The 72,089-nt window shown below is 41.6% G+C and overlaps 1 protein-coding gene and 1 pseudogene across 1 annotated transcript; one reads left to right on the top strand and one right to left on the bottom strand.

Annotated features, from left to right (window-relative positions):
• Window positions 1-13,753: 13,753 nt before the first annotated feature.
• On the bottom strand, window positions 13,754-52,091 carry LOC133384349 (uncharacterized). The gene is made up of 9 exons (XM_061626256.1): window positions 51,840-52,091; window positions 50,100-50,392; window positions 48,104-48,159; window positions 44,042-44,180; window positions 38,311-38,438; window positions 32,907-33,042; window positions 31,195-31,372; window positions 16,892-17,111; window positions 13,754-14,520 (listed from the first exon to the last, which is right to left on the bottom strand). The coding sequence occupies exons 1-9, from the start codon at window positions 52,089-52,091 to the stop codon at window positions 13,754-13,756; spliced, it is 2,169 nt and encodes a 722-aa protein (XP_061482240.1).
• LOC133384348 (small ribosomal subunit protein uS14-like) lies at window positions 43,547-43,718 on the top strand (annotated as a pseudogene).
• Window positions 52,092-72,089: the final 19,998 nt, after the last annotated feature.

The raw sequence follows: 72,089 nt of genomic DNA, 5'->3' as shown, positions 1-72,089 counted from the left end.
AGGATGTAGTTGCCTTAGAATATAAATACTGATAATCAAGATCCCTTATTCTCTGGCTGATGATATAATTGGCCTTTTCAGAGTCCCAGGATGATAAGAGTTCTGTGGACAGGCCTAAACATTTTAGCTTATTATTGTAGGTTTTGATCCACGAGCTTCTAAAAGGGTCTCTCCATATTAAGTGGAGGTACCCTAAAGAAGGACCGGAATAAGCTACCTTGATCCAAAATCTAAAGACATGTAGCCAGGCTATGTGTTCTATCGAGTTTATTCCAGCCTCAAGTCTGAGACCAGCTGGGGAAACACAGTTTGGCATACCGAAAATGGCCCATAAAAAGCTCGAAAGAACCCTTTCTACTTTTTTATTGAATTCTGTAACCCAAATTGGTACTCCATAGAGAAGATGTGAAAGTATTTTAATTTTAAAGATTTTCATGGCAGCAGGGATGTAACAGCCTCCTTTAGTATAATAAAATCTAATAGAAGCTCTGGAGACGTTTTGTGCTGATTGAATTGCAGTCTGTATATGAAGGGACCATGAAAGTGAGGAACAGAATAAAATACCTAGGTATTTAAAAAATTTTACTTGCTCAAAAGTTTTATCTTTTACTTTCCAATGGTATGTCAGTTTTCTTTTGGTGAAAACCATTATTTTAGACTTTTGGAAATTAATAGCAAGAATTTTTTTTTCACAATAGCACATAAAGGCCCTGAGAAGGCATTTAAGGCCAATCTCCGAAAAAGACATCAGAACCGTATCATCAGCATATAATAGAAGGGGACAATTTAATCCTGCTAATTTTGGGGAATGAAAATTTTCATTGCAGCAAATTGTGCTTAAATCATTTTAAAAAAGATTAAATAAGGAGGGGGCCAAAACACAACCTTGCCGCACTCCTACTTGTGCTGGTATAGGTCTGGTCAATTCACCATTTATCCCATATCTCACCCTCAGAGAAGTACTATGGTATAACTGGCTGATTAGAAATAGAAGACGCTTATCTATAGAGGTCGCATTTAGTTTGGCCCATAGAAGATTCCTTGGGACTGAATCGAATGCAGTCTTGAGGTCCATAAAAGCGAAAAAAAGTCCCCTATTTTTGTTGCTCATATATTTTTCTGCCAAGAGTCGTAATATTAAACAGTCTTCAATAGTGGATCTATTTGGTCGAAAACCTGCTTGCTCGGGACCCAGAATATTTTTTTCTTCTATCCAGGATTGTAGTTTGACATTTAAGAAAGATGCATACACTTTGCCCACTGCAGATAGAAGACTGATGGGCCTATAGTTTCCAGGATCTTCCTTATCTCCTTTTTTAAATAAGGGGATGGTGACCGCTTCAAGCCAGGATGAGGGTATCTTCCCAGTCGAATTTATCTGGGTAAAAAGGGATGAGAGCAGTGGAGCCCACCATTGGATGTTAGTTTTGAGCATTTCTGGTAAGATTGTATCTATTCCAGGGGCTTTTCCGCTTTTTAGATTTTTAATTAAACATATTACTTCATCTTGGGCAACCGGCGGCCAATCAGGACAAGAATCTGAGCTGACCTGAGGCAATAGTCCATAGGAATTTTCACTATATTTATCAAACTGCTGGGAAAAATGATGTACCCAGGTATCAGCTGGAATATTACATTGCTGAAAGTTTGTAGAACCTAAAGCATTAGTAACAATTGCCCAAAAAAGTTTGGAATCGTTGTTTAGGGAAGCATTTATTAGAGTCTTCCAACTTTCTTGTTGTACCTGGTATTTTTTTTGGTAAATTAGCTTTTTATAAGTTCTTTTAGCTGAGTAATATTCAGGAGGGAGAATTTTTGCGTTTGTTGCTCTATAGGTATTATAAATTTCTCTTAGTACATATTTAGCGGCCTTACATTCATTATCATACCAGCTGGGTTTCCTTTGGTTTATTGGACTGCGAGGGCGACTAGCTTTTTTTTAAAGCTTTTCCAAAGCAAAGGATAGCTTAGAATATTTTAACAAGATCTCTGCACTAGAGTTCAAATTTATTATTTGATCTCTAGAGTTTAGGGCCGTTGGAGAAAATAAAAATTTCTCAAACTTGGAGCTGGTCCTATCGGACCACTGCACTCTCTTATAATAAACGTTTCCTGGTGTTAAATTTTCATATAAAAATTTCGTGAAAGAATTACGGGCCCCCATAACAGAGATATTTAGTATTAAGGGGAGATGGTCACTTTCTAACCTATCACCAACTGAAAAGGTGGTGATATTTGAGATTAGAGAAGGAGATAGCAGCACGTAGTCCACCATGCTGCTGCCCCGCCCAGAAATATACGTGAACTCTGCAGAAGAATCAACCTCTTTATGCCCGTTGATAATTACTAAGTTTAATCAAGCCACTAATTGGACCATACAGATCCCGGCAAGGTTAATTTTATGGTCTTTAGAGCTTCTATAATAATGCGGAATTAAAAATTCCGTGTTAATTTCACCCCAAAGGGGGGAAGCCTTTGGAGTATCATTATTTGGACCGATTCTAGCATTTAGATCTCCTAGAAGTATGAGTTGGGCCTTTGGATGTTTATGTTCAAGGTGGATTATATAGTTTTCCAACTGTTGCCAAACTAAGATCAACCTGCCCTTTGGAAGAGATGAAGGTATGTAAACATTTATTATAAGAATGGATGACATATTTAATTCTATTAGAGCTGCAATTGCTATTTGTTCACAAGGGGCAGTTTTCTTAATCTTTGCAACAATTCTAGAAGAAATTAGTATTGCTAGACCAGCCTTTGGTCTTCCTCTGTTTTTTTCCTGAGTAGCTTTTAATTCTAGAGTTTAAAAACCGTGCAAAGCAATATTTTTGATGGACCAGGTTTCTTGCAAGCAAATTACATCATAGGTACTTAAAAATTCTAGACATCCAGGGCTATTTAATTTTGAAGCCCAGCCAGCAACATTCCAAGAAACAATTTTTATCAAATTCAAATTTAGATCCCTTTTTATTATTTTTTCCCTTTGTGGAAGACAGGATAGTTCAGTGTGGGCATTTGTTATAGACTTAAAATGACAGTTTGGTTCCTTTGTAGAGATTAATGGTGAAGGAGAAGTTTGTCAGGTTGATGCGTGAGTCTCATGAATTATTGCCTCGCACATCATACTGGGTATACATACATTTGAACAGCGTTGTGGCAGAATTGTTTGAGAAGCCTTTGGGGGGGATAATTGCTTGTTTGTGGGAGAACCCAATTCAAAATCCTCCAAAGCTCTGGACCCTGTTCTTTTGGCTCTAAGGTTATTGAGAAGGTTTTGCAATTTATAACCACGGTTTGTTCGCAGTCAGTAAATGAGTGGAAACTATTTACTAATTCTGTTTCCCCTTCACACATAAAACCAAACGGAATTTCTTGGGTTGTCTTAATATTTGCTGGATTAGTAAACTGAGATTTCTGGGCAGTTATTGGTGTTGATAAAGAATAAGAGCTTGCCATGTCTATAGTGATATAATCAGAGATAGTGGAATTGGATGCTTCCAAACCTAATTTTGTCTGCGATAAAGAGTGCAGGAAAGCCTCATTTTCTGTGGGCGTAAGAGGTCTGTTTCTCCCAACTACTCTTATCCCTCCTTAGACCACAGTTTTTCCTGCACCGACCTTCACTGTTTCTCCTACCCCCAGTACCTCTCCAGCCACCAGCTGCTCCTCATAATCTGGTTTTGTCTCCTGATTTTTGTCTCCCCTCTCAGTCCTCCCTTGTAACTTCTCTGTGTCAGACACTCCATTCCTCTTCTCACTTTCCTTTCAGGGGTTGCCAGGTCTCTGAGTTTCAGCGTTTTAGCCTTTGAGGTGTCCAGGAAAAGGATTACAATCTCTGAGCCAGAATCAAGTGGGCCAACTATTTTTTGTCTGGTTTGACAGTTTTTCTGTTTGCTTCTCCCACAGCTCATCAGGCTTCACACTGAAGTACCAGGCATAGCCAGACCTTCCGCCTTACCACCAAGTTCAATCCTCTGCCCACAAACTACTAGGTTCTACTTCTGTCTTACCAGGCTCCACCCCTGTTTTGGCAGGCACCACCCCTTAGCTATCAGGCTCCATTCCTTTTTTAAATCCAACGCTTCAGAACTTTTTTATTATTTTTTTTAAAAGTCTTTTAATTGAAACATATACATAAATGCATGAACCAAATATCCATCGTTTGATTTCTATTAGACATAGATTTTCAACAGATTGTGTGTGAGAAGTGAACAAGTGGTCAGCTGGTTCTCTCTCCGCTGAATATGAGTAGCCGTGTTCTTTTTCATTGGCTTCTGATTTGGAGAGTGCATTCATAAGCCGTAATGTGAGAGTCTTCAGGGGACAGTTCATTCATTTCAATCTCTCTTCACCATTTTACACAAGGTAGATGTCACTGCACTGAAAAAGCTATCTGGTGTCAGAACGCCTTCTTAATTATTCAGAGGCTATTTAGAGGCTAAACAAAATTTCCTTCACTGCTAAATTATTAACTATAATGTATTTTTATTGCTAAAAGGATAGTGTGGTTAGGGATACATTATAAAAAGCAATAGATCATCCTGAGCAAGTGTCTCCTAATCAAATCTTTCTGTCTTAAGGCTGCAATCCTATACACACTTACATGGAAGTGGGGATGGATGAATCTGTCAATTTTAGTTTCTCTCGATTTCTCCAGTCTGGGGTCCAGGGCTTTCCATTTCCACATCAGTTGGTTAATCTATTGTAGAAATGTCTGCATAAAATACTGTATTGGTTTTTATGTGCATTTCATGTAATATACACATTTTTGTGTGCAATTTGCCTATTGCATACATTTTTGCATGCATTTCCCCCAAATATAATTAATTTTGTGTATTATTTTCACTAATATAAGCATTTTCGTCTGCCCTTTTCCCTAATATATGTTTTTAAAAATAATATATGTTTTTAGGGAGCAGGTTGGAGAACTGCATAGCAAAATTCAGAGAAGTGCAAATTTGGAAGGATAGTTGTGTTTTGGCTTGCATATTGGTTCAGGAAGTGCAAATTAGGTAGATTCACATATAAATGTGGACCAAACAAGTTCCTCCTACATCCCTACCTGGAAATGGACATGTACAGGATTGCATTGTTAGTTTTACAATTTCAAAGAAAATGTGTCTCTGCTTGGAATCTTAATGGTCAGCATCAGTGGTCTGACTGATGAGTTGGGATCCACAAGACCACCCCACTTCATTCTGAGGTGGTCACAACAGTAAACATATCATTCTTATTTTATTTCTCTTCTCCATGTTCACAGAGTACTTGTAATCCTATTACTGACCTTGCCCCATACTCTGACCTTCATCTTCTGCAGTTTAAAAGTTAAAAAATGCCTAGCTGATTTTTAATTAATTTAATAAATTTAGCACTGAAGTCAATGATAAGCCTGGGCATGCTCAGTAAGAACCAACTGTCAGTGTTCTAAAAGCCAGACTCACAGCTGCTGGGCTTGCCTAATCATGGGGCCACACCCACACCAGATCTTTATTTCACTTTAGACAGTCATGGCTTCTCCCAAAGAATCCTGGGAAGTGTAGTTTGTGAAGGGTGCTGAGAGGAGACTCCTATTCCCCTGACAGAGCTCCAGTGGCCAGAGTGGTTTAACAGTCAGCCACTCTGATTGAAGCTCTGTGAGGGGAACAGGGCATTTCCTAGCAACTCTCAGCACCCTTCAGTAACTACACTTCCCAGGATTCTTTGGGGGAAGTCATGACTGTCAAAAGTGGAATAAAGGTTTGGTGTGAATGTGGCCAGGGACAGCTTTGCTTTAAATTTGGGTGGGAGACTACATGTGGCTGCTGTAGAATAAAAAGGTGGGGGAAACCCTGAAAAAGAATGATACTATTTATACTGTTTTCCTTTTGGAAAGGGGCTTCCCCTCGGCCCAGTGCCCACCCACCCAATCTCCCCTCCCTTACCTCTTCCTCCCTCCCCTTCCTGCCTTCCTCCTGCCCTCCCTGTCCCTCCCCCAGGTCAGTTTCACTTATCCTAACCATGATTGCACAGGAGTAAATCCCACTGAACTAAAAAAGTATGCAAATGATCAAACCTGCCCTCCCCTCCTCCCCCTCCTATCCCCTTCCTCTTGCCCCTTCTCCCCCCTTTGCCCTTCCTCCCCCTCCCCTTCCAATCCCCCTCTCCCCTCCTCCTCCTTCTCCCTCTCCCCTCCCCGTCCTTCTCCCCCATGGTCAGTTTTGCCTATTTTAAGCATGAATGCATGGGAGTAAATCCCATTGAACTCAATAAGCATGCAAATGACCAGATCTGCCTTTTCCTTCCTTCCCCTAACCTCTCTCTTCCTCCTCCCTTCTTCCTCCCCTCCCCTTTCTTCTTCCTCCTTCCCTGCCCACTCCAGCCCTCCCTCCCTCCCTCCCATGATCAGTTTTACCTATCCTAAATATGATTGCACAGGAGTAAATCCCACTGAACTCAATAAGAATGCAAGTGATCAAACCTGCCCTACTCCTGCCCTCCCACTCCTGCCTACTCCCTTCTCCCTCCTCCACTTTGATCTTCCTCTTCCTCCCCTCCCCATCCAGTGGTCAATTTCACCTATCCTGAGCATGATTGCAGGGGAGAAAATCCCACTGAACTCAAAAAGCATTCAAATGATCAAACCTGCCCTCCTCCTCCCTTTCCACTCCTGCCTACTCCCATCTCCCTCTTCCACTCGGCTCTTCCTCCTCCTCCCCTCCACCCTATCCCCTGTGGTCAGTTTCACCTATCCTAAGCACGATTGCAGGGGAGTAAATCCCACTGAACTCAGTAAGCATTCAAATGATCAACCCATTCTCAGCAAACTTTCACAGGATCCCATTTCTTACCTCCCAGATGAAAAATCAGAAAAAATTCGCTAACAGGCAAAAGAAAATAATGTGGCTTAAGGACGTACTTACAGCCAACAGATATTTCTATCAAACTTTAAAAAGCAGAGAAATTGAGCCGCTATAATGAATGTACCAGGGGAGCAGGAGACCTGACCTCCTCTCTGAGATATTGACCAGGGCTTCAGCTGTATCGCCAGCCATGCTGGAAACATCTCCCAGAGCATTCAGGAAACCATCCGGATCCATGAGTCTCTGTGGGCGGACTATCTTAATTGGCCCTTCACCCCTGTGAAGGTTACCGGGGTCACAAAGTCTAAAGCTTATCAGGTGGTGATCTGTCCATGACAGCAGAGTCCAGATGATATTAGTTGTTGGTCCAGATGATATTAGAGACAGCCCCGTGGTTGTCATGGCAGCCATGAAGTCCTGTGAGTCTAACCTCAGCATATATGTCAAAGTCATCCAGGACAATCAGCCTGGGAAACCTCAACACCAATGCCGAGACCAGCTCCACCAGCTCAGAGAAGGAGACTGTTGGGCAGCGGGGTGGACGGTACACCAACAGAATCCACACTCTGTCTCCCTGACCCATACACACTCAAAGCTGGAGGTGTTCGGAACAGGGTACCTGACAGTGGAGATGGATTCCCTGCAGACACTTGTGACCCTACCTCCCTGTCCCCTGGATCTAGGCTGCTGGAGTGCCACAAAACCTGGTGGGCAGATCTGGGAAAGTCCCACTCTACTCTGGTCATTTAGCCAGGTTTTGGTAATACAAGCAATGACAGTGCATTCATCCAGGATTAAATCCTGAATTAAAGTGGTTTTATTAGTTACTGACCTTGCATTTATCAGCAGGACAGTAAGATCCAAGGAGTTCCCAGCATATCTACCAGTGTCCCAGGGCTTGGGAGGGGGACCAGAAGGGAAGCAAGCACAAAGATGTCTTGTATCACTTCCCCTGTAACGGCCAGTCTGCCTTCCACCGCTGTTACGTCCCCTGCCCAGTATTACCTCAGTGCCAGGCCCCCGACTACTCCTACCCCAACACATATTAAAAGGAGCCTATTAGTGATTTATATATTCAGATTTGACAGAGATTGTTACATATATTGTGCTTATAAAGCTTTTTTTCTTTTTCCCAACGATGTGCTATAGTTTGCCATTTGTGAAGGGAGCTGTTACAATTTCATTTGGTCTCTTCACTCATTAAATAAACCCATACCATACAAAACCATCTTCATAGTCCATCTGAGTACTCAAACTTATTTGGTCAGTTCTCACCTAGTGCATTATTCCATGCCATAGTCAAACCATTCTTGTATCATCCATCCATCCACATCCTTCCAATGCTTTGCTATTACCTGTCTTGCAGCTACCAATAAAGAGGTTAACAACTCTTTAAATTGTATTGGTTTGTTTGTCAAAAAACAGTCAATAATGAATGAGTGGGCTTCTAAGAATAGGGTGCTTGATCTATTTGCTACATCCCACCAACACCTTATCCCATTATTTTGAATCTTTGGGCAACCCCACCACATATGGTAGTACATTCCCAAAGCAGTACAGTCCTTTCTCCAGCACTTCAGTTCAACAGTCACAGATACAACCTTTGGAGTATAAGGTGCCAGTTGTATATCTTCCTGAATCTTTGCCAGTACTGATTTAGATAGCCACATTAGGCAATAGCTTCTGAAGAGAATATATATGGACACTGCCTGGAGTCTCTACCTATGCTAGAAGGAGCTGAGTGAGGCCCCCTCATTGATCTGTCTGAGGGAATGGAAGGAGTACATCTGCAGGATCTCAGCCAGAATGAAGGATGGGGTCACATGGAGGTTATATAGTGCATCAGAGAGGGGAAAAGAGCAGAGCTTGGATGATAAAAAGGAATAAATTATAATTACTGTTACATGGCCCCAAAAAGGAATAAATTACCATTACTGAAAGTAATTGATTACTTTACCATTACTCAAAATAATCACTACAATTACACTTAGGTAACTTTAAAAAAAACTAGAGTGCCTACAAGGTGCTGGCCTTGGCTGCTGCACACCTAAGTCACCTCAAATAACATTAAAAATAAACACATACACACAGAGGTAGCAGAATAATACTTTTTATCCATAAGATAGCAATGGTGGTCTCTCCACTGGTAAGGGAGGTGGGGAGGGAGGCAGAGGCCACTACTCAGATCTTTGCACATCAAATCAAGTGCACCCCCCACACACACACACTTTCAGCCTGCAAGTATAATCTCTCTCACTTAACCACCTCCCGGACCCTGCTCTGCCAGCAATTAAGGGACACCCACCCAAGCAAACATTTCCCCCTGAGATTAAAAAAAGTTAAAACACTGCAAATGCAGCACAGTAGCCAGGGAAGGCAGCAGAGGCCACTTTGTGTGCCAAGTGCAAACATGGTATTCTCTCTCTCTCTCTCTCTCTCTCTCTCTCTCTCTCTCTCTCTCTCTCTCTCACACACACACACACACACACACACACACACACACGTTGTCATCTTTCACCTCCACAGTTCTTTATCTCCATTCTGCTGCTGCCTTGTTCTCCTCCTTTATCCATGCCCTTGCCCTCCGGCTCCTTTTCCCCCAACTCTATTCTTCTCTACCACCATACATTTTTTAAAACAATTTTTTCCACTCCACCCCTGTCTTGCTCTCCACCTCCTCCCTTGTCGCCTCCTACCCACTCACAGAGCATGAGAGAAGAGTGACGCTGCACATGATTTTCATTCACAGAGGAGCAGAAGGCTCCCTCTGCTCCCCCCCCCAGTAATGCCCAAAAGTAATGCTGGAAACATTACAATTACTCCTCAAAAGTAATAAAATTACTCCTCATTCTATTACAATCAAAATATACAGGAATAACCCACTCGTTCCTCAAAAAAGTAATGAATTACATGTAATTCGTTTTTTGTAACTAATTACTTCCAACCTCTGGAAAAGAGGAGCAGAGGAAGCCTAGAGGAGAGACTGGAGTAGCTAAGTCTCTAAGGAAGAGGCCTCCACCGAAAGAAGGAGACCTTGTTCCCCTGCCAATGGCCATCTGCAGGCTCTCTCCCAAAGCCCTGCAGAAGGACAGTACTTACTGGTGACAGTAACCAGGGACATGTTAGTGGCTGGCTCATGAAGCCACAGACTTGAAATAAAGTCACACTTGAAGCAAACCAACTGTGAGTCAATTCCTTCTTTGACCCTTTTATGGGTCCTTGGGAGATAAGAAATCCCCTCTTTTGATGGACCCCTTCCCTTGGTGGACTGCACTTTACCAGGGAGATGAAGGTATTTGACTTTTAGTTGTTGTTTTCTAAAAATGTGAAGATTTTGTAAATGGTATTGTTCTTTTCTTACTTACAACACTTTTATTTTATTCATTTCCTACATTTATACCCTGCCTTTCTTTCATCATGTAACCCAAGACAGCATACTTGTGGTTCCCAGGCAGTTTCCCATCCAGGGACTAACCAGACCCAGACCTGCTTAGCTTTAGCAAGGTGGTGGCCTCATGTGCTTTCAGACCATAGCCTGAGACCAGAGCTTGGAACAGTTACTTTTTTTGAACTACAACTCCCGTCAGCCCCATCCAGTGGCCATGCTGGCTGAGGCTGATGGGAGATGTAGTTCAAAAAAGTAACTTTCCCAAGCTCTGCCTGGGACTATAGCCATGCCAAGTTCTGTATTCTGACATCTTAGTTCTGAACGTTCAGGGAATGTTGTGGGGTGGTTGTTTTTAAATAATGTTTTTATATGTGGAAGCATTCAAACATTTCATCCTGCATCTCCAGTCTAAATTGGTGTAGGCCAGAAACAATATTTGCCTCTACAAATATTAGACTGATAGTTATGACATAGTGCTATTCAGTATAACATCAAGGAACAGCTCTGTATTCATTGCCAATTCCCATATGCAAGAAACTTCTGGATTGGGGCAAATGGGTTGAGGAACAGAGCATTTATTTTGATTACCTGCATGCCAAAACTGTGAGAATCTACCGTTGTTCCTAATTTATTCTGCAAAGTAACTCTAGATTTAATTCTTTTTTTATTAAAGAAAAGTCACAATTATGATAAAGTAATGCATGACTTTTTATTAGGAATGCCATGAAATTTTGAGATTCCGTTAAAGATTAACTTAAAAAACAATTAAAAAAACCCCTTGCATTTCAATTACATTTTTGAAACCAGTAAAATGTGAGTATCCCTTCATACTCCTAAGGGCAAGACTAATTTCTACTGCATTTTCAATTTATTCAGTGACTAGGACTACTTGTGCAGGAGGGTATTGCTCAGTGTGACGAGTAATTCCAGCGAAAGAAGTCTGTCAGCCCTTCTAACTCCTTCCTTTGCTGCCACTTCCTCACAATCAGCGCCAGCACTTTCCTATACATTGCTCCAGACATCAGAAGGAACTGAGAATTCAGCTGGAGCATGGGAAGCTGCCTTATATCAAGTGCACATCGGTCCATCTAGCTCAGTGTTGTTGACACTGACTGGCAGCAACTCTCCAGGATTTCAGACAGGGAGTCTCTCCTAGCCCTACCTGGAGATGCCTGGGATTAACCCTGCATGCAAAGTAGGGATGGAAAGAGTTTGGTTCTCTCAGTTTCTCATTGTTCCAATCTTAAATTCATTTATCCACATTTCGGCAGATCCACATTTTTCCTTTTAAAAAACCCTCAGGAAAATTCTCCAGCATTTTAGTGTGAATTTCTCCTAATAAACACATTTTTGTAGGCAGTGTTGACTAATGTACAGAAGGTTGCAAGCAATTTTTCGTGCATTTTTGTACGTTATTTTCACTCATATATTCACTGTTATGCACACTTTTCTCTAATATTTGCATTTTTGTAAACATTGTTCGACTGGCAAACTTCACTGCAAAATTCAGATAAGTGCAAATGGTTTCAGTTCTCAGATTGTTTCAGAAAGTGTGAACTTGATAGATTTGGTTTGAAATGCAAACGGAATCTAATTTCTTGTCCATCCCTAATGCAAAACAGATGCTGTACCACTGGGTGATGACCCTTCACCTAGGGACTACAGGGTTAGGCAGAAAGGGTCCCTGCATATCAGAGCTTCTAAGACTCTGTCTCCAAGCTTAGCTCATGACTCCCATTCTCAACCGTGTTCAAACGTAGCACAAGAAGCTATGGTTGTGAGGGAGGGGGAACTGCAGTGCACATGCAGAGGAGGTGCTTGTATGTGCCTAAAAATGTCTCTGAAGGGCCACATCAGCACACTGGTTCCTCCCTCATCTTACTGTTATTCATAAGAATGGAAGAACTCTTGATTATAGTCCCTGCTGAGGAAGGATTTCTGACCTTTGACCCTTTTCAGACCCTCATTAAAGGGATTGCTGCTTGTCTTTGCATCTTAGCCATCTAGGCCACTCCAGGCCTTAGCTATAAAATGCTTGCTTATAAAACACAATGTATTCGAAGCAATATTTTGAGGAACTATGATCTGCCTAAGAGTAAAAGCACATATGAAGTAAGAATTAGGAAAGTGTGTGGTTAGGCTTTAACAACAGTAGAATGTCACAGAATGATGTTATGAAGCCTGAAATGGTTTTGGAACTGTTTAGAATTTTAGAATGCATCTCTGAAAAATGTAGGCAAGGCCGAAACGTGCTAAGTGACCATCCAAAGTGGGAAGGCATGGTTATTTGGATTGGTAAAGGTGTCATGTGTGCATGACATGTAATCATTATAAGCTGTGCATCACCTCTTTTCTGTAGAGTTGGTTCCACGGAGCCTCTCTTCCAACAGCACTATTGGTATATGTATTTCTCAATAAACTCTGTCCTCTGGAGCACAATAAATTGACTGGGAAATTTTTCCTTCCACACTGCTTAGACAGAGATGTACTCTAAGTGTAATGCTGGCCAGTGAATTAGAGTTAAAGTCAATCAGTGAGTTCTCCTAAGATTTTATACATGTCTCTAGGTCCAGTGCTGGGATTCATCCATAATGGCACGTGGAGGCATGGATTCATCATGTGTGGATCCAAGCCGGAGGAGCAACATGAGCAACAGGACTGCATTCTTGATGTAAGAAAATCTACCATAGGTTCAAGATTACAAAGCAAGTCTTTTATTAGGAAGTACTCAGGGCAGTATTCTCAGTGCAAGGATTTCTATTTATGCAATGGGACTTCCCCCCTCTTCTCCCTCTGTGTGAACCCTGCACCCTCCCACATCTGCTTCAGATGGTTGGGGGAACAAGTTTTAGGGGGGTAGGGGGGAGGAGAGGGGGAGAATATTTTGTTGCAGAAGCAGAAATCCTTGCACTGACAACAATTGCCTTAGGATTACGTTGGATTTCACCCACAGTCATTTGACTTAGATGCACCAGGTGTTCACCAAAAATCTGGTAGTCTTTATGGTGCCACAGAACACTTTGATGTTTTTCATCATGAACATGGATTCTTGTATTAAAACAATAACAAACAAACAGTGCATTTGAAGTACCTACAACTGTGTAAATGTTTTAAAAATAAAACTAACTAAATTTAACTATTTGGCACAGGATTCAGAAATGAGTTCTGTGAAAACAGGAATGGAAACAAAAACTGCCAGCCAGTGAATATTCCTTTCCTCCATTGTGGATCGTCTATATATTATGGATTGGAACCAGATTGTTAGTTGAACTTTGTCCTTATTGAAATCAATGGAATTTAAGTTAAGCGATTCAACATGGTGTCTTGGGGAGAGGGGAAAGCTTCATCGTTTTGTTACAATGTGCAAACTAACTGTGCAAACTGTACTGTATCACTTATTCCCTCTCTATTTCCTGTCACATTCTCGCTAGTTACTCACCAAACTTTGCCTCTTCACATTTTGGGCACGTACACAAACACACAACTACTGCCATCCATTTAATATACAGCTTTGAATGCATTTTACTTATGCAAAATCTGACCTTAAAATCTCAGATTTTTTCCCTGACCGTGTTTGGTATAGTGTAGATAATACTGGAAGATTCAGGTCCATATCCTTAGATGTGTGTTTGATTTGTACAAAGTTCCTCTTAATCTTACCACTGTTGAAGAAGTCTTTGGACTTTTCTTTAGATTGCCTCAAGCTTCTTACCATAAGTGTTTGTTGTTGGGTCATGGGAAAAATGGGTGGTCTTGAACAATTGACAAAAAATGGAGAGGAGCCATTGGTTTGTTGCTGTGACAGTCCAAGCCATGAGATCTTTTTAGTGATGGGGTCCCCCAGGGCAACTTGTCTCAGCCTTGGTAAAGGTGAGAGCCGTGGCGATTCCATAATCAAGAAACCAGAGCTGTCTTTTTCTTGGTATTGCCAGGTTGGTGCTGGAAGGCTCTCATCCATTGCTTTCAGAAGGTCTTTGACTCTTGTGTCTGGGCAAACCATAGGACTTTGGTCTACAAGTCTGTTCTCAATTACTGACCTTGGCATTAGTCTACTTGTACATGACATGAGGGACCTCTGAGCCTGGTGGTTCATAAAATATACTGGGTTATTTCCTAAAGCAGAAGGTGGCTTCTCAGATAAATATGATTTTCTTGCTTCTGTGGAACCTTTAATATCTTCTGCATTTTCCTGTGGTTCCAGTTGCGTCTGATTTAATGGCTCACATGAAAAAAAATTATTTGGAGATTTAGGAGGCTCAAAATGAACCAATTCTCTGTCTGCAAACTTGGAAACTAAACAGAATATAAGTATATGAAATCAGTTTATGTAGAAATTAGTTGCAGTAAGCAGTATAGGTATAAATATATGTTCTACTTCAGCTTTGTGACAGACATTCGGTATGATCATAAGATTTTAAAGTTCTTCCAAAGTGATAAAAAAGTAAAAAATGAAGATAAAAATGGATACACTAAGTGTTGGGGAATTACTGATTAGCTCCATATTATCTCCCATGTTATTCAGCATCTAAATGTAACTATTTGAATAATGCTAGTAAATACAAAATAGCATTTGGTATTTTGCAGTGAAATACTCCACCTCTTATAAGCATTAAGGGTGCAATGTATGTCCCTTTAAGATATTTAAAAGCAGGAGCTCAGTCCTTCCTTGGGTATATTCAATGATAGTCCTACTCAGAGTAGACCCATCAAAGTGAATGAACATGACTAACATAGGTTTATTAATTACAGTGGGTGTACCCTAAGTAGGATTTAGCTGAATACAACTCTTGCTTTCTGCTTCCAGTATTAAAAAGGACCCATGCTGGACTATATATGCACACACCTTTCAGACTTCACTAAAGGTCCTGTACTTTGCATCATCTGCTTATCCATATCCAGGTACAAATGTTAAGTGCCCACTGGCTCTAAGTCACAACACATCTGGGTTAATTGTAGCTGAGAAACAATAACCCTGAATGGGTAGGGCCAGAGCCTGGACTCTCATGGGCACCTTCTCTTGAGCTTAAGGAACCAAATGCCTCCCCCAGGACCTCACCAGCCTAGCGGCACAGGGAGTGAACCAGGTGGGAGGCTAGGCACTGGAGGAGGGCCTGGATGAGGGCCAAAGGGGTGGTCCTTTAAGAATCTTGTTAGTCACAAGGGGTGGAGTCTAAGACAAATACTCTGAGACCAGGACCTTAAAAAGGCTATCTGCTCTCAACATTTGTTGAAGCAAGGCTGAGTACACATCATACTTTTAAAGCACCCCCCCAAAAAAGAATCCCAGGTACAGTAGTTTGTAAAGGATTCTAGGAAATGTAGTTCTTTGAAGGTAAACTACAGTTCCTGGGGTTCTTTTTTGGAAGGGATGTACTTTGAATGTATGGTGTATATGCAGCCCAAGTTGGAGCCATCTGTAGTAGTGCTTCTTCTGACTAGCTTGCCTCCTTCTCTGTGGAATCCGGCATTCGACCCAGGGCTGGCGCTAAAGGGTGGCCAGGTCGGATCCCTCAACAGGGTGGGGAAGGAGTAGCACTCCCCTTCCACGATCCGTGCAGGGAGGGAGCTTCCAAGCCACCCACCCATTCGCTGGCTCCACCTACCTGTCTCTCCTGTCTTTTGTGGCTGCACACGCTGCACACACAGGGCTGCCATTAACCAAAATGGTTGCCAAGGTTTCCCTAAGGCGCTGATGCCCCTGCCGCCATCTTGGTTTATGGCAGGGATTTGCCCGCATAGCATGCATGCATGCTATCAACCAAGATAGCGTAGGAGGCTTCAGCCCCTTAGGGAAACCTTGGCTGCCATCTTGATTAATGGTAGCACTGTGTGCGCAGTGTGGGCAGCCGCACAAGACAGGAGAGACAGGTAGGTGGGGCATGTGTGCATGTGTGTGCACCAGGGCGCAGAGCAGGCTGGTGCCCAAGGGCCTCAGCATGCCTGGCGCTGGCCTTGATTTTCAGCCAGAACATAACTTCATGTTACCTGAGGGCTGTGTTCCCTTCTGAGCAACCTTTCAAGGCCCATGTGCCTGTGGTGGGTGGGGCCAGAGGCAAAAGTGGGTGGAGCAACAAATGTGAACTTTACCTTTGTAAAGTAGGCCAGTTTCTAAACACCCCCATTTCCTCCATCCAAACAAAGAAGAGGCATAACTGGCGTTCAAGGACACATTCCATTCTGGGTCTGAAGCATGGTCAATGAAGAGTGTAGAAAAAGGGGTCAAAGACCAGAATGCTGAGGGTTTTTTGGAGAACTGGTTTTATTGCAAGGTAATATTTATTGCTGTTTTAATTTATCATAGCCCCTGATGAAGGCCTGTGATTACGGGCTGAAACGCGTTGGGCTTTTTTGAAAAAACCTTGCAATAAAACCAGTTTTCCAAAAACACCCTCAGCATTCTGGTCTTTGACCCCTTTTTCTACACGTTATATTGGATGCTCACCATCCCTTATCGACTCAATGAAGAGTGTAGCCTGGGGAGAATTCTGTTCTGAAGACCAGACAGACAGACCTGGAGGGCTATATTTGCCCACCATGCCTGCGGTTCTGTCCCCTGATGCACCTTATGTCCCATGGTTACCTTCATGTTGATTAAAGTCCTGCTCACTCCAGCTTTTGTTAACTTAAAACATTCCAGATTATCAAGATACGGAATGCATATTACCTTCTGGCAAAATTCCTTGGTTTTCCAAAGTGATAGCAATTTCATCTTCCTCGATAGTGTACGGCATTTCTGAGTTCAGCACAGAAGGAAACATTTTATTCTCACAGCTTTTCAAGTTTTCTGTTGTAACCTCTTCGGTCTTTTGAGAAGCTGGTATATATGCATCTTGACTTAGGTTCTCAGGAAGTTTGCCATTTAATGTTTCTGGTGCACTCTCTTTCTGTAGGTATATCAGACACTGGTAATATTACTATACACGGAAAAGCTCAAGTGATAAGAAACTGAAATGTTGTAAGTTCAGGTACCTGAATTGGATCTAGACCAAGTTAGCTGAACTTATTTATTTATTTTATTTGTGTCCCACCGTTCCTCCCAGTAGGAGCCCAGGGCAGCAAACAAAGCACTAAAACACTTCAAAACATCATAAAACAGATCTTAAAATACATTAAAACAAAACAGCATTAAAAACATTTAAAAAACAACTTTAAAAAAGGGTTAAAACATTATTAAAAAACATTAAACAATTCTGACACAGATGCAGACTGGGATAGGTCTCAACTTAAAAGGCTTGTTGAAAGAGGAAAGTCTTCAAAAGGCGCCGAAAAGATAGCAGAGATGGCGCCTGCCTAATATTCAAAGGGTCCAATGTGAAACTTGGGTCCAATGTGAAAAGTTAGTCATGACCCAGTTAATTCTCATTGATTTCAACGGGAACTAAGATCAGCTAACTTAGTCTGGAGCTAAACTGACTGACTAATTATGCAAAGACTGGTACTGTGACTGCAAAGATTATGGCAGTGTTCTTCAACCTTGCATCCAAAGGTGTTTTTGGATAACAATTCCCATCATCCCTGACCATTGCCTAAGCTAACTAGGAATGATAGGAGTCAGAGTCTAGCAACATCTGGGGACCCAAGACTGAAGACACTGGATTATGGAATAGGATGTTTACATTTTTGGAATTAATAATCTATATGCAATGCAGCCAATAATATACAAATGAGAGCTGTTATAAGAAATGCATGTTCTACAAATGTACTTGGTATCTCCTGGTAGTGCCATTTTATTCAAATATCTATATTTATTCATTCCTTTCCTTGCTTTTACAACATCTTGAATGTGTCCTCGAGTCCTAAAGTTTGGTAATAACAGTGTAAGAATTCCTTTGCTGGATTATACCAAGATCCATACCGGTTGCTGTGGAGGACTAGTGGGGAGAGAGCTGTTACACTCAGGTCCTGCTTTGGGGCTTCCCATGGGCCACTAGCTGGTACTGTGGTAAACTGACTGTTATCCTAGATGGGCCTTTGGTCTGATCGTGCAGGACTGTCAGAGGCAGTATGCCTTTGGACATCAGTTGCTGGGAATCACAGCTGGGAAGAGTGTTATTGTGCTCATGTCTTGCTTACAGGCTCCCATAGGCATCTAGTTGGCCACTGTGAGAACGGAGTGCTGGATTAGATGGGGCTTTTGGCCTGATCCAGAAGGGCTCTTCTTAAGTCCCTATGCCCAGCCTCTACTTCCTTAGGATCTGTTAACTGTTGTGCCAGTGTCATCTTCTTTACAAGTAGGCACAATAACAACAGGACTGATGTAAAGCTACAACCCATGGCATCACAACACAATCTATACTATGCTATCATACTGTGCAGAAACAGATGGAGATAGGGCCTAAAAGGGGCTTGGTGAGGTTTGCTTTATTTATGCACCCATTTTGGGCACCATGGAACCAACTTTGTTGTTATGTGCCTCCAAGTCAATTACAACTTATGGTGACCCTATGAATCAGCAACCTCCAATAGCATCTGTCGTGAACAACCCTGTTCAGATCTTGAAAGGTCAGGTCTGTGGCTTCCTTTATGGAATCAATCCATTTCTTGTTTGGCCTTCCTCTTTTTTTACCCCCTTCTGTTTTTCCTAGCTTATGAGTAAAAATTGACACACCTAGCATTTTGTATTTAGTTTCACTAGAATGTGGTTGTAACTGGAATGCAATAAAGCTGCCCCAGTGGTCTTTCATCTGATGGTAGGTAATGAGTGCAATCCACCAAAGTTTATTGTGACTAAGTCCCACTGAAAACAATGAAATGGGATGTTATTGTGCTAAACTGAAGCCCCATTGATTTTTTATCTAATCTTTGCTGGGTTGTGTGTTAAAGAAAACTAAAGAAATTAAGATTAAAGCTGCATTCCACTGATGGAAAAACTCATATTTGCTTTAGAGCATCTGAGGATTGGCCCTTCAGATTCAATACTGAATACCAAAGAAAGATGTCTGAAAAATGTAGACTAAGCAGAAAAGTCTCTCAGGGCACATCTACACAACAAATATATATCAGTTTTATAACTTCCCCTGAAGAATCCTGGGAACTGTGAGTTGATTAGAGTGCTGAGAGTTCTCTGTTCGCCATTATTACTACCCCTTACAACCCTGCAGTTTCCAGAGAGAATGGCTATTAAAGAAGCTTGAGGTTGCAGTCCTAAACATAGGAAACTGCCTTATTCTGAGTTAGGCTATGGATCCATCTAGCAGAGGATTATCTACTCTGCCTGGCGATGGCTGTCCAAGGTCTTAGGTAGAGGTATTTCACCCCAGTTAGTTTAAACTGGAGATTGCAGGGACTGAACTGTTAATTTGGAATGTAGACATGTTTAACATCTATATAAACCCTTGAGAGTGGTCATCAGGAGATTTGGGGTGAGGTGTCAGCAGTACCCTGATGATACCCAGCTCTGTTTCTCTGTAACATCTGAATCAGGAGAGGGCATGCAAGCTCTGGACTGGTGCCTGGCTCGGTGGTGGGCTGGATGAGGGCCAATAAACTGAGTCTGAATCCTAGCAAGATGGAGGTGCTGGGGGTTGGTGGTTTCTGAGGTCAGATAGTTGGTCAGTTGCCTGCTTTGGATGGTGCGTACTCCCTCTGAAAGAGCAGGTCCATAGTCTGAGGGTGCTCCTGGATCCATCCTTGTTGCTAGAGGCTCAGGTGACCTCAGTGGCTAGGAGTGCCTTTTACCAGCTTCAGCTGGCAAGACAGCTGTGGCAGTTTCTGGACCGGGATAGCCTGACCACTGTTGTCCATACACTGGTAGCCTCCAGGCTGGATTACTGTAATACACTCTATGTGGGGCTGCCCTTGAGGTTGGTCCGGAAACTGCAGCTGGTGAAAATTCAGTGGTGCAACTGCTCACTGGGGCAGGGTATAGCCAACATGTCATCCAGCTGTTGAATGAATTGCACTGGTTACCTATTAGCTACCAGGCTAAGTTCAAGGTGCTGGTTCTTGTACAAAACCCTATACAGCTTGGAAGTGGACCTTTAATGTTCTGGTACCTACCCATTGGAATTTCCTCCTCTTAAATATTAGGCAGGCACCATCTCTGTTATCTTTTCAGAGTCTACTGAGACCTTCCTCTTTCAAAGCCTTGTAAGTTGAGACCTTCTCCCAGTCTGCGTCTGTGTTGCAATTGCTTTTTAAGATATTTTTAAAGCTTGTTAAAAAAGATGTTTTTAACGATGTTATGTTTTAATATGTTTTTAAAGATGATTTGTTTTAATATATTTTAAAGTCTGTTTTTAGGATATTTTAGAGTGTTTTTGCTGTTTTATTTGCTGCCCTGGGCTCCGAGAGGAAAGCCAGGATATAACTTTACTTACTTTCTTACTTACTAATATACTTTGACAGTGAACCCAACGTAGTATATTAAACCTTGATAAGCACGTTTTTTAAAAGCAGAGGTTTTCCTTGTTGAGCTCTCCTATTGAAATATTTTTTCAAAACTGGTAAAATTTATAGGCTGACTGGCTTTCCCAATGCTTGAATGAATTTTGTGCCTTAGCAGAGTACATTAAAAGACAGAGTCTTCCAGAATCTGAAACTCCTTTGGGTTAATCTATCCCTATCAAATATTTTCAAAACTCAGAGAAATGCAATGATATATGTTATCTTCAAGGACTTTGTGTCCTTGAACAATATGGGTAGGTTAAAAAAATGTACTACTTAAACCACACTGTGGGGATACGAGATGATATAGGAATTTTAGACAATGCAATCAAAGCATCTTTTAGGATTATGCATACTCCTGGTTAAGAAAACAAATTTTCATCTTAGATTTTGCAAATTGTTCCCTTATATACCGTACATCAGAAAACTTGCCATAGCTAGTTTTATAGCCAGGCCTCTTAAGAGCTAATTGGTTAAGCACCCGGGCAGGAAGCTTTTCGGCAGGCATACTATCTCTGCAAGGTTTAACTATAAGGTTTTGATGACAAATTGTAATCATCAGACTCTCTTTTCGACAACAAAACACACAAAATGCAAACAGGTTGCTTGGAGAAATCACTGTGTGTAACAAGACAGGCCATGTTTTATGCTTATCCAATAATTTATGGCTCAACCCTGATCATGGAAAAAGGGTCTTGGTTGCCTGTAGTCATTTAAAATCCAAATTTCCAGTAGGTTTTCCCACCAAACAAAATATCATGACTAAAACTAAACCTTTTGTGACCAGGTGTTTGCAGTCAGGATTTTAGAAAGTGAGAAGTTAAACTTTAATAAATTGAAACTTTAGGGTCTTTCCAGAAAAGAGTTTTACTGAACAACCAAAGCACAGTTATGATTTAGTTGATGAGGGAGTAGGAAATCAAATGTGTGTCCTCATGTCTACTGTGGGAAATCACATTCTTTCAACACTCAAACAGCAATTTTTTGGCACTGAGAAAAAGTGACACACACACACACAGCAGCTAGCACAACTATTAGAATCTGTAGTGCTCTATGAGGTACGGTTGCATTACTTTCATAGGCACCTACTGGCTAGTTCCTGTAACATCACTTGTGATTGTTTTTTAAATACAATTATTTGACTTTTAAAAAAAAGTGTTTATTTTTTAAACACTTCTGCAGAACCTGACTGCTCTCTGCTGTACTATGTCAGTACAGCACTGTTCATCTGCAACACACATATATAGATCCAGTGGCCCCTCTCATTCCCCAGAGTGTCCTGTTCAGAGTGGGATTCACGAGGCTGAGACACAGGTGCAATTAAATCTTGTTTTAGTAATGGATACATCAAAAGCAGTGCACTTCATAGAAACCTCTAAGCTAGCTCACTAGAATTCCCTAACTGCACTCTAGACATGCTCTGCAACGTGTGAAGAAAGTTGACTCAGCAGCTCAAACCAGAGAGCAGCAGTCTTAAGTAGGGAAAGTTTTTGATCGTAATCTCTGACTTCTTCACAAGTCCTGCCTCTGTCCCATCCATTTCTCGCGATGTGGAGAGCGGGGTGACGGGGCGCGCGGTTCCAACGGCTAGTCCGAAAGAACCATCTCCTTAGCAACCGGCTCGAGGTCATGGGGCGGTGACGCACTTGAAACATCCCGAGAGCCGCTTGGTAAAGGGGGAGTCAATGTACGCTCTGAAACATCTGCCAACGGCTCATCCGACCTGTCTGGGGGCGGCGCGCTCTCCTCTTTGGAGACTGCGCCATCCGTGGGAACTGGCCCAGACTCAACCTCACTCCCCTTCCCAAGGTCTTGCTGAGACTCAACAACTCCTGGGTCTTCCGTGCCTTCTGACAGCTGGGAAACCTGAAACTCATGTCTTCCCCCTCCCTCGCCCTCATGGGGGAGCGGAGGCTCAACACAGAGTCCACAATTCCCCAGGATCCCAACTCAGCAGCATGTGCACGCAGCCTTATGGAGAAGCATTCAGGAAGGAATGGATTCAGCTATTTGTTTTCTGTGTAAATGGTTCCCGTGGCTTGATGCAATGGTATGTATAACACTGCAAAAGCAACTGCTACCAGCTGATTAATATCATTGGTGATCACTCATGGCCAAGTAAGATTGTCTTCCAAGACAACAGTGGGTTCATAAGTGACTGTGGAGGCCAATTCTGGATCTACACAGCCTCCCACAGTGAAGACATAGGCTTCCACATGGAAGATGGTCGTGATGAGGATTTGTTTGACGTGCCTTCCACTTAGCTCATTTGTCCCGTTCGCCCTGTACTCGTGCTTCTTCAAAGTCCACAGCACCTTTGATAATAGCCGACCTCCATTTGGGACGTTCATGGGCCAAGATTTCCAAGGTGTCGATGTTCATGTTACATTTTTTTAGATTTACTTTAAGAACATCTTTAAACCTGTTTTGCTGTCCACCGATGTTCCATTTTCCATCCTTAAGTTGGGAGTAAAGTAGCTGCTTTGGAAGACGGTGATTAGGGATTCGAACAACATGGCCGGTCCAGCGAAGCTGATGTTGAAGGATCATTGTTTCAACACTGGTAGTCTTTGCTTCTTCCAAAACGCTAACATTAGTCCGTCTGTCTTCTGAAGTAATTTGCAGAATTTTCCAGAGGCAGCGTTGGTGGAATATTTCAAGAAGTTGGGAGTGACGTTTATAAATGGTCCATGTTTCACAGGCATACAGTAAGGTCGGTAGTACAATGGCTTTGTAAATAAGCATTTTGGTCTCCCTGCGAATATCTGGATCCTCAAACACTCTACTCTTCATTCGGGAGAATGTGGCACTTGCAGAGCTCAGACAATGTTGAATTTCAGCATTGATGTCAGCTTTTACGGAGAGATGGCTGCTGAGATAGGGGAAGTGATCAACGTTCTCCAACATCACACCATTAAGCTGGATTGATGGTGCTACAGAGGGACTAGTTCGCACCTGTTGATGAAGCACTTTGGTTTTTTAAATATTAAGTGAGAGACCAAGCTTTTCATATGCTTCTGCAAAGACATTTAGGATAGTTTGAAGATCTTTCTCTGAATGTGCAGAGACTACATTATCATCAGCATACTGAAGTTCTACGACAGAGGTTGACATTACCTTACTTTTTGCTTTCTTTCTATCTGTTCGATATATGATTTCCACACCAGTAAGAAGTTTCCCCTCAATAAGGTGTAGAATCATAGCAATGAAGATAGCAAATAAGGTAGGAGCAATGACGCATCCCTGTTTTACACCTGATCCGACTCTGAATGGATTGCTCTGAAAGCCATTGTTGTCCAAAATTGTTGCTGTCATGTTGTCATGAAGGAGTCACAAAATATTCACAAATTTATCAGGGCATCCAGTTTTCAGAAGGATGGTCCAGAGAGCGGTTTGATTCACAGTGTCAAAGGCCTTAGTCAGATCAATAAAAGCCATATATAAAGGTTGATGCTGCTCCCGGCATTTTTCTTGAAGCTGTCATGCAGTGAAGATCATGTCCACTGTCCCCCTGGAAGGGCCGAAACCATTTTGAGATTCTGGGAGGACATCCTCTGAGATTGGCAGGAGGCGATTTGCGAGGATCCTTGCAAGGATTTTACCTGCGGTAGCAAGAAAAGACATACCTCAATAGTTCCCGCAATCTGTTCTATCACCCCTCTTAAAAAGGGTGATAATTATGGGTTCCTAAAGTCTTCCGGGATCTCCTCCCTCATCCAGATTTTTTCGATGAGCTTATGAAGCTGTTGTGTAAGTTCAGGTCCACCTTCTTTAAAGACTTCAGCAGGAATCCCATCAGGTCCACTGGCTTTGTTGTTCTTCATTTGATTGATGGCTTTACTGACTTCATCCAAATTAGGGGATACTGCAAGCTCGTCTCTAGTTTGTTGGTGTGGAATATGCGAGAAGACCTCATCAGCTTCATCAGTGCAGACTCTTTAAATAGACTCTTTATCCTTAAGAAGTTTGCTACCATCCATTGAACGTAAGGGATTTGTACAGTAATTTGTTGGTCCATAGATGGCCTGTGTGGCATTACAAAAGCCTCGTGCATCATGAGCATCTGCAAAGTGCTAGATTTCTTAAGCTTTCTTTATCCACCAGGCGTTCTTAAGTTCTCTAGTTCTTCTTTGGACCCCAGCCTTTGCAATGGTATCGATTTTTTTCTTAGCAGCACAGTTAATGTCTTTCTACCATATCTGGAAGGCTTTCCTTTTCTTGTTGATGATATGTTCAATCTCACTATCATTCTCATCAAACCAATCCTGATGTTTCTTAGTGTGGTATCCAATAGTTTGTTCACATGCTGCAGTAATGGATGTCTTCAGTTTAATCCAGTGTTCCTCAACAGTTTTCAGGGAGTTCCATCGGTAGATGTTTCTTGAGAGTTGTTTGAAAGCAAGCTCGCTTAATAGGATCTTGAAGGGCATGGATGTTCATTTTACGCCTTGGTTTTCTTCTTTGGAGCCTATGTTGAGGAACAATATTAATGGCCATAGTGGATCGAATTAATCGGTGATCTGTCCAGCAGTCATCAGCACTCGTCATGGCCCTAGTGAGGAGTACATCAAGACGTTCTCTAGCATGGACAATTACGTAATCCAGGAGATGCCAGTGTTTTGACTGAGGGTGCTTCCATGATGTTTTAAATTTATTTGTCTGACAAAAGAGTGTGTTTGTAATAACAAGATTATGCTCTGCACATTTAGTCAGAAGTAGAATTCCATTCAGGTTGCTATTGCCAACTACTTCTTTCCCAGTGGTTTCTGGCCATAAATCCAAATCACGCCCAACTCTTGCATTGAAATCACCCAAGCGGATAATTTTATCCTCCTTAGGTATCTCTGATAAGATGGTGTCCAGTTGGGTATAAAAATTTTCCTTGATGTCTTCATCAGTATCTAATGTTGGTGCATAAGCACTTACAATAGTTGCCTGCTAGTTTTGGGCCAGTTTTAACTGGAGAGTTGTTCATTAATGCCAATAGGAACTTCTGACAAGAGCTTCACAAGATTATTGTTAATAGCAAAGCCTACTCCATACAATTGTCATTCTTGTTCAGGCAGTCCTTTCCAGAAGAAGGTATAACCTCCTTTTTCTTCCTTCTCCTGCTCTTCAAGTTTCTTGGAGTGCTGCTATGTCAATATTAAAACGTCTCAACTCCCTCATGATGATGGCAGTCCTGCGTTCAGAAAGTTCACTATCTGTATTGTCCAGCAATGTCCATATATTCCATGTTCCAAAATTCAATTGTCTTTTGCAACAGCTAAGTGGTGACCCCATTGGACGCGGTAATCCAGTCAGGGAGAGAAATGAGGCAGACTATGTTTAGGGCACCTTTTCTAGCCCCCTCCCCATACAGAGTAAGCAGAGTGGATCCTGAATAGGACTGTTCAGTCGTGGATATAGCTGCTGAACTACTCAACTGCCTCGGTCCTTGAGCCAGGACGACTGTATCCACCACTCATGTGTCGATCCATGATGAGGGGCTTCCGGATTTCACAGTCCTGCCCCCGTCACCATTCACCAATCGCCATGGGACTTTTGGTTTGGTTTGGTTTGCTTGGAAGATGCCTGTGCATGAGTTTGTTTTATGTGAGGAGATTGGCGCACGATGAACAACACACTATCTTGACAGAAAAAGGCTTTGATCCAATGGCAAGGAATACCATGACGATTGGAAGTCTTTTATCTGCTGCAGCCTTCATCTGCCTTCACAGCCATTGTAACGTACACATTGTTATCCTCTGCCTGTTCTGCCATTGAAGACTTTCTTGGATCGTTCTTTGTCTGGTTCCTCTCCCTTGACCTTACCGCCATGGGTGACCCTGCTGGGAGTACATGACTCCCGACGGCATTGCTCACAGGGTTCAATGGAACACGCAAGGTGACGATCCAGAGAGGGGGGCTGATTAATAGCTCCCCACTCAAATAGTTCAATAATGTTGAAAAGGGCCAACTCTTATCAGAATATGAATGTGCATAATTTGTGTTATCTTGACCCAGAATTTAAAGTTCTCTGATGTTAGGGCATTATCATAAATGAGTCAAAGAATAGCCTTTTAATTTTTATGCATTCTATATTGAATTAACATGCCAAATTGATAGAAGATACAGCCAGCTTAACAATGGCACTTGTCTTACTTTTTGTGGATTGGAAGCAGTTCTTGAAAGGTTTGAATGGAAGCCAAAACCACTGAACTAGTCATTAACAACTATAAATAAATTTGATGATGTATCACTTAGTGACTTTCAGCTGAATATGCGTATTGTCATCTCTTAAACAATACTACGTCTGAAGTGGAGTGAAGTGCTATGCTTTGATTTGGATTCCTGCATTGAGCAGGGGTTGGACTTGATGGCCTTATAGGTCCCTTCCAACTCTACTATTCTATTATTCTATGATTCTATGAAAGTTCTGCCTGTGGTGCTTAGCATTGATGACTATTTTATACATGCAGTCAGTCAGTCATCAGATTTTGCATTCACTGGGTGAGGAACAATGGATGTGTGGACTTGCTCCTATTCTGAGGACTTATATGAATGAATTGCTTATATATCTTGGATAAACAAACGTCAAGGGGAAAATAAAGTCAGTTACGTGGCTTTCTTGATGAGCCTAAAAGCCAACATGAGAGAGAAAGTATTTATGACAATGTAAAAGAAGTGCAAGTTGGAATGATGGATGAAATTCACAAGGGAACTATTTAAAGTTAATATCAGGAGAGTTTACAAAGAGAAAGCCTTTTGGCCTTTCAGTTAGTGCACAAATGGAGTTGAAAGCACTCATGATTCTTGAATGTTTTAGTCCTCTTCACTAAGCACTAGTTAAGAGACCACAGGGAACAGTTCTGCAGTGGTAGCGATATGGAGAAAATGAGGAGAATAGAAGATTTCAGCCTTGAACTTCTAAGGTTCTGGTTTTTATATCTGATTCAAATGCAGGTCAAGGGATTATTAAATTGCTCGGCATTGTCCCCATCAGAGCATTAAGATGCACCTTGTTTAAATCCATATTGCATTTTATTTTACAACCCAAATAGGAGGTTAGTGAAAGGGTCTGGCTCTCTCCCTTACCCACATCAGAAAATAAATCCCCATGAATGTTTTTTAAAAAACATTTGTTCTGCTTTTTATATAGGATGAATAGCTGCTCGCCAAGCATTTATGACATCCAATCTAGAGGTAAAATACTACTTCAGTATAGGAATTTACTGGAAAGTTCTTTAGCTTATTTGAGGCCTTCAGTTATTTATTAAACAGTACTTTGTTGTAAATTATTTGTCTCAAGTGTCACAATCTCAATGGGTCCATTGAATCCCCATCCCACTCCAGGCACAGCAAAATGTCTAGAGGATGAAGCAGAGGTGATATTTGGCTTGTTGTCAACATTTAAAGACAAAAGAATTCTGGCATTTGCAAAATCTGTTGCAAAAATTATGGTGACCATACTGATATCTGCCATGTTTTTAATAAACCTGTCTTGCATTCATCTTGTACCGAGGTGTTTTAATTGTTGTCATGGTTATATGAATGAGAATTAGATATTCTCATATTGATAACTTTCACAATAATTGGTTGCACTCTCATACTGTTTTAACCCTTTTTGCCAAACTATCTCCTGCAATCATACTAAGCCCTGCCACAGGCATTTTATTTTCATCAAATCCTGCAATGCCAGTTGCAGAATGAACTTTGCAGACAAAGTATTTATGTAGCCTTAAAACTACAGAATGCATGATGCAGTGCATCCTGGTATGAAATAAACATGTGCTAGCTAGACTAAATCTTAAGTCAACCATCTCCATCCTATTATCTGTCCGTGAGCAAAACTACATGAACAGACGTATCCAGAGCCATTAAATGAGGCCAGCAACTGAGCATGCTGAAGGTATGATTCATGAACAGAATCGTTTTACATTCTTATAAGGTGAATCTTCTGTAGGTCTCTGTTGCTTGGGATTTGAAAAATGTAACTGGAAAAAGAATTCCCCAGGCATGTTTCACATGTCACTACATGACCCCTTTGTTGTATTGATACAGGAGAACAGGCAAACACCAAGCAAGTGTTTGAAAGTGTTTGAAAGACAATAGAATGTCATTATAACATATCTGAAAGCTCCTCTGAGCAAGAAGTAAGGAACTAATAAAGCCCAAAATCTAATTTTTTAACCATTCCCTCTCTAGCATACATAGTAACCCTTAGGTATTAGCAGTAGCAATAAAAACAACAACAATAATAAGGGTCTATGGTCTTGGGAGAGTAAAAACACAGTAAGCTGCCTTATCCCAAGTCATGCAATTCGTCCATCTAGCTCAGTACTGTCTACATTAACTAGCAGGGTTTAAGACAAGGAGTATTTCCCAACCCTACCTGGAGATGCCAGGGATTGAACCTGGTACCTTTTGCATGCAAAAATATTAATTAAACTCCCCCCCTGCTGAACTTTGGAGATAGTTGAGCATTCTGGGAAAGTTCAGAAAGAATTGAGTATGCCAAAGCAATATACTGGAAATATGCACAGAGCCATAACTTCATGAGTCAAATGTATCAAAACAAGCTTTCACCATAGATTTAACATTGTAAGAAAGGTTGGTTTTAGTCAAATATTTCCAACCCATTTATACTTTAAAAGTTAGATTTTGGGTTCCTGTCTACATAGAGCAAGCTATTTATGACTGAGCTGTTAGCCCCATAATAGTGATGTTACCAATGGGGGGGAAATTGTAAGCATGTCTAAAGTAATTTGGCTATAAGCAAGTTCTGCTATAATCCAAGAGGGTTTTGTATTGTTTTGTTTATCTGTTTAATAGCTCTGTATCTCTGCGTTAAATAGCCAGGGATAAAACTAAACATATACTACATGGCTTTGAAATTCATGGCCTTGAAGACCCGAAAGAGAAATTCTGAAAATATTTAAGGTTCCCAGTGTGATCTGCTTCACCCATGACACCTACACAGATGTATTATTGTTTTATTATTATTTATGGAACTTTTCACTCCAACAAGGAGAGCTCACAGAAGCTTAAGATGTTTAAAAATGATACCAAAACATACAACACCATAATAATTGAATGAAAATGATGACATAACAGCAGAGTAAATTGGTGAAAACATAACAGAGAGACACAGAAAACCAAGGGAAGGCAGATGCTTGCATAAAATACAAGACAACCTCTGTGTCAGGTAAGACCACATTTCTATCTGCCTGGTGGTACAAGCTCATCCTTCTGTAGGTAATCTTAAGTAATTCTTTAGATTTCAAACAGAAAAGCTACTTACTAAAAAAAAAGGGAGATACCAATGTACACGCTTACGCTTTGCATAGCATTCCGAAGCACCAAGCATAGGGCTTACAAAGCCCCTTGCACAGCACTTCCCAGGGGCCCAACAACCAGCTGTTTGTTGGGTGCTTGGGAAATGTCCTTCCTCTTTCAACAAGCCTTTTAAGTTGAGACCTTATCCCAGTCTGCTTCTGTGTTGGAAATGCTTTTGAGTATGTTTGTAAACTTTTTGAAAAAAAAAATTTTTAACCTTTTTTTCTTTTTTCTTTTTTAAGATGTCTTCGAAGCTGTTTTAAAAAATGTTTTGAAAGACGTTTTGTTTTCATGTATTTTAAAGTCTGTTTTTATGATGTTTTAAAGTGTTTTTAGTGCTTTTGTTTGCTGCCCTGGGCTCCTGCTGGGAGGAAGGGCAGGATATAAATTAAATAATAAACGAACAAACAAACAAACAAATAAATGTGGCACAAGGGTTTTGGAAGCACTAAGTTCTGCATTTGGGAAGTCAGCACTTTGCACATTGCACTTTGACAAGTGTCAATCACTTGACATCATTATGACATCAGATGATTCACCAGTCTGTCAAAGTTGGCCCGTGGGTGTGGGGTTGGGAGGAGAGATTTTATTTATTTATTTTAAAGCATTTATAAACCACACAATATTTTTAAAATCTTTAATGATCTGGCCTGTTGGTTGAAAAAGGTTCCACATCCCTGCTCTACGTTACAATATAATTCAATTCAAGAACCATGATAGTTCTCTGAGACACTCAGATTCCCCACACACCATCATCTGACAAACAATTTCCCTAGCAACTGCAGAGGGGCCACCTTTGTGAACAAGCTAGGATATCCATCTTCTGCTGCTGCCCTCTTCACCTACACGGGACAGAACTGGGCTGCAGCAGCATCCACATTATCTTTTTTCCTCAGCTCTCACTGTTGCTCACACACCAACCCTCCACAGTAATTCAGTGTGAGGATGATGAAATGCAGCCACATACACTCTCTGGGATCAGGGGCCACCAAATAAGCACCACCAGCATAGCTCCCCTATAGTCCTGCCACCCCCACCCCCCTCTTGGGATGCAGAAATCTAAGCCACGAAAGAAAATCTAGAAATCGAGGAGGCCAACCTGATTACCTGACTTACAGCTAGCTAGAAGTGCACTGAATAAAAAGCGCTTGAGAACTGGCTTCCCCATGGTCCAAGATATTATGTAGCCCTTATGTTTTCAGAACTGCAGGTAAAGTTCAGGCAACATGTGCTTATTCATTCAGTCATTGATTCACATCTCACCTTCATTGTCCTGTTCTCCTTTTGATATCTAATTAATTTCCTCAACAGCAAGTAGTATGTTGCCATTATAGAAGATGGTTTGTTGTTTGTCAAGACATTGACAACATCTGAAAAGTTGAGCTCCATCGTTTCTGTCATGTAACTCAAAATGACAGGATTCAGCTCATCAGGGTGAAGTCTGAAAAAGAAGATGCTAAGGCAGCCGTGAAAGATGCAACCCCTTGGCTCAGTTTGGAACTGGGCTTAGTCAACTGTTATTTCCTCATCTCCACCCCGCAAAAAAACTTTTATTCTGATCCCAATTCCAAATTCAATCTGAACACCAAACCCTACCCCATCTGTATTGCTGCAGTGAAGTAGCACTGGCAATGAGCTGGGTCTCAGTGGAGCCTCTAAGTGAAGCCTCCCTCCCTCCATGCCTGCCTGGCAACTAACCATCACATGCATGAATACAATGGATGTTGAACACCATGGAAATGACATAGTTCAAGATCCTGGGACATGTTGTTTCCAAGGCTACTGACATCCATAGTGTGGACACTAAAGAACTATGTTTCCCATGCTCCTTGGTGCCTTGGTTACTGCTGCAGCAATATATTAGGTGACAGAGAGGGAGTTTAGATTACAATCAGGATTTTTTGAGGAGATTTGCACTCAATTCATAATAAAACTGAGTATTACCAGATAAATTCATATTCTAAGCCAAATAAGTATGAATTTTGGCAGTGTTACTAAAGATAAAAGGCAGCATCCAACATTGCTGATCCTTGAATGGAAAGAGTTTCAGTTCATGGAAGAATAGTTGAAAGGAAGGACCTCGTCTCTAAGTGCAACTCTTCTTCCATGAATGGAAGTTCCTTTTGTTCATAGAGCAACAATATTGAAACGACCAATATTTTCTCAGTCTAGTCTGGTGAACGTGTGGAGGCCCCTCTCTGCATCTTAACACACAGGGACTCCCCTGGTCTCTTCCATGGGCTGGTGAATCTTCTGTGCATTGTCATTCCACCATTCAGCACACAATAACCTTTCACACCATGAAAACAAACAAATCAAGGCAAACTCTTTTGATAGGGAGCTCACAAGAATAGCCTTACTATTACGAAACAGTGTGAAACAGTTACTTCAGGTGGCAGATTCCAGAGAAAGCATTAAATCTTTGACACAGAGGCCTACATGTAAAAATACAGAAATGTCAGAGAACGGCTGTAGCTCAGTGGCAGAACATCTCCTTTGTGTGCAGAAGGTTGCAAGTTAAATCCTGGCATCTCCAGGTAGAGCTGGGAATATCCCTCTCTGAAAATCTGGAGACCCTCTCCTAATCAGGTAGTTTCCACTTGCAGCCCGAAGTGGAACAGCCCAGACAATGGCTGACTGCCTCAGTCAATAACAATTCTAGGTATTAGAAAGTCTCTCAGTCCTAAACTTGGGGATAGGCTATAATGTTGACATTTCTTTTCAGGAACAAAGTTGTCTAAGAATGCTGTTGAAAATAAAGTGGAACAGAACCAATTTATTCAAATTCTGTCTGTCTTTTCTTCTTTCCTCTTTTAGGAGTAATGAGGAAGGCTATTAATGGGTCTGGATTGCAGTTTATATCGGTAGCATTAAAGTGATAGTTTTAAAGGAAGAACTAGAATTAATTAAATTGGCTTTAAGCATAGGAAATACTATTCATGAGATGAAAACAAATGAAGAAGATGAAGAATTACCTATTTTTATGTGTAAATGAGTTCAGTGATTTCCTGATAATACTGTCATTCAGCCATTTGTCTTTCATTGCCTCTTTAATAGCAGGTCGATTAGCTGGATCAGGTTCAAGTAAGGAGTGCATGAAATGAACAGCTCCTGTGCAGGAATTCCAACAAAACAGTGTTAGCTATAGCAAAAGCCTGCACTACAGTTTGGCTTTCATGGGACTTAGGCCTTGCACTTGCTAAGTTGAAACCAGAAGAGACATCCCCCCCCCAGATTTATTTATTTTGTTAACTGTTCGATGAACAAATACTTAATGTAGCTCTGTAAATAGCCCAGTGACAGAACACACAATTGCATGCAAAAGGTCCCAGGTTCAATCCCTGTCGTCTTCAGACAGGGCAGGGAAAAATTCCCTGCCTGAAACTTTGGAGAGCCAGTGCCAGTCAGCGCCAAAGCAATACTGAGCTGGTAGGACTTGGTGTAAGGCACCTTCCTAGGTTCCTAATGCAAAAATATATTCTATTGGTGTTGGATTCAAGGATCCAAATGCAGTTTGTATCTTTTTATTTTGGAATAAAAGCAGACTTTTTTTAAAAAATAGAAGTGTTTTTAATTCAGTTAAAATAATCTAATGCATTACAATCCAGTCCATTTTAGCTTTTTTTTTTTAATATGAAGCTGCTTCAGGTTGATTTTGGAGATGAAGGAATTAGGGCTGTGCACTGGCTCCAGCCAAATCCTGGATCCTGAACCAACTCGAGCCAATCTGGGTCGACCTGGTATCTGGCCAGAGCAATTTGAGGCAGCCTCGGATTACCCGCAAGTTGAATTTGGTCTACCTGGAGCAATACGGGACTGCCAAAAGGCAGGGTGGTTAGACAGTGATGAGGGGAAGATGATGCATGCAGGCCCCCTGCTTGCATCTTCTCTACGTCTCAACTACACATAGCCCTAGAAGGAGTACAGCTGCCAACTTTAGGCAAGACCTTTGTCCTTTTAATGGTTGAATAGAAGAAGGTACAGCTTATATGTAGGTGAGAAAAAACTTTGTCTACTAAAATTCCCTCTTCTATAAAATTGGCAAGGTATAGGAACCTGGTCCTCCTTTGTACCTTGTCACTCTAGCCCAGGGGTACCCTTCAGATGTTGTTGGACTACATCTCCTCTCATTCCTGAATGTTGACCATGCTGGCTGCAGTTTATGGGAGTTCTACTCCAAAAACATCTGATGGGCATCATGTTGACTGCCTGTACTCTTACTCCTTGACAATGTCGATCACCTACCTGCTAGCCCTGATCAGTTGCTCTGCATTTCTCTAACTACATAATATCCATCAATCCATTTACTATTTTTCAAGGAGCTCATGGATTCATGCATTCCATAATAAGCTTTATTTCTCTGCCTAGCCATGAAGAAGCTAATGGGCTGGTTTTGCAGTATGAATAAGCACCCTTAACTTTGCCTGTTTTCAGACTGTAGTTATTTTGCAGGTGGGATTGAATCACATATCACAAATTCAGGTTGTACAATTAAATGGGATTTGGGACTTTTGCACAACAAACCCACTTTGAACAAAAATGACTTTTTGTGACAAGGAAAGTGATGCAAAAACACACTGGAAAGTGTGGGACAACAATTGCTTGATGCATTGTTGTATAACCTCCCTGCAAACAAATAAGAACGAATGCTGAATAAATAGCCAACATGGCATAACATCCCTGCCAACAGAGCCAGCCCCAGGCATGCCAGGGCCCTTGGAAACCTGCCTGCCCTGGGCCCTGGCACCCGCATGCAAGCCTCACCCACCTACCAACCTACCAGGCAGGGGGGCAGGATGGCAGGGGGGCGGGCAAGCGAGCGGGCAGCGGGGCGGGAGAGGGCAAGGAAGCAGGCAGGATTGAGAGCAAGCAGGGGGCAGTGTGGATGACAGGTGAGTGCGCAAGCAGGAAGAGAGGGTGAGCGAGCAGGCGGGGGAGAGGGTGAGTGGGTGGGGGGAGAGGGTGAGCAAGCGGGCAGGGGCAGAAGGAGAGCAAGCGAGCGGGTTAGTGGGCAGGGCAGCAGGTGACCAGGCAGGGGGGTGAATGGGCAAGGGGCAGGGGAGGTGGGTGAGCGGGCGGGCAGCTGCCTCCCTGCCATCCACGGCAGGGAGCCTGCCACGGACGGGGAGCACTACTCCCCCACCATAACGAGGTGCCCTTCAGGGGTCCCTGTGGGCTGTGGAGCCCTGGGCCAGGGTTCCACCTGGCCATCCTTTGGAGCCAGCTCTGCCTGCCAACTTTGTGAAAACAAATCAGGATGAATGCCCAATAAACAAGACATCTGTAAGTGTCCATCAGGTGGATTAAATCAAGATAAGGGTGTCCAAAGAGAATTTTGCAATGAGTATAACCAGACTGGCTGGAAATTCATATCTGAAGTTTCTGTTGGAACCCTTTACAGATAGCATAACTTTTAATGCTTAAGAAAGTAAGCTTTCAAGTTCTGAACAGTGACACCATAGTATAACTCGAATAAATCAGGGATTGCTTTTGCAACCCATCTTATTTACAAAAGCTATTGTAGAGTCTCCAAAGCTTAAACCAAGAGCTTGGTGACTGTGTAACCAAATGACAATTCTAGGACAACCTTTGCTCAAATCTCACATCCTCCTTCAGACACAGAAAGAAATGGGTGTGTGGACAATTAGATTCTACAGTTGGTAGGCAGCATGAAGCCTCTAGATTGGCCATGTGTGGCACACATATTATGAACCTGACCTTCTGCCTTCATCTAGCCCAAAGAGCAATGCCTTCTGCCCTTGGATTTTAGATCCTTCTTAAGCCCACAGCTGCAGCTATATCTCTAGCAAACGACTTCAGGGACCCTGGGCTGGAGAAACACCTCCCTCTCTGAACCAAGATGCGGGTATCATTGCCCATATCTGGCCTACCGAGAACAGATGTGTCAGCTGTTTCCAGTTTAAAAAAAAAAATTGAGGGGAAGTTGTGCATGAATGGCTGCCCAGTTCTTAAAGTGTTACATAGTGTCTGGCACAGCTTATCTCTCACTGCAAAAGGTGTTTATGAGTTGTCCCACCCACACAATCACAATCATTTCATAATGTTGAGCTTGGTAGATCAGGTTAATGGATCTACTGCCAGATGGGCTACTTAACACATTGCTATATAAAGGAGAAAATACATCAGCAAAAATGCTGAGACATTACTCTGGTTTTGTTTGTTATGTGCCTTCAAGTAGATTATGACTTATGACAACCCTTCTCACACCCTTTCCAAATGGGAACCAATTGGTTTCTCCATATTCTGTCTTTACAGTATCCTCTTGTCCAATACAAGAAATTCCTTGGTCCGTTCCATTATCCAATGTATGTTTGCAATATGATCTCTGGTACCTCTTCCTTTTTTAAATCCAGCTTGGACTTCTGGCATTTCTCGCTCCATATATGGTAAGAACCTTTGTTGTAGAATCTTGAGCATTACTTTACTTGCATGGGATATTAAGGCAATTGTTCAATAATTACTGCATTCCCTGGGATCCCCTTTCTTTGGAATTGGGATATATATTGAACACTTCCAGTCTGTGGGCCATTGTTTACTTTTCCATATTTGTTGACAAATTTTTGTCAAAATTTGGACAGATTCAGTCTCAGTAACTTGTAGCAACTCTAATAGTATGCCATCTGTTCCTGGTGATTTCTTTCTTCCAAGTATTTTAAGAGCAGCTTTTACCTCACATTCTAACATTTCTGGTTCTTCATCATACAGTTCCTCCGTGAATGAATCTGTCATCCTTGCATCTATTTTGTATAGTTCGTCAGTGTATTGCTTCCATCTTCCTTTTATTTCATCTCAGTCAGTCAGTGTGTTCACCTGTTGATTATTCAACATCCCTACTCTTGGTTTAATTTCCCTTTCATAATCTTTTGGAATAGGGCTCTTATTCTACCTTTTTTGTTGTCCTCTTCTATTTCTATACAATAACTATTGTAATAGTTCTTTTTGTCCCTACATACTAGTCACTGTATTATTGCATTTAGGGTTCTAGCCATGTTTCTATCTCCTTTTGCTTTTGCTTTCCTTCTTTCTTTAACCATTTTAAGAGTTTCTTCAGTCATCCATTGAGGTCTTTCTTTTTAACTAGAGGTATTATATTTTTGAATTCTTCCCTGATAATGTCTCTGACTTCAGTCCATAGTTCTTTTGGTTCTCTGTCAACTAAATTTAAAGCCTCAAATCTGTTCTGTATTTGATCTGGATCCTTTGATTTGGATTCCTGCATTGCGCAAGGGGTTGGACTTGATGGCCTCATAGGCCCCTTCCAACGCTACTATTCTATGATTCTATGATCTTTATATTCTTCTGGGATGTTATTTAAATTGTATTTTGGCATTATTATTGCTTTGTTCTTCTTCTTTAGCTTTACTCTGATTTTCGATATTACCGGTTCATGATCTGTGCCGCAGTCTGCTCCTGGTCTTGTGAACTTCTCCATCTTCTGCTTCCAATTATATAATCAATTTGATTCCTATATTGACCATTTGTTGATGTCCAAGTGTACAATCGTCTTTTCTGTTTGCATATGCTAATATATTGAAAATGACAGAAAAGCCATGATGCTGTGGTAGGTCATACAAAATAATACAGGAAGGTGGCATGTTAGCTGTGACACAGTTTGCCATATGTCATGAGCACCACTGAAATAGGTGCCTGTGATCCATCCTCAGAGAAACATGCACAATAGTTCTGCTTGCTGGACCAAAAATCACTGTTGTCTGACACCTGCCATTAGTGGACTGAGTGTTTATAAATGCTGTTTAATGACAATGAGCTGTGGCAAGGTCATTGGGGATGATGAGTAATGACTGGGCCATCTGCCCAGGAAATGGCCCTTCAAAGGTCCAAAGATGTTTCTTTAAGCAAATTAAAAAGTCACTTATTTCCAAAGAAGGTATGAGTGACTGTTTCATAAATGCTGCAATTCCATAATAATGTTGATGGCAGACAAAGTCACAACATATTTGTGTCAAATTTTTGATGGACATTAAATGTTATGAGTACAATCCAGCCAAAGTTCAGTGGTTTTAAGTTCAGACATTTTAAGCATGTACCTTCATCTCTAAGAAAGACAAACAGAGCTGGTCCTGCCATTAGTCAGAGTGAGGCGAGTGCCTCTAGCAGATTATTTTGGGTGTCATGAAAGGGCATTGTTGTATTTTTACTACCAGGGAGAGGTAATTGTGCTATTGGGATTTTCTACTCAGATGCCAAAATAACAGTGGGCCTTTGGTATTATATGCCTTGTTTTGGTGGTGGTGGGGCATTTGCTGTTCTGCCTCTGGCAGCAAAATGGAACTTAAAACTGCTTACTTTGGCTGGACCAGACTCCATGTGTAAAAAAGAAAGCCATGAATGGTTTACCAGTGGAAATGTCGGGTGGAATGGGATTCATTTCACCATTAACCATCTTGAGATGAAGTTGTTTGATATTAAATGGCTCCACAGTGAAGGGTAACGTGCCAGTTAGCATGGCAAACATGCTAACTCCTCTGCCCAGAAGAAAAATAGTAACAGTCACAACAGTGGAGCAAGAAGAGTTGTATAAAGTGTATATGTGACCCTTGGGAATGCAGTGATAGATTTATGTATGTTAACATTATGTCATTTGTAAATCGAATTGTTACTATCAACAAATCTTGATGGTTTCTGCTCACATCCATACAAATGAAACAAGAAAGCAATAATCTATCTACTTTACTACTCAAAGGCCTTTTCCACATTACTGGGTTTTTGCAAATTAGATGCACATTTTTCCTTAACTGTCATGCATTACATTACACTAAAGCTACTGTATTAATATATGATGAATTAGAAGTAAATTGTCTATTTAGTGAATATTGGAATATAATACGTAAAATGCCAATTACAGAATATGTTTGCCTGTTTGTCTGCTTATAATATATACCTTATTTTAAATATGCAAGTGATCTTCAGTAATCAATCCAAAGGCCCTTTCTACATAATCAGTTTTTTTCTAAACAGATACGCATTTTTTCTTATCTGTGGTGCACTATTTATACACTTTCCCCAAAGATCTCTTTGTTTCTGAGGATATTGCATTCCCTAAGCATCAGTCCCATTTGGTGCTCACAATCCACATATTTTTTTCAAGATGATGTTTTTGATGTAAAGAAAGAGCTTTTTTCCCCAAAGTACAACATTCTGATCCAGAGAGAAATATGTGTCTCCCCAGACCACATCGGTGCCATTGTGACTGCTACATGGCCTGTGGTTGCATAAGTGTCAAGAGCACACTGGATATTATTCATGACAATAATTAACAATGAGCAATGCAATTCCTCTCCTCATCGCTGTTCAATTTTCTGAATGTTTCATTTTATAAAATAAAAAGTGGGATGTTATTTATTTATTTAACAAAATAAATGTATTAACAAAATGTATATACAAAATGTATATACTGCTCACTCAAACAAAAGACCTCCAAGCAGTTTATAGAAGGTTATGTATTCTACCCACTCTAGAATTTTTCGACCATGTTTTTCCTTAAAAAGCTATCTTCCTACATCGATGCCCATATCATCTCATGAACCTTTGGCTTCCTGAATTTTTTATTTATAGTTGTTATTTTTAATTGGAGGTTATATGTTTCTGTACTGTACTTCTACTCTGGAGGAGCATATAAGTAAACAGTATGGTAAACCTGTTATTTTAGCAAGGCTTTCCTGTCCACCCCCTCCATTATATTTGAACGTTTGGTTCTATTGGGATTGAAATAGTCATGTTATTATGCAACAGTTAAGATGCTGTTGTGGCTTATTCAATAATTGTGTGGGAAGTTCTGAAAATACTGGCTTGAAAGAAAACACTGAGAGAACAACCCTATGTGTATGTACTCATAAGTAGGGATGGACAAATCTGTCAATTTTTGGTTCTCTCCATTTCTCATTTTTCAAATCTTAAACTCAGTTTTCCACATTTCTGTTGAGATTTATGGGTTTGGATTTTTTAGATGAAGTTTCTCCAGCATTTTAGCTCAAATTTCTCTTAATATTCTTGTGTCTAGGTTTGACAAATATATACATTTGTGCAAGCACTTTGTCTCTAACAATGTATTCTGTATGTTATTTTCACTAATTTATGCATTTAAATGCAGACTTTACCCGAATATATCATTTTTTTGTACAAATTGCTTGACTGAAGAACTTCATTGCAAAATTCAGAAAAGTGTGAATTTCAAAGGATAACTGTGTTTCAGATTGCATATTATTTTGGAAAGTGTGAATTCAGCATGTTTGCATTTGAACTGAATTGAATTTCTCACCATCCCTAATAATAAGTCCAACTGTATATAAGGGGCTTACTTTCAGGTAAACGTGTTAAGGGTTGTTTCTTTAAGTCACAAATGTTTCAGTTTTTCAAGGGAGACCAGTGTGAGTAAACAGGCTTCCATATAGGGTTGCTAGTTCAGAAGCATCCCAAACCCAGAGATTTATTAGGTGACCATGGTCTACGCACCATCTCTCAGTCTAATCTGCCCTTTGGGGTGAAAACAACAGAGGGGGACCATGACTACCCCAAGGAAGAAGGGCACACTTAAAATGTAGAAGAAATAATCATTTGTAAATAATAATGTATTAAATGGGGCTTACTCAAACAGGGAAGCATGCACTGGACTGCAATTCAGTGATAAGAAACTGCACTCACCCAATCCAAAATTCAGATTCATGTCACTTTAAGCTGTTTTGCTACTGTTTTATACTTGTTTTATGGTTACTGGGTTTTAAATTGCTTTATTTCTTGTTGTGAGCTGCCTTGGTTTCCAACCCTACCTCACGGGGTTGTTGGAAATATTCCCTATACACACAGAGACACAGTGGAGATGTAAAAATACATATACCCCATATAATAGTTTGTTGTCAAAACCAGTTGGCCATCGCAGAACATTTTTTTAAAGTATTAGTTTCCTGCCAAATAAAAGCAGTGACACCTAAGTAAGCTCTGCCTAACTGCTTTTTTTTTTTTAAAGGATTGGAGTGGGAGAGAAAGATTTATAACACAATCCTTTTCTATGTTCACTCAAAAGTCCCATTGATTTTCAGCACAATCCTAACCATGTCTACTCAAAAGTAAGTCCTACTGAGTTCAATGGGGTTAGCTAGAATTAACATTGCAACTTTACTCCCAGAAAAGCTTCACATTGGGAAGGTTTTCAAAACAGGTTATGAATAAGACAAATAAACTGCCCTCTTCAATAGTCCAGTAAAATTTAAACTTGTTTGACTCCTTAATTAGAAAGGTATAAGTGCAGCATGTACACTTTTTAAAACTTCTGTTCAAAAATTAATTGAAAGATAAAATATGTAATATGCCATTTTTTGCAAGTAATTAAAAAACCCTGCATGCACACTTTATAAAATTGTTTACTGTGTATGCCCACCAAGATCCTGCTGTGTTCTTCTGTTGTAGTGCAATCCTATGCATGTTTACTCAGAAGCAAGTTCCAATCCTGTACAGAGAAAGTACTATTTATGCTGCTGAAAGCTATATATTCACTGAATTCCTGATGTGAGACAAGCAGGAAAAGGAAACTCTTCTCAGAACTTGAAATGGGGTTTAGGTATATTGCCTGAGGGTCAACAAATCTTGTCAATCACAACTTTGACTTCACTTATTGGCTAAAAACCTGAAAGGGCAGGGATTAGAGCAGCCGTTACTAACAGAAGTTGCGGAGGGGGACGGCTGACATTTTGGTTTATATCTTTTGAACCAGACCACCTAGAAACTTAATTTTTAAAAAATGAAAGCTAAGAGTCCCAAGATTAAGGTGACTCACCCAGAAACCCGGAGAGGGCACCCAAAAACTGGAGTTGCCAGGAAAAAACCAGAGATCTGGCAACCCTACTTCCATACACTATATGGAGGTTAATTTGCAGGGCCATTATTTACTAGTTGCATGTGCTGACTCTGGAGTGAGGTTAAAGAGTTCTACTGACAAAGTAAAACCATTCAGGAAAACAAACTAGGCTTTACAAGCACAATGGTTTGGATCCAGAGATAAGAAAGTTCACAGAAAGCAAGTTTCCTGTCCCATCCTCCCTCCTGAAGTCTCCTGTGCCCCTGAAAGATCAGAGGCCTTCCTTAAGAACATGGTATGGGGTGTAGAGGGCTGCAGGGAGAGGGGAGGAATCACCCTGAATCAGGAGGAAATTGGCCTGGTTTTGGAGATTCTCCCTTTTCCAGCCATCCTACCCAATCCGACATTGTATAGGAGTTCCGAGAGCCCTTCAAGGGGAGGGTAGAAACTTCCTTTAACTTCCTTAAGTTAACGTACAGTATCTTAGGTTCCAAGCCTAAAGGAAACTGCAGCATCAGATTTAAGATGCTTTGGAGAACTGTAATGTGATTAGCTTTCATCCGCCATCAGCTGAATTTAGAAAACACCTGTTTTATTCCAGTTTTTATGCCACCAGTTTCAGTGGGAAGAGCTGGAGCTTGTCACGGTCAATAAATTTCCATGATTCGTATCTCAGTTACCAGTAATAAGTAAACTTTAAAACTTATTGTTGCCCACTATTACATCTTGCATATTAAGGCTGAAGTTCTCTCTTGCCCTCAAAATTTCCATGCTTGGGGAATTCTATATTCTAGTAGGGTGATGAAAAGAGGCATTGGTATTCATAAAGGCACCTTTCTCAAGTGGCACCAACACCAAGTAATTTAACGTTTACAATGATTGCAGTGTAAAAATGTAATGCTATGTGACACTAGAGATCATCAATTTGACCAAAACACTCTTATTTTTACACTTGATGGATGACTGAAGGAGCCCACTTGCTATCTTTTGAGGTGCATTGAACTTTATTCAGCATAGTTATGGCTAAAGTTCCATCCAAGTTTTTCCTCCACTTAAAATTAAAATACCCCTCTTCCAAAATATCATTCTTCTTTCTGAGAGCTGTTGGAATCTGCTTGGAAAATGTCGTTCTTGGAGACTGGATGAGACAGGATACTATCAGCAAAATATCAGGAAATAGCTTTATTTATAAATATCTGAGTTGGTTTGCTTATTTTTAAAAATACATATATACTACCCTTCATTATAAAATTCCAGGGTGAATACAAGTTGCAAGTTACTTTTTCTTTCAAGTCCCAATAATGTACATGTTTGAGCATATGATGTCTATGTCAATTTCTTGAAGCAAGTTTTGGGGGGCACAAGGGAGTGCAGGAGGAATTGGTCAAAATCACATGCCCATCATTTGCTGGCAGGAGCAACACATGGCCAAAATGTCACTAAGGGGACACTTACCCCCAGCAGAAGCCTAGTTAGGATTTAAGCTAGAAACATTTTACTAAATATTTTATATTGAAACAAGTGTTATTGTTTCATTTTCAACACTGCTGATTATGTCGCTTTGGAAAACACTGTTATAGAGCAAGTGCTGGGATTCAAGAAGAAAGTCTTATGTACATGCCCAAACAATTCCATGTGCAGAGTAGGGATTTCCTCTATTTCTCATCCAACTGCAGCTCCTTGAATTGCATTCAATGTCACTCTGGAAGTCCCCCAGTTTTCCAAGTATCATTCAAGTAATAAGCTACAATAGGGCCTTTCCCCCCACGTAATGTGACAGAGATGGGCCACCAGCAGCTCTCCTGGAGCCACCCAAGGACGTTCAGGTAAGGATCTCCGCTCCTGCTGCATCTGCTCCAACAGTCACAGCCTGATCCACAAGTACGGGCTCAAAGTGTGCTGGCAGTGCTTCCACCAGTACTCCAAGGACATCAGCTTCATTAAGTTGGATTAAGAGCTTCATTACCAAGATGGTTTGAAAAGGACTGGGAAGCTTTGACCTAATGAGCCTCTCTTTTCAGACATGCTTTTTTTATGTGTGTACATAGGGCTCAGAATACAAAGTCCCCTTTGGTCTATGTCATACCTCAAGTCTCTCCCAATCCATAGCCTTACTAGGTGGCCTTGGACACACATCAGCCTCAGTTTCCCATATGTGATGTATGAAAGACATTTACCTCACAAGTTCATTGTGTGGGAGAAGGAAATAAATCTGTCAAAGCACTTTGCAGCCTGAAAGTGCTATAGAAGCAATAAAAATATTCACAGTCTACTTACATGGACCAGACATCTACTTTTGGTCCATACTTTTTGTGAGCCAGGAGTTCTGGGGCTGCATAGGCTGGACTCCCACACTGTGTGTTTAACAGCTCTTGAGAAAGGCCCTCAAACTTCATGATGTTGCTCAGTCCAAAATCTGAAGGAAAAAACACATGGAAAATGGCATATTTGCACTAAAATATTGGGGGATTTAATGTTTTAGGTTTTTTAAAAATCTAGAAACCACCACCACTGCACAGTTAACTGAAGTCATAATGGCTCTGTGATTTAACTGAGTGGGTGAAACTGCAATTGCTCTAAGCTAAATTATCAGGAATGTAGAAGCAGTTGTAAAACATGGAATGGTGTGGGTGGTGGGGTGAGGTGTGCGTGGAGAGAAATGTCCTGTGCTTCAAGAGAAGGAAAAGAGAGGAAGGTGAGGGGGGAGGGGAAGGAGAAAGATAGTTTTGATCATTTGCATGTTTATTGAGTTCAGTGGGATTTATTCCCCTGCAATTATGCTTAGGATAGATGAAACTGATCATGGGGGAGGAGGAGAAAGGGGAGGGTAGGAGGGCTGGAGTGGGGAGGAAGGGAGGAGGAGGAGGGGTGAAAGGGAAAGGCAGCAGGAGTGCTCATTTGCATGCTTATTGAGTTCAATGGGATTTGCTCCCATGCAGTCATGCTTAGAATAGGTGAAACTGACTACAGGAGAGGAGGAGATGGGGAGGGAGGGAGGACTGGAGTGGGGAGGGGAAGGGGAGGAGGAAGAGGGGAGAAAAAGATGGGAGGGGAGAGGAGGAAAAGGAAGGGGGGAAGGTTGATCATTTGCATGCTTATTGAGTTCAGTGGGATTTACTCTTGTGCAATCAAGCTTAGGATAGATGAAACTGACCTGAGGAAGGGGCAGGGAGGGGAGAGGAGGGGGAAAGGTGGAGAAAGGGGAGGAGAAGGGGAGGAAGGGGAAGGGGAGGGGGGGGAGGGGAGGGAGGGGGGAGGGGAGGGGAGGGGGAGAGGGAGAGGGAGGAGACTGGGTATGTGAGCACTGGGCAGAGGGAAAGCCCCTTTTTTTTCCAAAAGGAAAATATTATCATTAACAGTATCATCATTTTTCAGGGTTTCCTCCACCTTTTATTCTACAGCATACATGTGTAGTCTCCCACCCAAATTTAAACCAAAGCTGTCCCTGGTGATGTCCACACCAGACATTTATTCCACTTTAAACAGTCATGGCTTTCCTCAAAGAATCCTGGGAAGTGTAGGTTGTGAAGGGTACTGAGAGTTGCTAGGAGACACCCTATTCCCCTCACAGAGTTATAATCACCATAATTCTCTGGGAAGTGGGACTGACTGTTAAACCACTCTGGCCACTGGAGCTGGAGGGGAATAGGAGTCTCCTAACAACTCTTAGCATCTAGCATAGATGTGGCCCCCTGATTATCCAAGCCAAACAGCTGTTAGTCTGGCTTTTAGAACACTGACAGTTGGTTCTTACTGAGTATGCCTGTGCTTATCATAGACTCAAATGTTACTTTTCTTAAATTAATTAAAATTCAGCCATGCATTTTTTAAACTTTTAAACTGCAGACGATGAAGGTCAGAGAGTGGGCCTGCTCAGTAATAGGATTACATGTACTCTGTGGACATGGCTGATTTTTAATTAATTTCAACAAATTATGAGACCACTGACAGAAAAGAAGTCCAACATGGGTCTGGATTTTTTTACTCTTGAACTCTAGATTCTCCCTGAGAGTTTTGTGTATCACCATGAAAACTTAGAGGGCAATAAGTGTTGTAAGATTTTGTTTTGAAATGAGCTTATGTGAAGCAGCAGTATGGCATGGGGGTATTTTCAATTTCACATGGTGGAATGTGAAAAATCCATGCTGGCTGTAGTATACAGCCATTCTCGTGGCTATATAATCTATTTATTACATTTATACTCCATCTTTCCTCCAAGGAGGTCAAGGTGATATACTGTACATGATTCTTATCAACTAAAATGCATGCATGTGTGAATTGGCCCTCGGTTAACTTTATCATTGCCTATCTGTGGTTTGATCTCACCTAGGATGCTCTCTTATATAGAATCAGACCATTGAGCCATCTAAATAGGTATTGTCTATACTGACCAGCAGCAGCTCTGCAAGCTTTCAGATAGGAGTCTTCCCCAGCCCAATCTGGAGATGCCAAGGATTGAAACTGGGACCTTCTGTGTGCAAAGCAGATACTCCACTGAGCAGTGCCACTTTTCCTATAATGTCCACTGCTTTCAACTTTACTCTTTGGGGTTCAGCCTATAGAAAGTTTTGGGTTTTATTCAACAGCAAACTGCTGCTCAGTGCTCATTTGACTTTAGATTTTCATTAAACACAATTGAAAAGATGGTCCAAACAGCAAAAAAAATCTCCACTGACTTTAGGGACCTCATAATTTTACTAGTAGCTGCTATAGTTCAGAAGAAGATTTTGAAAACATTACACCACTGTAACTATTGCATTAATGCCTGCCTGAATTTTACAGAGCAGAACAATGGCTTGGAGGCATTAACCATTCCACTCATTTCAATGTGAACCTTTTCCAAATTATGTCAATTATTATGCTTCAAAAGTAATGCAGGCAGCATCTCACCATTCAAACATATGAGGGGGAAAAGAGGGGAAGCATTGTGTTACAGAAATTTGCCCCCTCCCTTTAAAAAAGTATGTACAAGAAGGGTGCAAAGAATAAGAAGAAGCTGTATAGGCCATCCTATAATAACACTGGGTCATTGGTTTCATTTTTGCAGCGTATCTAACATTTGTGAAATGTGAAGTTTAACACAACCCATACACACTTTCCATAGACTGAGGTAGGTTTGCTTAAAGACTTTGGTTAATAAAAATGTATTTTTTCTTGGGTTTAAGCCTAGTCTGTTCAATTAATTTAAACATGTAGAAAAAGCATGTGGCAGAATCCTCCCTGGGTACCAGGGGAAATTAGTAATGTATAAACAGGGGGCGGAGGGAAGGGTGTGAAGGCCACACCATGGTATTTTGCTTCTTATCATGGTGTGCAGTGATGAGGCCATTACCTTGCGCCAGGGCCTGATCTAAACCCAGCCTGGAGTCTAGAAATTTTTTCAGATGTCCAAAAGCAAATTGAGGAAATAAATCTATTGATTGTGGATACTTTCTGGAGTACATTGTTGTGGTGCAGGAGAGGCCATTCTATCCGCATGTACTTCTATCCTGGGACACACACTTATCTCACACTGAATATCCTATACAGCAAGAAGTGGGAAACCTTTTTTTCAGCCTGAAGGCTGCATGTAAACTTTCCAGAGGCCACATGCCAGTGGTTGGTGGGACTAGCGGCAAAAGTGGGCGAAGCAAGAGATGTGACTTTTACCTCTGTACAGTAGATTATAGTCAAGCCACACAAACGCCAGAGGTTTCTACTACTACATGCACCTACATCTTTCTATTCTTCTTCCAGGCAAGAACCAAGATCCCAGTTCAAAACCACATTCCAGCCAGGCAAATGCAGGTGTGACCAAAACTCAAGAAATCTGGGAGGTGCATGCTGAATCCAGGCAAGCACTTCAATTTTTTTTTTAAAAAAAAACCAAATATTTTATTTTCAAATACAAAGTCCTCACACCCGTCAAGATCTGATAAAAGACATCGAGTCCTGGATGAAGTTCTGTTGCTTAGTCCCCTGCTTCTTAAAAAAGGTTAAAAACATACTTTAAAAAAAAAGTTTAAAAACATATTAAAAAGCAGTTCCAACACAGACGCAAACTGGGATAGGTTTCAACTTAAAAGGCTTGTTGAAAGAGGAAAGTCTTCGAAAGGCGCCAAAAAGATAGCAGAGATGGCACCTGCCTAATATTCAAGGGGAAGGAATTTTGATGCCAAAAAGGAAGATGTGACCAAGGCTCAGGGAATCTGGGAGGTGCACACTGAACTCAGGCACTTGTACCATAGTTATTTATTTAGCCATTGGACATTATGTACAGTTACCCAAACAATAAAGTGCAAGATGACAAAAACAACCTCTGCAGAAGAGAGTTTTATGTCTGGCATACAGTACACCTACCAACAATTTTGATGCTGTTGTTTTCATCTAGAAGACAATTTTCAATCTTCAGATCTCTAAACAAACCAAAAGAGAAAGTAAATGAGTTTGTCATGAACTCTGCTCATTGGCTCACTCCCACAGGAGGAATGCGGTGAGGTGATTTTAGTCAATTCCTCATTCCCCCTGAAAAACTGCTTCAGATAGTTTTTCTCTGGAGGGGGATGTTCCTCAGTAGGGGGAAGGGGAATTGGTGAAAATCCAGAGCAAATCTGAATCTAGATCATACTATTTTGCTCTGCAGATGATGGTGAACACTAACATCCAGAGTATAACAACTTAATGGCATTAGGAAATTTGTAAATGTGGTCTGTCCTGAAGACTTGTTGCTCCATAACAATTTATTCCAGCCCAGTGATGCAGCTAAAGCAGAGCTTGGAAAAGTTACTTTTTTGAACTACAACTCCCATCAGCCCAGTTTGGAGCCATGCTGGCTGGGGCTGATGGGAGTTGTAGTTCAAAAAAGTAACTTTTCCAAGCTCTGATAAGGCTATACCCTGCTGCCAAGGTCCAGAGTCTGTAGCCTCCCTCCTCCTCCAAATGACCACACAGAGAGTGGCAAATTATGGGGCTGTGGCAATCAGGCCTGGGGTCAGTACCTGGGCTGGCATATGCATTACACGGCCCAACAGGGGCTGATGATGGTTTTCTTTCTTCTTACTTTTTAAAAATAACATGTAATAGGGCGCTGCTGGCTGAGCATGGACATGATTACAGATATTCATTTTAGTCTTTTTACTTTAAAAATATATTACAGTTTTCTGCAACAAAATGGTGCTTGTTCCTAAGTAAATGAGTTAACCACCAGCGCAGGAGAAGCAAATATCATTTTATTCCTGTAGTCATCAGCTGAGACCAGTTTTCTCTCAGCTAAATCCAAAATTGCTACATTTTACACTCTTGTTGGACACCATCTTCCAGATGCACCTTCGGCAAACCAGTTCAACCCCCTCAAAGCAGGTATGACCCACATTCTAGTGCCTGGAAAAATCAAAGCTTAAGGAGAACCCCCCCCTTTTTGTGTGACAGAATAGCATGGCTGAAACCACTGGGTGATGCAAGAGAATTACTTTGCTGTCTTAATTATTTTCTCACATTAAACTGATGTGAAATTGTACCGATATTGGGTAAGTGGAAACCACCATAATATTAGGTGGACTATGATAACTCTCTGATTATTCAATTAGGCCTTTTATTTCCATTCTATATCAGGAGTCCCCAACCTCCTTGGGCTTGGGAGGCACATTTGGAAATCTAAGAAACTGTTCCAGAAACCACAGAATACCCATTTCACAAGAAAAACTGGTGATGCTCAGGCTCCCCTCCCCCAACAACAGGAAACACACCCACACACCTAAACAAACAACACAGAGATGGAAAAAAGCAAACAACTCCATAACTAAACAACCAAAAAAGGCCCCAAACCCCATAATTAAAAAAAATAAAAGTAAAAAGAAAATTTGGGAGATGCCAAGGGGTGTGTGTCTAAGGGTACTATGGTGCCACGGTTAAAGCGCTGGAGACTCTGGCCCTAAACTGTCAAACATGCTTTCTACCTCTCAAAGCCAACTCAGGTAATGAAATGAAATGACAAGGTGCCACACTTTCATCTGTCCGCTGAGACCATTCATTTCAGCCTTATAGTAGAGCTAGCCCTACCAGGGGATGATTGCACTGATGTTGTCAATGAGTAAATAATTTTATATTTCTAAAGTATATATGTTTGGCATGATCAATCAAAGGTAAACTCTTTATAATCCCATTAATTTGAATGGAAGAGTTCAGCAGATACTTTGATCTCCTCCACTGAAATGGTAAGACTTAAACATGCTTAGCATTTGCTGGATTATGCCCACTTAGATAAAAATGAAGCTCAGATTGCCAAAGGAAAAAAATCCTTTATGAAATTTTTTATCCTGTCTTATAAGATGTGGGGAGGGAGAGAAAACTTTTGTACCTGTGGACAATCCCGTGATGATGTAAGTGTCCTACTGCAGAAATGATCTGTCTGGTATATTTCTTGACTTCCTTTTCTTCCAGCTTCTTTTTCTCACAGATTCTGTCCATGAGATCGCCCCCTAGGCACAGTTCCATCACCATGTAATAGGAATTTTCTGTCTCTAATGTTTCATACAGCTGAACAATGTTGGGATGTTTGATCATCTGCTGTATCTGGGGTTCCCGCTTCATATTTTTTAAAACATATGAGTCTCGCCTGGCTTTTTTCTTGTCAATAACTTTTATGGCCACCTAAATAACAGAAATGTTGTCAATATTTATTTTACAATATGGCCAATACCTACTTCAGTTCAGCAGCACAAGCCTGCTTTCAAAATGTCAGAGAAAACACTTTATATTGCTCTTTTTATCTATTTATTTTATTTATTTAATATATTTCTATTCCACCCTTCTACCCTATAATAGGGCACTCAGGGCGACTTACAAAAATAAAACAAACATGTACATAATAAAATTGTAAACAGTAAAATCACAAAAACATTTATTTAAAATATATAAAATACAATTAAAATACATAAAATACTACACACACACACACACACATACACACATATATACTAAAGGGACTACAAAATTTAATGCAGAAGGCATAAAATCAGTGTCAGGCTCTACCTTCAATCCTTCAATCAATTATTTTTTAAATAATTGATCATAGCTACAGAAGGGATCAAGATACCGTTTTTTCTGCCAGTAGTCTGCATGCAGTAAAACATTGTTGGTAATGCTGGTGTCATTATAGAGACTTTGATTTTACTTAATATATTTTAAAATTAGTCATGATGATCTAACGATGATCTAATAATTTGTCCTAACAAAAATGTTTCCCATATAGCACACAATGCAGTGTCTGTACATACAGCCATACTCAAATCCCCAAATTACACATTACTGTTAGATAACTTGAATGCTAGATTTCCCAAGGGAGATAAGAGCATTAACACATTCACAAAGATGTAGATGGAATGTCAAATGCTCTGTTTAAGAGGAATGAAACAAGCTTCACTGGAATAGCCAATGGAGAACAAACATGATTAATAAACTTTAGGAGAAAAATCTAATTATTATATTCAGCATACAACATATATAACACAATAACATTAATACTTTTTTTTCAAGTCTAGTTATAGTTGTTGTTATTATTATTTAAACTTGTATCCCGCCCTTCCTCCCAGAAGGAGCCCAGGGCAGCAAACAAAGGACAAACACTAAAAACTTCTCAAAAATAAAACATCTTTAAAAACATATTAATTTTTTTAAAAAAAACATTTTTTAAAAAAAAAAAGGTTTAAAAACATTAGAAAGCCATTCCAACTCAGACACAGACTGGGATAAGATCTCTACTTAAAAGGCTTGTTGAAAGAGGAAGGCCGAAGTAGGTGCCAAAAAGATAAAAGAGATGGTGACTAATATTTAAGAGGAGGGAATTCCAAAGTGTAGGTGCCACAACACTAAAGGTCCCCAAGTTCAATATTTTGACTGTCTAGTTCAATATTTCAGAACATGTTAGCAGGTAAATATATTACTATTATATCTTCCTTCAGTTGGGTATTGCTGTTTCAGCTAAATGAAGCACCAAGTCACATTTAGATTTGTGGATGAAGAAACCAAAAACCCTGAATTTCCTCATCGAGATTAGTGGCAAACATTCCTCATTCTGTTCTAGCCACTCTCAATTTACCTTCTCCCCAGTGGGGATGTGTAAGCCCTCCATCACTTTGGCAAAGGAGCCCTTGTTGATCATTTTGCCCACTAGGTAATTCCCAACTTGTTTAGTATGGGGGAAATTCTTCCTAGGCTCTTGAGACATCTTGCTGAAACAAACAGGTATCTGTATATCCCTATTGTTTTTCTCCCAGTCTGGCAATATTATTTCCTGGTTTGCAGGATCTGTTCCTCTCTCATCTGGAGCTGCCTTGATTGCTGCAGGCATCCTTAGGAGGGTCAGGCTAGCAGATGACACCACAGTTTCAGGAGAGCACTATTTCCCAAATGCAGCATGGAATGGTTCACTGTTTCTAAGCCTGCACATCCAAGGTGCAACTACTAAGCGTTTGGCCGTACAGTATTTAATCATCTTCTCTAGGAGGCTAGTTTTCATCACTGATCTCTTTCGGCAGGCATGCAGGTCCGCTCAAGCAGAACCAAGCTGGAGATTATTAACCTAACCTGATACACAATGTCAATTAATGCCCCAGAACTGACAGCTCCAATGTCACATAATCTTATGGAACAAACCCCTCCCATTTACAGAGGCCAACATTAGCACCAAGGGCTCTGTTCATCAGCAGGCAACACCAATCTGCTAAATTAGAATATTGTTCAGGTTACTTGTATTTCCAGAGACAAACAGCACATCCGTTCATTGTTTAAAGGCATCAGGGTAGCTTAAGTGAACACAGAGTTCATTTAAACAGAAGGTGGTGAGCATGTGTTCAGAATGGCTTTCTTAACCTCAATATGCTGCTGGTCCTCTGCCCTCACATACCTCCAGAATCCTCTGGGGGAATGCAATCTCACCTTGCACTGGACAAGAGATTTACGCTGTTTTTGTTGTTCCCTGACACCCATGAGCTCACTACCTGATTCTTACCGCTTAGTAATCCCTGGACCTAACTATACCTGATGCTAATTCCATTGCTTGTAATCACATTGTTTTTTTCCTTTCTTTACTTACATGTGCAGGAGGTGTGATGCTAATTGGGAATGCTGTGCATGGAGAGGGGAGGCTTAACCGCTCATTGGGATTACAATGAAATCTGCCTCTTCCATGTTGCAGTTAGGCTTTTTTTTGGTAAGAGAGATTCCATTGATGCAATGGGACCTTCCCCCCTGCTTAGTCTAAAGCACCAGGCAGAGGTGGGGATTTTCACTGTGATCCCACTGGTGGGTTAAACTTCCCCTCCTCATGTGTGTTGTTCATAATAAATGGCAATGTCCCCCCCAAGAAAAAAATGACAATGTGAACACAAGCAACACAGATCCACAGTGAGGTTCTGACACCCGGGAAGCCCTGAGTATTTATTGGCTTATTCCAGGGATGGGCATGTGTGAGTATGTGAAGAACCTAGCCAACTGTACAAACGTAAAATTTACATTTTGTTGCTCTGTCACATCCAAATTGGCATATGACCACCCCCCCCCCCAGAAGGTTACACAGAAGAGAATACAAGCCTTCAGACTGAAAATTTCCACACCTTTGGCCTATTCTCAACATTTTCATGCTTCCCACCATGCACCCCAATTTGGGAAATATTCTTCAAGCAGAATAATCACCCACAAATGAAAGGACAGAGAATGATGTTCTCTTGTCTTCTGTGTCTTCTCCCATCCATTCTACCATCACCTAATCCATTTGCTCCTCTTCTGAAAACAAAAGAAAAAAGATGGTGGATGCAAACAGTCCCAGTTAATAAGAAAGAAAAGGGAGCACAGCACGAAACAAACTCCATATTTTCTACCCCATTTCAGAAGAAAAGTGGTGGTGGGGAGCTTACTTAAATGCAGAACAAACTTTAAAACACGGTACAGTAGGGCCCCACTCATACGGCAGGTTATGTTCTGGACCCCCGCTGTAAAGCGAAAACCGCTGTAAAGCGGAACCCATTGAATAGAATGGTGCGCGATGCCCAAAAACCGACATAAAAGTGGAACAAGCGCTGTATGAATGGGGCTTTAGTCTAATAGCGTCTAATTGAGACCGCTGTATTAGCGAAGTGCTGTAAAGCGAAGCGCTGTAAAGCGGGGCCTTACTGTACTCAGCTAAACTAACCATTGCTATGTTTGGGGAATGTGACATCTTGGAAAAAAGAGAACCCCTTACATTGCACAGACTGCCAAAGCCTTTTTCTGTTTGGAAGAGGAGAGACTTTAAAAGGAAGAATTAAAAAGGAACAAATATGCCAAAAGGAGTAACATTCAGCATTGGGGTATATATTAGATGGCGAATACAGGCCAGAAGATGTTGAAATGCTGCAGAAGAATCATACAGCCCAACGTCAACTGCAACAATGATCACATTACTTTTAGGAAGAAGTCTCACTATCATTTTAAAAAGGTGTAAAAGTCATTCATTCATCCCAGAGAATCTTGGGGATTGTAGTTCTGTGAGAGGAGTTAGGAAACTGTAACAGAGAATTCTCAGAGACTTCATGAAACATTGGGTCCTCTTGACTTTGCTCCCATTGTCTGAATCTTGCTTCCACCTGCAACCCCTTTGCCCTCCAAAAATCTGCTCCAGAGGGTTGGGGGACTGTGTGGAACACTGAGGTGAGCAGCAGCAGAGGGAGGGAGCAGGCAAATCACCAAAAATTGTCATTTCTCTCCTTCTGCCAGCAGGATCCCCTTATTGGATCAAAAGCCTTCAATGGATGGAAAGAACATTTTCATTTGTGGAAAGCTAACAGAGCAATCCAACTCAGGGGAAGCCAGCGGAAGGGGTGCTGGCGCAAGAGGAGCTGATGGGAAGGTCTGCAGCAGCCAATTGCCATTCAGAAGTCTTTGGGCTGGCTGAACGCTCAGCCAGGATCTGCATGCAGGGACCAGAAAGTAAAAGATGCTCTCACAAATATCCCTACTTCTATTGCAATTATTGCTAGACCAACCTTTTTCCCAATGCAACTTTTGCCTGGATTGGGACCTGGAGTGCTCTGAACGTGAGTTGGGTGTGCTTCTGTTTGGGCTAAAATTTAATTCTGCTGGTCAGTTGTTTTTGCTGTTATTGGGATTATGTTTTTGCATTTTATTGTTGGACCTTATTAGGAATTACAATGGTATTTCAATATGTTTCTCAAGATGTTTTCTTCAACCTATTGATTGACTATTTGAATTTTGGCTTGTAGCAGTAAATTATGTAACCTTTTTCATGTTGTGAGCCACCTTGAGCATAGATTACTATGGAAAGGCAGCATACAAATAAACCATGATGATGATGATGTGGCCTAAGTCCCTCCTCAGCCCCGCCTCTTATATGCCCCCAGAATACCCCTTTTTAAGGCCTTCCACTGACTTCCATCACCCAACTTCTGCTGAGTTGGGCTTTCCTGGTGGACTCCTGGCTGAGTCAGCAGGGTCCCAGCTCCTCCATGGCTGAGCTGGGATGAGAGACTTCTGCAGGCATAGCCTGGCACAGCCCGACTGAGCCGGGACCCAACCAGCTGAGCTGAGGGTCTATCATATCCAACTCTCCTCAGCCTGGTGTAAATAGCAGTTGGATTATGCCCTAAATTTAGATCCAACTAGGGCTGGATGAATCTGTCAATCTGTCTCTCAGTTTCTCATTTTTTCAATCTTGAGTTCAGTTCTTCACATTTCCACATCAGTTTGCAATTTTTTTAAAGTCCTCATGAAAATTCATCAGCATTTTAGTGCAAATTTGTCTTACTATACAATTTTTTGTATGCAATTTTGACTATGTACATTTTTGCAAAGAAATTTCCCCTAATATAATGCTATTATTGTTATTATTATTAATTGTATTTTTTTTCTTACTGATCTGTTTGCTGCCCTGAGCTCGTTTGGGAGGAAGGGTGGGATACAAAATTAATATATAGATGAACAAAATAATAGTATTATTAATATTATTAACTCCTGTTTCCTTGTAGTAGGGTCTATGTGATAGAAAGTGATACCTGGGCCCTTCCCCAAGACACCCACAATTTTGCACTACAGAACTAACACTGCACTCCTGAACACTTTCTAGGGAGTAAATCCCATTGAACACAGAGGGACTTACATGTGAGTAAACATCTGTGGTGTTGCACTGCAAATCTAGAGGCTTTACAGGCTGCAAGCAGGGTGTTATCACTGTTGATGTTGTGATGCATACTGTAATACTCCTCATTTTCATTGTTCCCAAGAAATCCTGTTATTGTTATTATTAAATTGTGAGTTCAAGGGCCACACTAAATGTACAAGAATTACACAACTGCCACTTGCGTGTCTTTTTCAAAACAAACAGACGAAAGGAATCAGGAGCCACCAGGGACAGTGATGGAAGGGAACTCCACTATTCCATTCCAGACTGGGGCTCCAGTGGCTGTCACCTACTATGCGCACTGGAATTGGCTACTATGTGTAGTGTACTCTGTGATGTTCCTGCTTATAGTGTAAATATGGTAAGTGCTGGTTATATAGAAGACATATGGTAAGTGGAGTGAAAGAGGAGGGGGGAGTACCTGAGCAGTAGAATGCTGGATGATTGGCTGGGCGTTTGAATGGCTGGGAGTATAAATGGAAGAATGACAGTTGAATCTGGGTGGTGAATTGTGAGGTGGTGGATTGTAAGGTGAATTGAGGAGGTGGATGGTGTTTGGTGTTGTTGTTGAGAGTGAGTCGGAGTTCTGAGGCAATTAGTAAGAAGTCAAGTACATAACAGAATATAGATGAAACCATAAGCTTGTCAACAAAGTAACTAAGTAATCTTGTTATTTCTAATTGTTAATAAATATATTTCTTGGTTAAACATAAGCCTGATTCCTTCAGCTGGGAAACACATACCAGGGGGAATAGCAAGTAACCAAGGCTGAACAGTTTGTATCGAATGGTGGCAGCGGTGGATTGGAGGAAAGTGTATCCAGTCCCACAGAGAAACCCAGGGCTATATGCTTCAGTGCAAGAGGCTGCAGGGGTGTTTGGGAATTGCCTATACCCATAGACACAAGGTATCGAGATAGCCTGGCAGGGACTAAGACACAGTCTAAAGGTTATAAGAGATACAGAGTGTGTGGCTTAGCAGGGGGATTTGTTGAAATCTGTGCTAAAGCTGTAAAGGGTAAGAAGAAAACCTGACGTTCCTGTCTGCTGGTAGCCACAAGTGAGAGCTTCACAGGTGGTGCTGGGGGAGGATGTCACATACTCCCATGGGAGCTTTCCTTCCAATGCAAATAGCAGCCCTGGATGGGGGTGGAGTGTTTACAAGCCAGGATCAGGACCATGTTGTGAAGGACAGATGATTCAACCCTTTGCCTGTGCCTCAGACTTACTAGCATCAAATCAAATCATGCATCTGCAAGTAACATGACTATTGTCACATATTGTTTGCCCTAAGAAGACTCTTCATTCTTTAGCCTTTTAAAAATAAATAATGAAAGCACATTCATAACTTCATGTATTGACATGTCCTCCATCCAGCAACAGAAATTGCACACACACAAACTGTCAGCAACAGCAAAAAGTTGTTTGGGGGGCAGTGGCAGGGCAGGGCGGGGAGCAGGACTAAACCTGAAATAGTACAGCCTAGCAACAGACACCTCAGAAGAAGCTGCTACTTTTTTATTTTATTATTATTATTTATTATTTAGTTGCATTTCTAAACCGCCCTATAGCTAGCAGCTCCCAGGGCGGTGTACAACATGATAAAACCACAATATTTAAAATACAGCAAGTGTGTATTGCGCAGACAATATAAACATTATATAAACAAAGTAAAAGAAAACTAAAAAAAATAAGATTAAAAACTTTAAAATGCCTGGGTGAAGAGGTGGGTTTTTACCTGGCGCCGGAAAGATGACAGAGAAGGCGCCAGGCGTATCTCATCTGGGAGGGCATTCCATAATTCGGGGGCCACCACCGAAAAGGCCCTAGATCTTGTTACTGTTCTCCGGGCCTCTGTATGGGTTGGGACCCGGAGAAGGGCCTTAGACGTCGAGCGGAGTGAACGGGTAGGAACATAGCGGGAGAGGCGTTCCATCAGATATTGCGGTCCAGTGCCGTTAAGGGCTTTATAGGTAAGGACCAACACTTTGAATCTGGCCCGGAAACATATTGGAAGCCAGTGCAGTTGGGCCAGAATAGGTGTTATGTGGTCGAATTTCTTCGTCCCAGTAAGAACTCTGGCCGCAGCATTCTGCACTAGCTGAAGTTTCCGAATTGTTTTCAAACGTAACCCTACGTAGAGAGCATTACAGTAATCCAATCTAGAGGTTACCAGAGCGTGAATAACTGAGGCTAGGTTCTCCCTGTCCAGATAAGGTCGTAGTTGGGCTACTAGCCGAAGCTGGTAGAACGCATTTCGTGCCACCGAGGCTACCTGGGCCTCAAGTGACAGAAGCGAATCTAATAAGATCCCCAAACTACGGACCTGTTCCTTTAGGGGGAGTGTAACCCCATCTAGGGCAGGTCTGACATCAACCATCTGAGCAGAGGGCCCCCCAACTAGCAGCATCTCAGTCTTGTCAGGATTGAGTTTCAGTTTGTTTGCTCTCATCCAGTCCATTATTGCGGCCAGGCAGCGGTTCAGTACAGCAACAGCCTCACCTGAAGAAGATGAAAAGGAGAAATAGAGCTGCGTATCATCAGCATATTGCTGGAAACGCACTTTGCTTCCTTTCAGGAGTAACTGGAAAAACTAGAAAGGCCTTTTCCAGCCTGGCACCCTCCAGATGTTTCGGACAACAACTCCCATCAGCCCCCACCAGCAGTGGTTGCCACGGTGGAGTTGCTTAACTGACTTCCCATCATCACCTTTGTTGTGGCATACCAGAAGGGCAAGGCAGCAGCGAGGCCAGTGTGATGAAAATGTACCAGTACTCCTGATGGTGCATTTACATCCCGCCAACCTCGTCTCTGACTTATCACTCCCTCTTCAGTACATGGCAGCAATGGCAATGATGGGGGATCAGCTAAGCAACACAGCCCACTAGGGGTGGGTGAGAAATTCAATTCAGTTTGCAGTTAAAGACAAATTTATCAAACCCACACTTTCCAAAACAACACGAGAACCTAAACAAAGCTATCCCTCGAAATTTTGCAGTTATCCAAATTTTGTGATGCAGTTTACCAGCTAAGCAACCTTTGCAAAAATGCTTATATTAGGGGAAAGTGTGTTGACGTGTGCGCGTTGTTGCGTGAAACAGCATACGTTACGTTGGAGTTAAGTTGCTCAAGAAACTTCTCAGATGCATTAGATCAGGTTAACAGTCTTTTATTAAGACATTATGGCTTAAGGCTTTAAGATCCCCCCCTCTAGGAGAGAAGTTCTCAGTTCAAAGACATTACACAGAAAACTCAGCTCAACACAGATAACTGCTAGAACTCTCCCAGTCTATCTTGATGCTGCCATGACAACGGCCTTGGCTATCCGTTCCCAGACTGGGCAAAGACATAACTTCTCTTAGCTACAGATTTCCACACTTTCAGACTTGATGGAAAAAACACTCAGTGACAGTGTGGTTCAATGGTCAACAATCCCCCCTTTTTCCCATCATGTCTGTAATTCATTACAACAATTACAATAATACATTTCTACAATACATCTTGCAATACAGCTTACATTTCAGTACAGTTCAGAACATCTCTGTACATTTAGCTAAAACTTTATTCAATCAAACTTTGGCTGTACACATGTCAAATACAAAGTGTCAGGATCCATGTCCACCAGTTTATGCATTCCAGGACTGGTAATTACCCCCACAGTATATCTTTCTGGCGGTTTCCCTATGTTTACTCTTGTAGAACGTCTTAATGGCACTAGGGCTTCTGCTCTCTCTGCCCCCCCATCTGTGCTTGTGCTTGGCACAGCCTGCGCAGGAGATTCCATTTCCTCAGCCTTACATTTCTTTGATCTTCGTTTCCCACAAATGAGCTCATTTAACATATCTCTGAGAGGAATATGTGTGCCCTCCACCTTTATGTCTGGATTTGGCTTAAATGTTTGTGATTGTGTGTCATCTGACCCTGTAAGAATGACTGTTTCCCTTTGATCCCAAGGTTTTTCTGAGACTTTAATGCTTCTGCTCAGAATTAACTGCTGTGTTTCTGGACACCAAACTCTGAAATATGCATTCTGAAATCCCAAAACAAAACCTTGCTGCGCCCTCGGTGCAAGCTTGCCCCTCCTTTTCCCCTGTGGAATGTGGATCCAGCATCTTGCCCCGAATTTTTGAATGTGTTGTATTTTCGGTTTTCTGCCAGTGATTTTCTCATAAGGAGACATTCCAAGAGCACTGTGTAATACCCTATTGTGAATGTAATTCTCATAAAGAATTGCTTCTGCCCAGAAAGAATTCCCTAAACTGCAATCCATTAACATGGCTCTCATTGCTTCCTGCAGCACCCTGTTTTTTCTCTCTGCAGTTCCATTGGAAAATGGGCTGTATGGAGCAGTAAAATTCTGTTTTATTCCCTTACTCTCAAGGAAGTCACTCAATGCTTTACTCGTGAATTCCCCCCCCCTGGTCCGAGTGTATAGCCCCCACTGTGGTGCCATGTTGAGTTTCGATTCTCTTAATGAACAGTTTCAGCTTTTGCTCAGCTTCACTTTTATGCTTTAACAGAAAAACATGACAAAATCTTGAAAAATCATCCACCAGTACCATGAAGAATTTCGCACCTCCGCGTGAAGCATTTATTGGCCCTGATAAATCAACATGAACTAGCTGGTAGGGAGCTGTTGTGGTTCTTTCAGCCTCCCAGTTAATTGGTGCAATAGTCATTTTAGCTTTATGACAAGAATCACAATCCATTAACTGTCCACAATCTCTTAAACGCATGTCTTCACTATGCATTGGGGTTTTCTTAATCGTGTCAAGGTTTGCATGCCCCAGCCTTTGATGCCATTCATGGACGCAGCCCTGATGTACCTGTGCCTCAGCATTTAACACAGCACACCCTGCTTGACTGCTCTTTATTACAAACTGTGAATCATTAAGGCTTCCCTGCAAACACACTTGATCTCCCCTCATTACATAACATTTGTCTTTGTGGAACAATACAGAAAAATCACAACTCACCAGTTTTCTGACTGACAAAATGTTATGAGCTAATTTTGGAACAAACAAACATTCTGAAAGTATTCCCAGTTTATCAAATCTCACCAGTCCTCGGGCTTCCACGCTCTTCTGCGAACCATCCGCAAGTAAAACAAAGTCCTGCTCATTTGTAGACGTGTAAAACAAACTCCTGTCTTTAATTAATATATGGCTTGCCCCACTGTCAACAATCCAGTCAACAGGTGCTAAATCTTGAGACTTCTGTTTACAAACAAAGTTCACATTTCCCTGCTTCAAGCCTCCGTCCCTGGAGTTTCGCTTGACTGCACAGTCTTTCTGGAGATGCCCACGAGCCCCACAGGCATAACAAGCCTTCAGCCATTGCTGTTCTTGCTTGTTTTCCTGTCTGCTTTCGGCAGCCTCCTTCTGCACGGCACTTTTCGCCTCCTTGCTTCTGGCAGCTTCCATCAGCTCGGCTCTCTGCGCCTTCTGCCTCCGCTGCCATTCCTGGGACAAATCCTGCAACGCATCCCACATCTCTTTAGCCGACGGCTCATCTCTCACACACATCAGTTGAGAATCTGATAGAGCCAAGATTATAAACGCCTGTGCCCTCTGATCTTTGCGCTTCCAGGCCGCGGTCAATACCGCCGGGGGTGGTCCATCTATAATGTCCCATAAATCCTCTTTTATCAGCAAAGCCCGCATCCTTGGCTTCCAGCTGCCATAATTCTTTTCCGTCAATCTTTCCATTGGCAAGCCTCCCCCAGACAGGTTTACAGCCATGTTGCTCACCTCTGTCTGGTACAATCAATCAAGCTGCCCTCTGGAACTCCATCTGCCATTCAGACCAGCAACTTACTCCCGTGTAATGCGCTGTGGATCTGGGCCCATAACCCCTGTTGACGTGTGTGCGTTGTTGTGTGAAACAGCATACATTACGTTGGAGTTAAGTTGCTCAAGAAACTTCTCAGATGCATTAGATCAGGTTTAGAGTCTTTTATTAAGACATTATGGCTTAAGGCTTTAAGATCCCCCCCTCTAGGAGAGAAGTTCTCAGTTCAAAGACATTACACAGAAGACTCAGCTCAACACAGATAACTGCTAGAACTCTCCCAGTCTATCTTGATGCTGCCATGACAACGGCCTTGGCTATCCGTTCCCAGACTGGGCAAAGACATAACTTCTCTTAGCTACAGATTTCCACACTTTCAGACTTGATGGAAAAAACACTCAGTGACAGTGTGGTTCAATGGTCAAGAAAGTGTGCATAAAAATGAATATATTAGTGAAAATAACATACACAAATGCATTCCATTAGGAGATGTACATTAGTCAAAACTGCATACAAAAATGTATTTAGTAGGAGAAATTCTCACTAAAATGTTGGAGAATTTTTGTGAGGATTTTTAAAAAAAAATCACATTGCTGCAGAAATGTGGAGAAACAAATTTCAGATAGGAAAAAAGAGAAACCAAAAGAACTGAAATTGACAGATCCTTCAATCCCTATCACCCGCCCACCCCCACGGCCAGAGCTTGGAAAAGTTAATTTTTTGAACTACAACTCCCATCAGCCCAATCCAGTGGCTATGCTGGCTGGGGCTGATGGGAGTTGTAGTTTAAAAAAGTAACTTTTCCAAGCTCTGCCCCCACCCACCCATGCTGGACTGGGGCTAATGAGTGCTGTAGTCCAAATCATCTGGAGGGCACCAGGTTGGTGAAGGCTTGATTAGAACTATTTTAGACTTAATAAGTGAATCCATGAAGTGCAAATGAATGAAACAGGTAGTCATTTTGGGGGGGGGGTATTATGAGCCCATTACTGCAGAAAAGAACAGCAAAAAACATTGCATGTCTTTTGTTTCCCATATGGAGATAAAGTTTTGTTGCTCAAGCCTCACCTTTGACCTTTTCGTTATTTTTTATTTCCAGCATGGGTTTCATTCATTCCTTTTTCATATGCTCCATATGGGTGCATGCCACTAGAGAAGGAGCAAACTTTGACGTTTGATGAAAAGAACAGCCCTCATCAATTACTCACCACCAATGCTTTTCACAACAAATATATTATTTGAGGAGGGGGTATGGGCTATACATATATAAGTTATTGCTTTGAACAGGCAGAGCCAAAATTCTTGTTGCCTTTGCAAGAGGCACTTCTGTGGAAGTCATGAGGAATTCACCAGTGTAAATTAAAGAAGTGTAAGACTGATACTGTGCCCACAGTTTGCATAAGTATGCACACTGCATATTTCAGCAAAGTGCATTATGCATTTATTTTCAGAGGATCTCTTGATTTCTCAAATAAAACCATTAAGCAATATACTATAATTCTGTATCAGAACTGGCGCGTTTCAGCTTATTATGTGGTCTGTGAAACAAGATACATTCATAAAATTTTACAGTGCTCTGTTGCAAAAACAAGGAGAAAATTAAGGTGCAGGCAAGAAAAAACAAAGTGAATCCTTCTTTCTTGCATTTTTATTGTTTTACAACAACCACATTGTTTTCAGCATTAGAGCTGCTAAAATAATTTCTGTCTATGGAGGAATGATATACTGCTCTTTTAAAACTAGGTGTATGCTCTCTCCCCACCCCACTTTTTCTTCTTCTGGGTCCTATTGTATGGATGTACGGAGAGGTGCCTGCCTAATAGGCCACAAGAGATTAATTTAAATAAAATCCCAATTCTCAGGGGGCTCTAAATATGGCTTTTTAATTTGAATTTTTTGTGGGTTACAGCGCTTTTCAAGGTTTATTAGCGCAGAGCTGTTCACACAGCTTGCAAAGCTCAAGTCTCAGGGAGTCTGATGATATGCTGGCCACCGTTAGTGCCAAAGATGAACCTCTTGCTGTCGGCTGTGCAACACTCTTTGTGATACAACAAAAGGCCTACTGTCAATAATGCCCAGGTCAGGACACAGCGATGAAGGCAGCACAGTAGGCCACATTCTGCAGCTAATCCATAGGGTAGAAGTCACTGGAGGGAGGCAGTGACAATCTGCAGCTACCCCTGAAATGAAGATGTTGCAAAGAGACGTGAGTGAATGCCAGCCATTTTTTTCACATGTTCTCTGCAGTTTAACCAAACTAGCCAGCTTTGGGGTGACTAATTGCCGTGGAAGGAGAAGGAAGCAAGAGCGCTCGTTGCTGTGAAGCTGTTAATGGAGACCTTACAGAGAGAAAGTCCAAGCCCTCTTGTCCAAATTGGAATGTGATGGAAATCTGCTGGAAGGTGATGACAGAAATGAAGTAAAACAGTTGTTTCCTGATCCATGTGCCAGATGTGTCACATGCTGTGATAAATAAGATCTGCATCTTACACTCCAGAAACTGGGGTATATTACGAGGGTTTATTACAACGTACCCCCCAAAATAAAATAGACTTGAAATGCACTGTTACTTCTGGCATCAAGCAATGCATGATTATTGGTCAGTGTCTGGAGCTGCTAATTCTTTTGTTTAGCTTCAAACCAACAAAGCCTATTAAAAGCTTACATTCAATTTATTGTTAGGGTATTTATTAAATGATTACAAAAAGACATTAAAGCGTTCATAATTAAATGGTTACATAGGTCCTTAAATTGATTATTCCGTGTCGCCCCCCCCAGCTCAACCCAGTACAATCCAGCCCTCTCCTCCCCTACTGGATAGACTTCCATGCTGCAAAATATCTTTGTTGTTAATTGAGGGATCACTAGTCACTAGTATAATATTTCTCCTCTGGGCTAGGGGTTGACAGCCTCATCTACAACTCAGCTAAGCCAAAATATTTTGATTTCTGTCAGATTTCTGTCTGGGTGCTCATTAACGCATTCCTGTCTATATCAGTTACTGAAGGCAGATTTTAGCTAAATTAAGGATGAAAGAAAAGGAAACATATACTAATATCTTTTTAACAGATAATCATGTAGGATTTATCACATGCATTTACTTAGACAGCATTCAATAAATAGCAATAAATAGTTCATTTTGAAGAAATTAATACAGTCTCCCATTTTATGCTCATATTGCTAGTTGATTTGACCATGATTGTGATCTCTGATTCATGGATGGAAGTTTATTTTTCCCTAGTTTCTGATTTTCTCAATATGTGCAGCTTAATGTGAGGCCTTTTCAGGTTTCTGTACAGAAACATCAACCCAGCAACCAGTTAAAAAAATTCAGTCACTTTCCACAATTAGTTTCCAATTAGTTGCAATCCAACTTGTATTTACGCTGAGCTGAGAGGAGTTGGATGTGGCAGCTCCCCGGCTGAGCTGGCAGGGTTCCAGCTCAGTTGGGCTCTGCTGGCAGAAGCCACTCACCCTGGCTCAGCCATGGCAGAGATGTGACCCTGCCAGCTCAGCCAGAGGTCCACTGGGGAAGCCCAGCCCAGCAAAAAGGGTGCCAGCAGAAGCTGGCGTAAGGCCCAAAAAAGGGACATTCCAGGGGTGTGTCAGAGGAGGGGCCAAGGGGGAAGGGTTAGGCAACATCCAACTCATGTTTGGAGTGCTCCTGCAGGTCCCAATCGAGGCTAAAGTTATGCCTGGGAAAAGGTCAAAGAAAATAATTACAATGGAAGTCCATGGAGAGTGCTTACTCCCTTTCTAGTCTCTGTGCACAGCTCCCAGCTGAGCCCGCATTCAGCTGGCATGGCAGCTCCCAAATGCTGCTGACCTTCCCACAAGTTCCTCTTCCACCAGACCCCCTTCCACTGGCTTCCCATGAGTTGGATTGCTCTGCCCAGCCTTTATGTACCAGCCACTTAAAAAGTTTTCCCTTGATTGTCCAACAGGAAGGAAAATCTAAATGTCAGGAACAAGACTAGAAGGAGGGACTCTTAAGGAGGAGTGTTAATAAACACACCCTTAAGTTTTTGATTGGGTAACCTCCCTTGTAGACTATGGGAATGCTGTGGACATAATATATCTCGACTTCAGCAAAGCTTTGGACAAAGTGCCTCAGGATATTCTGATTAGCAAGTGTGGACTGGATGGAACAACTATCAGATGGATCCACAGTTGGCTCCAGAATTGCACTCAAAGAGTGCTTATCAATGGTTTCTTTTCAAACTGGGCGGAACTATCAAGTGGGGTACCACAGGGCTCGGTCCTGGGCCCAGTACTCTTCAACATTTTTATTAACGACTTGGATGAGGAGGTACAAAGCATGCTTATCAAATTTGCAAATGATACAAAATTGGGGGGCATAGCTAATACCGTGGAAGACAGAAACAAAATTCAAAGGGACCTTGATAGGCTGGAGCATTGGGCTGAAAACAACAGAATGAAATTCAACAGGGATAAATGCAAAGTTCTAAACTTAGGAAAAAGAAACCAAATGCACAATTATAAGATGGGGGTACTTGGCTCAGCAAGGGGGAAGGGGAAGAGGAAGGAGAGGATTGGAGGGGAGCAAAGGAAAGGGGAGGGTAGGTTTGATCATTTGCATGCTTATAGAGTTCAATGGTATTTACACCCATGCAATCATGCTTAAGATAGGTAAAACTGACCATGGGGAAAAGGGAGGGGAGGGGGAGGAGGGGGAAGGAGAAGGAGGGGATTGGAAGGGGATGGGGAAGGAGGAGCAAAGGAAGGGGGAGGAAAGGGGCAAGAGGGAGGGGATGGGAGGGAGGAGAAGGGAGGGTGGGTTTGATCATTTGCATACTTTTTGAGTTCAATGGGATTTATTTCTGTGCAGTCATATTTGAAAATGGAAATGGACTGCCTTCAAGTCGATCCCAACTTATGGCAACCCTTTGAATAGAGTTTTTGTGGTAAACAGTATTCAGAGGTGGTTCTACCATTGCCTTCCTCTGAGGCTGAGAGGCACTGACTGGCCCAAGGTCACCCAGTGAGCTTTATGGCTGTGTGGGGATTCGAACCCTGGTCTCCCAGATCATAGTCCAACACTGACCCGGGGGAGGGGCAGGGAGGGTAGGAGGAGGGGGAGGGGAGGAGATTGGGTGGGTGGGCACTGGAAAGAGGGGAAGCCCCTTTCCTTTCTAAAAGGAAAACATTGTGAACAGTATCATTGCTTCTCAGCGTTTCTCCCACCCTTTTATTCTACAGAAGGCACATGTAGCCTGCCACCAAAATTTAAACCAAAGCTGTCCCTGGCCACATCCACACCAGGCCTTTATTTCACTTTGGACAGTCATGGCTTCTCTCAAAGAATCCTGGGAATTGTAGTTAGTGAAGGGTGTTGAGAGTTGCTAGGAGACACCCTGTTCCCTTCACAGACCTTCAATCAGAGAGGCTGACTGTTAAACCACTATGGCCACCGGAGCTCTGTCAGTGAAATAGGAGTGCCCTCTCAGCACCCTTCACAAACTACACTTCCCAGGATTCTTTGGGGGAAGCCATGACTGTCTTAAGTGAAATCAAAGTTTGGTGTGGGTGTGGCTCCCTGATTAGGCAAGCCAAGCAGCTGTGAATCTGACTTTTAGAACACTGACAGTTGGTTCTTACTGAGCATGCCCAATACTATCATCGAGTTCAAGCCAAAATTTATTAAATTAATTAAAAATCAGCCAAGCATTTTTTAAACCTTTAAACTGCAGAAGACAAAGGTCAGAGTATGGGGCAAGGTCAGTAATAGTATTACAGGTACTCTGTGAACATGGCTGATTTTTAATGAATTTCAACAGATTATGAGAACTCTGACTGAAAAAAGTCCAAAAGGGCTCTGGGGTTTTATTCTCTCTTTTTAGACTTTGAACTCTCTATTCTCTATGACTGTTTTGTGTATCACCATGAAAACTTAGAGGGTTGTTAAGCAAGCGTTTCTGAGTTCAGGATTATAAGTTTTGTAAGGTTCTGTTTTGAAACAAGCTTATGGGAAGCATCAGAATGGCATGGGGAGTATTTTCAATTTAACATTGCGGAATGTGAAAAATCCACACTGTCTATAGTATACAGCCATTCTCGTGGCTGTATAATCATCATCATAATAGCATATATCCATCACTCACTACACAAAATGTCTCAAAGTGACTTACTATTATAAAATAATACAGAATTTAAAATAATAACAAAATCTAAAATAACATTATTGACTAAAAGAGCTCATCCTTCAATAACATAAAAAAGGACAAATCCTACCTTGCCCTACTAAAAGATGAACACCAATAGTGGCTAGTCTACCATGATGTCTTCTGACCCCAATTAAGAGCCAAATGCCAGGGTGAACAGGAACATATTTGCCTGGTGCCAAAAAGTTGATAAGATGGAATGAAAATTTGCAGATCAATCCTATATATGTTTACTCAGAAGTAAGACTAATTGAGTTTAATGGGGTTTTCTTCCATCCTAGGGAAGTGTGTACAGAATTGCAGTCTTAGTAGTATCAACTTTCCTAGCAGTTCTGCATTTTCCTCTTCCTATACCTAAGTATTAAGACACAACTAATGATAATAAAAAACAGTATTTGGCAAGATGTAATAGCAGGGGAAAGTTTTAACTAGTATCTTTTAATACTAAAGCAAATCTATTGTTTCTGAGGCACAGTTGCAGTCTTCCATTACATTAGCAGTTGGCCTGTGCTTAGATTAGACACTCAGGGCCCGTTCACATATTACACAAATCTAGGACTGCTAATTCCACTCGAGGAGAGTGCCAGTTTGGGAGTTGTCAGTCTTCTCTAACCTGGTTCTTTCAGATGTTTTGAACCATAGCTCCCACCCACCCCCCAGCCAGCATGGCCAATAGGGATGCTGGCTGGGGTGGATGGGAATTGTGGTTCAAAACATCCTGAGGACAACAGATGAAAAAAGGCATGTGTGTTTTCAAATCACTTTCCAAAGGCCTGTCTGAACAGCACAGTTTTTAAAGGATGTCTACAAGAAAGCACTAATGGTTCCTGCCCAACTTCTATTGGCAGGAGTTCCACAGGGCAGGGCCCACATCATCCCTGGCAAAGGCTGACCGAGCCTCAGTAATGTATGGGATCACCAAAGTATCCCATCAGAAAATCTAGGTGATCAAGATGGAGCATAGGGATTCAGGAAGTTCTTAAAGTATTTTGAGCCTAAGTTGTTTAGAGCTTTATGTGAATTAACATTAAAGCTGACCCAATAGCTAATTGGGAACCAAGTAATATATGTGTGAGATAGCAAGAGACTTCCAATAATATTGCTATTGGCAGGTCTCAGTAATTCTTCTTCTTCTTCTTCTTCTTCTTCTTCTTCACAATTGCAGTCCTACCTCTTCATGTCATTTACAGATATTGTGTAAGTAGGGATAGGTGAGAATTTCTATTCAGTTTGCATTTCAGGCCAAATCTATCAAATTCACACTTTCTAAAACAGTATGAGAATCAAAACACAGCCATCCTTCAAAATTGACACTTATACAGATTTTGTGATGCAGTTTGCCAACCAAACAATGTTTACAAAAATGCGTATGTTAGGGGAAAGTATGCATAAAAATGAATATATTAGTGAAAATAACATTAAAAATGCATTATATGATGAGAAATGGCTTGCAAAAATGTGGGGAGAAAAATTTAAAAGTGTGCACTAGTCAAAACTGCCTAAATTCCCACTCCACAGTCCTGGCAAAGCCTGGGATAGTGGGGCGTATTTGTGGCCTGGGATTGATGTTCCAGCCACCATTTTAGTAGCGCAACAGTCATGGCCACGAATGGCACTTACATGCTGTGCATGGCCATGTGGGGGTCAGGGCGGCTTACTTCAGCCTGCACCACCACGATCCTTTCTCTTTGGCCTGTGACACCCTCCCCCCTCCCCTTGCTTTGGTGTGATCAGCTGGTCGCTTTGGGGCGAAGTAGGAATTTTTGCCCTGCTTACACTTGTTGGTGAGCAGGTTTTGTGCCTCAGGGTGTGACACGGTAGGGGGTAAGCAGAATGGCTTGCCCTTGCCCCAGCAAGGGTGGTCACCCGATAGCTGTAATTAAGCATTTCGATCATAGTCTAGCTCCCACACCTATGTTTTACCTCTGTAGGTAATTTTAAGGGTTTAAAGTTTAGTAAAGTGCCCCTTAGTTCAACCCAGCTCTTGTGTCTGTGTATTTATTTCAACCCTTGGCCACAAATGTATTTATTAGGAGATAAAATTCCGGAGAATTTTCATGAGGATTTTAAAAAAAAGAAAAAGCAAACTGCTGCAGAAATGTTAACTGAATGTAAGGTTGGAAACTGAGAAACTGACAGAACTGTAACATATATTCCTATACCTCCTTATCAGCCCTGTAGCCAGCCAACCTTTTAGGTGGGGCAGGCACATTTGTACCCTCACCCCCTGTCTTATTTACTACATTTTAGAGGGTCCTTTTCTTAAAATTACTCCTGTTTTTAAAACAACCTATCATTCTTTAAATGGAAGTTGTCATTGTCTGTCATGTCACAAATAATCATAATCATAATATCCCACCCGTCCTCCCAGTAGGAGCCCAAGGTGGCAAACAAAAACACTAAAAACATTCTAAAACATCTTAAAAACAGACTTTAAAATATATTAAAACAAAACATATTTCAAAAATATTTAAACAAATCATCTTTAAAAATATCTTTTAAAAAAGCTTTAAAAACATCTCAAAAGGCAGTTCCAACACAGACACAGACTGGGACAAGGCTTGTTGAAAGAGGAAGGTCTTCAGTAGGCTCCAAAAAGATAACACAGATGGTACCTGTCTGATATTTAAGGGGAGGAAACTCCAAAGGGTAGGTGCCACAACCAAGGCCGATTCAGTCCCATAACCAGGCCTGAACCCAGATTGGGATGGGTCAGGATAATCTGTTTCATCCAATTGCTGCACCACAACCCTCTCAATCACCTTCCCTCAAATGGGGGTATTTGTGACCGGTCGGTAGTTGTCGCAAACCAGTGGGTCCAGAATGGGCTTTTTCAGGAGCGGTTGGATTACTGCCTCTTTCAGGGAGGCTGGGACCACTCCCTCCCACAACAACACTTGACCACACCCTGGATTCAGTTCATACCCCTTCAGCAAGCTTTAATAAGCCAAAAAGGGCAAGGGTTGAGAGGATACATTGGTGGCCGCATTGTCGCAAGCACTTTGTGCATGTCATCGGCCACATCAACTGAAACCAATCCCAAGAAATTGTAGCAGACATTGCACTGGACACCTCACTAGGGACTACAATAGATGTGGATGGGGCATCAAGATTGCTATGAAGGTGAGCAACTTTACCTTCAAAGTGCCTTGCAAACAATTCACAATGGGCCTCCGAAGGGTCTAAAACTCCATTTACTGGAGTTGATGTCAACGGTAATCTAACAACATGGAAAAACTCCACTGGACAGTTACTTGAGGACGCAATGGTGGCAGAGAAGTCGGCCTTCTTCACCGCCCTCACCACCACATAGTAGGCACGGTTATGATGTTTTACTCATGCCCAATCAGCCTCACAGCACATCTTTCACCATTTGCGCTCTAGCCATCGTCCAGCCTGTTATATTCAATATAATTTCCCAAAGAAATCCTGGGGGCGGGGCAAAACACAGCACTTGGGGGGCAGCACCCCCATTTGCCCCCTCTTAGCTACAGGCCAATTCCATTATTTGTTAAAATGGCCTCACATTTAGATTTAGACTAATTGTCTTTTTAAAATCAATACCCATCCAGGTAAGCTGCAATCATGTCAATGTCTCCTCCTTTTTTATTTTTTTACTAAAAAAGCACTGGCAAGCATCATTTTGAAAGAGTCATTCCTGTACATGCATCTGCTGTGCCCCCAGCACAGCCCCAAACCTTCCCTAGAACATCCCTTATTAATATTGGTGTTCCAATGTCGTTAGAGCAAGGACCAAAGAAGTTTCTGACATTGGATCTTCCTCTACAAGGTTGGAGCTCTTTCTCATTGTGATGTCAGGCCAAACGTGGCCCCCTGAGGGTGGGGAAGACAGTGATGTGGCCCACTGGCCAGATCCTGTGCTCCCCCTCTGAAGCAACATTTCTATGTGCTGAAAATTCATCTTATCTACTCAGAGGTTTTGCTGCACTGATTTGTGCACAAAATAATAAATATTATTATTATGCAAAAACACTGGCACAGATCAGCCCAGGATGATTTGATCGGAACTGAGTTCGTGCATGTACAACAATCACCGGCCACATCTACATTCTTTCCTCTTGCATTACTGCAGGTGATGGAGTCGGGCCATGAACTCTTTCCCCTCTTAAGAGTGTGGGTCAGAGAGGTACAAATGACTCTTTAAGCCATCTCACAACTTTCTTTATGATCTCCACTTACATTAG

This window comes from Rhineura floridana, chromosome 4 (assembly GCF_030035675.1).
Source record: "Rhineura floridana isolate rRhiFlo1 chromosome 4, rRhiFlo1.hap2, whole genome shotgun sequence".
NCBI classification, from domain to species: domain Eukaryota; kingdom Metazoa; phylum Chordata; class Lepidosauria; order Squamata; family Rhineuridae; genus Rhineura; species Rhineura floridana.
Note: the sequence above shows the minus strand (reverse complement) of the source record. Positions and strands in the feature narration are given on the sequence as shown.

Excerpts from the sequence above, each read along its gene's own strand:
- LOC133384349 (XM_061626256.1), bottom strand. The coding sequence starts at position 52,091 with ATGCCTGCAGCAATCAAGGCAGCTCCAGATGAGAGAGGAACAGATCCT. Across the intron at positions 48,160-50,099 it reads CATCACGGGATTGTCCACAG|AGATCTGAAGATTGAAAATT; the intron begins GTACAAAAGTTT and ends TGGTTTGTTTAG. Across the intron at positions 17,112-31,194 it reads AGGAGAACAGGACAATGAAG|AAAGAGAGTGCACCAGAAAC; the intron begins GTGAGATGTGAA and ends ATATACCTACAG.